Genomic DNA, 56,932 nt, shown 5'->3' on the forward strand with positions numbered 1-56,932 from the left:
TTTACTCATTTATTTGATTGGTTTTTCACGCCGTATTTAAGAATATTTCACTTATACGACGACGGCCAGCATTATAGTGGGAGGAACCGGGCAGAGCCCGGGGAAAACCCATGACCATGCGCAGGTTGCTGGCAGACCTTTCCACGTACATGTACGGCCGGAGGGGAAACCAGCATGAGCTGGACTTGGCTGATCAGATGATATGTCTCAGTTTTCTGAGTCAAATTAGCTCCATGAAATCACTCAGATTTTCGAGTCAGTGGACCCAAACTTTTCTCTCAGTGAATTCAATGGATGGGTTTCTCCACTATCATCATGGTGGCGATTAGTGGTCGACAGTGGAGATACGGTTTCCTGGGTTAAAATCTTGCAGCCTTTGTCACGCTTGAATAAACGTACCATCACCCAAAATTCAGCGCAGGCAAGGCATAACCTAAACTTGCCTATCTCTCACACCAGCCAATCAGAACTGAGAACTATCCCTTAGTTGCGTAATCTTGCATGGAGTCTTGCACACCACATGTATCATGCGGGAGTAACTCAACCAATGGCTAGTAATTAATTTAATAGTTAATCTCGGCACTTCGGTCTTTCATCGTATATCATCTAAAAAATCTTGAGTATGGCCTATTAACAACAACGAAATAAATTTAAAAAAAAAAAAGTCATTCGCGCAATCTTATTGTTCGCTGATTAAATTTGCTAAAGCTGGGTGGTTTACCACTGTCATTCTGGTTTCTTCCATTTATGCAACTCCTGGCCGCTATTGTATCAGTGAAAAAATTTTGAGCATGGCAATCAAATGCATTTCCAATAAGAGTTTTAAGAGTTTCCCTGATTCACAAAAAGGATCTTGGCGGTTACAGCATCGCCAGTAAGGCAACAAAATAAGCAAATATATTCCGGTGTGAACTTAGTGTGTGCTATAGCAACATACCCTAAATGACCGTAAATTTCGTCCATGATTAACCTGCCCATTGTTCCTGATTGTAAAAGTTATACTGATTTTAGAAAGGTGTTTTGAGGTTTGAGGTATCCTGGGATGATATTCTGCTAGAAAATTGTAAGTTTCAGCACCAAAAATGATGTTTTGTGACATTACCTTGCCTTTTTGAGAGCGAAATTTTAGGCTATTTTTGGTATGTCTACCATCCACCACCTCTTCTAAATTCACAAGCGGGAGTTGAAGCTGTAAATTTGGTACAATATTTAGACACTCAAAGGTGGAAGCTGATGGTCTGATGCCATTTCAACATAGTTTGTAGACAAGAGTAGCACCCCTTCAATCAGGGCTCTTCAATGTTAAAGGTAATCTTGTATTACACTCACAGCCATTACACCTGACAGCAGACGCATGTGTTTTATACTTACGGGGTGAAAGTCCACAGATTTTGTCTGTTTGTACTGCTAAAACTCGCAACTGACAGCTTCTCAGGCTCTGTAAATCTGAGCAAAGACGTCTGTTGCGTCGATCTAGATAGGTTGTCAATTAAGCTAGCGTTTATTATTTTTTTTAAGAGGAAATTTAATCCGCTGTTCGCAGATTGATTCAATAACAGAATAAAGAGCCTCAGTCAATCATCATGGCGGAAATTGTCCACGAACGTTCATTAGCAACTCAGTTATTTCAGCTCGTGCGTGTCCTTTTCCTTACAGTTTTTTACATTATCGAGGGGGTAATACTGGCTCTTATTCCCAAGTCTCTCAGACAAAGGAAGTCTGTCAATAATGAAATCGTGTTGGTGACAGGCGCAGGTAACGTTCTCTATAGTATTTTATAGTTTATCAAACTGTAAAAATTTTTACTGAATTAATTTTAATTTAATTAAGCTGATTAGTGTTTGCTGTCCAGTGTTTGAATGCATTACATTGCAAGCTTGATTGGCTAATGAATTATTTGCAGTGGAGTTGTAAAGATGGGGTTGCTGTCATGTTGCTGTAGAGTGATGTCATTTGATTGAAGAAAGGTTAATTGAAGAGTTAGTTGTGGAGGGATTACTCTCTTCGAGCAAATAGCGAGAGTTATGTCAAGAAACAGCCTCAAATGTGGTCGTATTAATTGTAAGGAACACATACCTCTATTCAAACACACATTTTAATCTGCCTTAGCATAACTGACGTCATCCATGTAACCTCTGTTGTGAGTCCACAGCAATCACATCTGTTTATGAAAAATAATTGTACTTTCCGAGCCTGTACCATATCATTTAATGAGTTAGTACTGCAGTACATTAGACTCTGAAACTGTCCTATTTTGTCAATTTGTGTCATTGATATGCACTATTTTTGTTAGACAAGCCTAAGAACTGCATTGCTCGATAAGAGTTTTTTCAGTCTGAGACTACTTGAAGAATATTCTTTTCATAATTAACGTCTGAGAAGCAGATGTGACCTCAATTGACTGAAGAATGGTTAACTGAACATCTGACAAGTAGGTCAGGAACCAAAAAATGACAGCAGTCTAGTCTTTACAACAGCTTTTTGAACTATTGTCCACTGATGCTGTAACGTATTAGAACAGTTCGTAGTCAACACTGTTTGATATTATGCATGCGGTGATTAACAGCGCAGCGCCATGTCATTTTAAGTCTGATCTTTCTATAGAAACCTATATAGTTACCAACGTTGTAATCTTACATGTTGTAAGTCAGTGTGTTTATTAAAGATTTATCATAGTTTATTATGGGCTAGACTTGCACTTTCTACCTAGTAATTCTACTGGTACTATAGCTGTTGCTTTCTGTCTCAGGCAGTGGTATTGGCAGACTACTGTCGATAAAATTTGCACGGCTGGGTTGCCGTCTGGTTCTCTGGGATATCAACGAATCTGGAAATCAAGAAACTGCGGACGAGGTTAAGAAATATGGTGCCCGCGTCTATGCTTACACAGTTGATCTGAGTAAGAGAGATGAAGTTTATAAGACGGCTGAACAGGTGGGCAAAAACACTGAGATTTTCATTTTACATGCACTGCGTCCTGTTTTAAACATGCTCTTAAGTATGCAGTTCACTCTGAGAAAAGACTTGAATGCATCTGTCACTGACAGACATCAATATTTTGTCCTTTATTTGGTCATCATTAGGATTATTTATATTGTAAATAAAGGTTGAAATATTGATGTTTGCCAACAATGCATTTTCAGTCATTTCTCAGGGTGACCTGCACACTTTACTGTGTGACGTTAATCAGTGGATCTAATGTATTAAACATGCTCTCTTCACAATATGTCTGCAATATTGGCAAAGTAGTCTTATTCCATTATTGATGACCCTGCAGCCATTTTGCAATTTAGCACACATACTCTGATGTTAAACAGGTAAAGAAGGATGTGGGAGATGTGGACATACTGGTGAACAATGCTGGTATTGTGACTGGGAAGAAGTATCTTCAATGTCCAGATAATCTTATAATCAAAACAATGGAGGTGAACGCCATGGCACATTTCTGGGTAAGTCTTTTTTGTTTTTTTTTGACCGTGCTGAAGATATTTAGGATACATTGCGGTGAATTGAAACTTGGTACAGTGACTTAACTATAACAAGTTACAGGACCAGGTCGAGTTGTGGACCCTTGCATTGAATTTATACTAAATTATGACCATATGGAACTCCAGACTTTCCAGACACTTTTTTCAAAACGGTTCATCATATTGAATGAGGAGGCAGCATGCTTTTCAGTCCTGTGAGATGTTTCATCATATTGAGAGTTAACAGTACAAACATGAAATCTGGATCACCTGGTCAAGCAAAATGGCCTCAAAGAAAGGTCACATTTATTAATACAGGTTAATGGTAATTTACAGGTCAGAAATTAAACTGTAAAAGGAGTGAATTAATTATTGCAGAGAAATGTGATTGCAGGATTGGTGTTTTATGTCATACTCAAGAATTATATGGCAGCAAGCCAGGGGAATAACGACAGCCTGTTGGTGGCGTACCTTCCCACGTATGACTGGAGAGGAAAACAGCATGAGCTGGGCTGGAACTAGCAGTGACTCCTTTAATGAGATACCCTGTGTCATTGTGCTGCACTAGCATGCTAACCACCAGGCCACAGAGACCCCAGCATTGTTACAAAAGTATTTCAAAAACAGGAGATAAAATAGTTCGAGGGTTATTTATGTTATTGAAAAGTTTTAAATAGATTATGTGCAATCTGTTGGTGTCCAGTGCTTAGATATGCTCTGGCAATGGGCCTGCTGTGAATTACTACCCGTGTTATACGTTAGTGAAAACGACGTATTGCAAGCTTAGTTTTTAAGGTGCGAAGCTAAGGGAAGTGGGACCTCACCTATTGAAGCATGCAGTGTGTAGGTTTTGTTAGGTTATGTCATGACAGGGACAGATATTTTCAAGGCAATAAAATGTTTAAATACATGATATCATACATGATATACCTTAGAGTCGCAGAAATATTAAAGGAGAAGAAAATTTAAATATCAATCAAATACCATTGAAAAGAGTATGCATTTCCTTGCATGCTGTGGAAAAAATTCTAATATGTACCTCAAGTTGATGAATTATAAATAAATTCAGCGCCAAAATCTGCTGTGGGCAGCTCCATTTTGCCTAAGAACTAGTCCTGAAGTTTTTTGTGTTAGGAGGAAAATTTCCAGCAAAAACTGCTGAAGTGCAGTTCCTACATTTCCGGTAAAACTCTTCTTCCCAGAAGATAGTGAACAATGAAGTTCGTTTTCAGTTCTCAACAATGGCGGATGTTTCAAGTGATTCAAGTTCGGACGAGTCTTTCATCAGGGAAGTGCAGTCAAATAAGGATGGTATTGAAGCTTCGGAGATTTCCGCATGACAATCGGGAAACCGGAATCTTGAACGTAGGTTCCGAGTATACACGAACAATCCGGCAATTTTAATGACTCCCATTGGCTGAGAGGCAACACACCCCCAGCATAAATTACAGGGTGTTAAAGGTGGAGGGCGATGTATGCCAGCTTAGCCATGTATGGCAAGGAAAAATCACAAAATTATGCAGCAGGCACCACCAGATAGGGGGGATTTTGGGCCCTATTGTGTTAACTGGTGTTACTGAAAAATTGAAAAACATTATTGTTATTATGTTCACAGACAGTCAAAGCTTTCCTGCCTAAAATGTTGGAGAAAAATCATGGCCACATTGTCAGCATTGCCAGTGCTGCCGGGCTGGTTGGAGTGACAGGCCTTGCTGATTACTGCGCCAGTAAGTTTGCCGCTGTTGGCTTCGACGAATCGCTGCGCTATGAACTGGACGCCATGAAAAAAAATGGAATCCATACAACAGTTGTCTGCCCCTACTACATCAATACGGGAATGTTCACAGGGGTGAAGTGCAAGCTAATCCCGTTGTTGGAGCCAGAGTACGTTGTGACTACGATCATGGACGGCATCTTGATGAACCAAAGCACAGTGTACATTCCACGAACGAACTACTTGTTCATTCTCTTGAAGCAGTAAGTTGCCCAATTTGTACCTTTATTCTCTAATCTGACAGTATCTGCAGCAGAAGAGTTTAACTTCTGCTACAATTTGTTCCCTCGTTCTGTAATCTGACAGTATCTGCAGCAGAAGAGTTTAACTTCTGCTACAATTTGTACCCTCGTTCTGTAATCTGATAGTATCTGCAGCAGAAGAGTTTAACTTCTGCTACAATTTGTACCCTCGTTCTGTAATCTGATAGTATCTACAGCTGAAGAGTTTAACTTCTGCTACAATTTGTACCCTCGTTCTGTAATCTGACAGTATCTACAGCTGAAGAGTTTAACTTCTGCTACAATTTGTACCCTCGTTCTGTAATCTGACAGTATCTACAGCTGAAGAGTTTAACTTCTGCTACAATTTGTACCCTCGTTCTGTAATCTGATAGTATCTGCAGCAGAAGAGTTTAACTTCTGCTACAATTTGTACCCTCACTCTCTAATCTGACAGTATATGCAGCAGAAGAGTTTAACTTCTGCTACAATTTGTACCCTCGTTTTGTAATCTGACAGTATCTGCAGCAGAAGAGTTTAACTTCTGCTACAATTTGTGCCCTCGTTCTGTAATCTGATAGTATCTGCAGCAGAAGAGTTTAACTTCTGCTACAATTTGTACCCTCACTCTCTAATCTGACAGTATATGCAGCAGAAGAGTTTAACTTCTGCTACAATTTGTACCCTCACTCTCTAATCTGACAGTATCTGCAGCAGAAGAGTTTAACTTCTGCTACAATTTGTACCCTCGTTCTGTAATCTGATAGTATCTGCAGCAGAAGAGTTTAACTTCTGCTACAATTTGTACCCTCGTTCTGTAATCTGACAGTATCTGCAGCAGAAGAGTTTAACTTCTGCTACAGCATGCTTTGATTGAAGACGATGATGTAAAGTGAGCTTTTAGAACACAGGTTAAGTGAAAAAAAATCACAGCTGATAAAAGTGAAAACAGCACAGGTTAAGCGAAAAGAATCAAGGGTTATTAAAGTCAAAACAGAACTCAAGTGAAAAATCACAGGTTATTATAAAATTGAAAACAGAGCACATGTTAAGTGAAAAAAATCACAGGTTAATAAAGTGAAAACAGCACAGGTTAAGTGAAAAGAATCACAGGTTATTACAGTGAAATGAGAGCACAGGTTTACTGAAGAGAAATCACATGTTATTAAAGTGAAAACAGAGCACAAGTTAAGTGAAAAATTACAGGTTATTATCAAAATTAAAACAGAGCACAGGTTAAGTGAAAAAAATCACAGGCTATTCAAATGAAAACAGCACAGGTTAAGTGAAAAGAATCACAGGTTGTTACAGTGAAATGAGAGCACAGGTTTAGTGAAGAGAAATCACATGTTATTTAAGTGAAAACAGAGCACAAGTTAAGTGAAAACATCAGAGGTTATTGCAGTGAAAACAGAACACGGGTTAAGTTTTGTATTCCATGCAACATTAATTTGCGTGATCACCTTGGAATGGCTGGTTGTTGTTTTATTGACTGTTTTGTAACTCCATTATTGCACTGGAGGGCTGGGCAGATGATGTGGGAGATTGTAAGATTTTGCCAGACTAAATTTACCCTAATTCCCCAACGTTTTTAACTATGAAAGAGCAACTTTCAGTGCAATATATGCACATTTATGATTTGATTTTTGGGGCAAAACTACATGGGCTGAATTGACCAGTTTCAGGACTTCACAAAAAGTATAATTTTAGCATTCTACAAAGTAGAATACCTCCAGAATGCTTCAACAAACACCTTGCAAACATGCGGAAAAGTTGAAGAATTACAGTACAGGTGTGTTAGCAGAGTGTTTCTGTGGTAACAATGTGGTAACAGCTTCACAGCTTCACAGTACTATGTAGTTGTGGGCCACAGTGTGGTGTCTAACAGCTTCAAAGTACTATGTACTTTGTAGTTGTGGGCCACAGTGTAGTATGTAACAACCTCACAGTACTGTGTACTTTGTAGTTGAGGGCCACAGTGTGGTGTCTAACAGCTTCACAGTACAGTAGGTGATATTTCACGATGGACTTGTCCTAGAGTCTAATGACAAAATGAACAATTCAGATTACTACATAACAGATTAATTTACTGTGTGTGTGAATGACATACTATTCCGTCCTGGTCTAAGTTGCTTATTTTACATAATGGCAAGTGAGGCCTCCGTGGCTCAGTTGGTTAGCGCGCTTGCACAGTGTAATGACCCAGGAGCCTGTCACCAATGCGGTCGCTGTGAGTTCAAGCTTAGCTCATCCTGGCTTCCTCTCCGAAGGTCTGCCAGCAACCTGCGGATGGTCATGGGTTTCCGCCGGGCTCTGCCCTGTTTCCTACAACCACAACTGCTGTCTTATAAATGAAAAATTCTTGAGTATGAAGTAAAACACCAATTAAATAAATCATTAAATAAATATTTGATGGTGAGAGTTCTGTTGATCGTAGAAAGGTGTATTGTTAGGGAGCGAAAAAAATTCTGGACAATTGAATTTGCTAATAATAATTCTGAATGTTCTACTTTCCTCTGCAGTATGTTGCCTACCAAGGCCTCTATGCTAGTAGCAGATGTACTGGGTATGAATTCAGCCATGGACGAATTTGTGGGGAGAGAGAAAGTGGAGTGAAAAGACGGACATAGATGAAGCCAAGTAAAGCATGCTTTCTCCAGGACGTCTTGTAATGATTATTATACATTGTAATTTCTGCTGTATGGAAATGATTTTATTATATGACGACCAATGAACACTAATTATTCTTTTGTCTTCCTTATGGCCGTTAAGCCGTCTCACACCAGGGTAGTTGGTGATAGGGAGGCGTGGGTTCAAACCTGGTCCGGGGCAGGGTACCTTGTAGATTCATTCACTCTTGCTGCTTGTGGGGCATTGGTGACATGATGAAATCTAACGATGGTTGAAGGCTACTTGCCCTTAACCAGTATGGGCCGCATACCTGTACAAATGTAGGAAAGTGCATCAATAACTTGCCAAAGGTCAGTGGTTTATGATGGGAACCCCAATTCCTTCCATCCATAAAGCTGACTCTCATCGCTTAAGGGAAAATTTCGTGATTTTGACACTGAACAACATGGAGATAAGTTAAAAGGTTGCTGTGAAAATATTTGTGACTGAGGATATTTGCTGACCTTGGGTCTTTGTCTGACTTCATACATGAAAACCGCTGAACTTACCGTACCTTAACAGAATGGACACTGAATGTGATATTGACCTCAGCTATTGGTTTGCAGCTGCTGTCCTGGTCAAAATATGTACATGTAATAACAGAAGTACTTGTATGCTAATACCACAACGGTTTGGCTTATGAAACTTTCAGTGCAATTTGTGCACATTTTAAAGTTTATTTTGGCAGCAAAACTGCATTAATTGGATTAGCCAGGGCTTCACAGAAAGTATAATTTTATCATTGTAAACAAAGAATAATGCCTTCAGAATACATGTATCCATGATTAAACACCTTGCAAACATGCGTAAAGGTTGAAGAATTAGAGTAGAAACCAATTTGAATGGGTACTGGTATGGATTGGTTGACACAGTGTTTTACAGTGTTTATGAAGATTATATATACATGAACTAATATATGTATATGCTCATATTTAAGATATCACAATGTCTGTATTCTGAGTTGCAAATGGTCCTATGAATTGGCCTTTCAACTAATGTCACCTGTAAACAGGTTATTTAACATCCAGTCAGCATTGATTCTGTTACCTATTTTACAGGTCAACTTTATCTGCGACCTTCAAAAGTTAATTAGCCAGAATTCAGTGGCGTAGCACTGTACTTGTACATGTAAGTCAACTTTCTTTCATTGATATTACTGTAAATTCCTGGTGGGAAAAAATGTGAATGCACTTTAGCCTCAGGATCACAATTTTAGTCAACAAAGGTGTAGGGTATTTGTACATGTAGCTTCATTATATTGATAGCGAAGACAAATACATAAACATTTGTTGTCTATTTTTGTCATACAGTTTCAAAAAGTGTCTGAGTGGCGGATTTATGTCTCTTGCCTGGATCAATCATTATTTACTGTTGTTCCCATTTCATGCACATTTTTCCCACCTTTTTGGGATTTATTCTGACCTGCCAGTAATTATATCTTTGTCTACATTTTCATGAATTTCTACTGGACCATTTATAGATAACAGGTTGAGTCAGCACTAATTCTCTGCTCAAGTTGTATATGTTAAGAAAATTTTGTTTAATTCATTACTAAATCTACCATATGTCTTTTTATTATAATAAATATAATAATGGGTGCTCTCTGAAATATCATACATCATACATATGAACAATGTATGTATTAGTGTTAATGATTTGTGGTATAGTATATTTCTTCGTATGTTATTGTTAACCATTATACCACAGCCTGGGGGTTTGAAGATGGCATACAGAAATGGTTTATATGTCATTGTTAGCAGTATTGCCAATTATACCAGAGGCTGACAGTTTGAAGGAGGTAAACAGTGCAGAATTATATGCTTTGTGAGAAATGGCAGAGCCTAGTTTTTTGACATAATATTGTTGTATCTTGAATATTAATGGGATACAAGTTTTGTTTAATATTCCCCGATGACATCAATAAAAAGTTCCGAGTGCTTTGTTGATTGTTTTTCTTTTCTACCAAACATCCGAAAAATTAAGATATTATCTCCTTAACATTATATTTTATGCAGAGATTACTTATGTTTTACGTGCTTGGCTAGGGTGAATTACCCCTGTGCTCCAAGAGACGGGCTGGTTTCATGAAGCTCACTTACCTAAGTAAGCCCTTAACTACCATGACAACATATGCTGTAGACATGTAAAGTGTACTCAGGTAATAGCATCTTAGTGCAAAGGTAAGCTTCGTGAAACCAGTCCCAGGTGTTGTTGGAATATCTGGGATAGTTGGAGACAGTATGGTGTGATAATATGATAAGACGTCTTGATCCCCTTGCCATCAGTCTTCAGGTTAACAGTCTATATAGATGTGACCACATCTATCTATATGTTAAAACATATACCGGTATGTGAAAAGTTATGAATGTTTAAAATTTGGATAAATTGATTTTTCTACATGTGTACTATTCGGAGTAAAACTTCAATTTTTTGGAAACTTTAAGTTTTTGCATTATTGTTGGTACCCTTAGTGAGCTCCTCTACTGAAATGAGCAGCAGTGCGTTGAACTCCAAATTCAAACCTGATTAGTTGGAGGAAAAAGACAGGAGCGTATATGCTGCATGTTAAGGATGACTGATTAATCTGCATGATTGGGTAAGGACGACAGTGATTAATCTGCATGGTTGGGTAAGGACGACTGATTAATCTGCATGGTTGGGTAAGGACGACTGATTAATCTGCATGGTTGGGTAAGGACGACAGTGATTAATCTGCATGGTTGGGTAAGGACAACAGTGATTAATCTGCATGGTTGGGTAAGGACGACTGATTAATCTGCATGGTTGGGTGAGGACGACAGTGATTAATCTGCGTGGTTGGGTGAGGACGATAGTGATTAATCTGCATGGTTGGGTAAGGACGACAATGATTAAGCTGCATGATTAGGTAAGGACAACAGTGATTAATCTGCATGATTAGGTAAGGATGCCAATGATTAATCTGCATGATTGGGTAAGGACGACAGTGATTAATCTGCATGGTTGGGTAAGGACAACAGTGATTAATCTGCATGGTTGGGTAAGGACGACAGTGATTAATCTGCATGGTTGGGTAAGGACAACAGTGATTAACCTGCATGGTTGGGTAAGGACGACTGATTAATCTGCATGGTTGGGTAAGGATAACAATGATTAATCTGCATGGTTGGGTAAGGACGACAGTGATTAATCTGCGTGGTTGGGTAAGGACAACAGTGATTAATCTGCGTGGTTGGGTAAGGACGACAGTGATTAATCTGCGTGGTTGGGTAAGGACAACAGTGATTAACCTGCATGGTTGGGTAAGGACGACTGATTAATCTGCATGGTTGGGTAAGGATAACAATGATTAATCTGCATGGTTGGGTAAGGACGACAGTGATTAATCTGCGTGGTTGGGTAAGGACAACAGTGATTAACCTGCATGGTTGGGTAAGGACGACTGATTAATCTGCATGGTTGGGTAAGGATAACAATGATTAATCTGCATGGTTGGGTAAGGACGACAGTGATTAATCTGCATGGTTGGGTAAGGACAACAGTGATTAACCTGCATGGTTGGGTAAGGACGACTGATTAATCTGCATGGTTGGGTAAGGATAACAATGATTAATCTGCATGGTTGGGTAAGGACGACAGTGATTAATCTGCGTGGTTGGGTAAGGACAACAGTGATTAATCTGCGTGGTTGGGTAAGGACGACAGTGATTAATCTGCGTGGTTGGGTAAGGACGACTGATTAATCTGCATGGTTGGGTAAGGACGACAATGATTAAGCTGCATGGTTGGGTAAGGACAACAGTGATTAACCTGCATGGTTGGGTAAGGACGACTGATTAATCTGCATGGTTGGGTAAGGACGACAATGATTAAGCTGCATGGTTGGGTAAGGACGACAGTGATTAATCTGCGTGGTTGGGTAAGGACGACTGATTAATCTGCATGGTTGGGTAAGGACGACAATGATTAAGCTGCATGGTTGGGTAAGGACAACAGTGATTAACCTGCATGGTTGGGTAAGGACGACTGATTAATCTGCATGGTTGGGTAAGGACGACTGATTAATCTGCATGGTTGGGTAAGGACGACAATGATTAAGCTGCATGATTAGGTAAGGACAACAGTGATTAATCTGCATGATTAGGTAAGGATGCCAATGATTAATCTGCATGATTGGGTAAGGACGACAGTGATTAATCTGCATGATTGGGTAAGGACAACAATGATTAATCTGCATGGTTGGGTAAGGACAACAGTGATTAATCTGCGTGGTTGGGTAAGGACGACAATGATTAATCTGCATGATTGGGTAAGGACGACAGTGATTAATCTGCATGATTGGGTAAGGACAACAATGATTAATCTGCATGATTGGGTAAGGACAACAATGATTAATCTGCATGGTTGGGTGAGGACGACAGTGATTAATCTGCGTGGTTGGGTAAGGACGACAATGATTAATCTGCATGATTGGGTAAGGACGACAGTGATTAATCTGCATGATTGGGTAAGGACAACAATGATTAATCTGCATGATTGGGTAAGGACAACAATGATTAATCTGCATGGTTGGGTGAGGACAACAGTGATTAATCTGCATGGTTGGGTAAGGACGACTGATTAATCTGCATGATTGGGTAAGGACGACTGATTAATCTGCATGGTTGGGTAAGGACGACTGATTAATCTGCATGGTTGGGTAAGGACGACAATGATTAATCTGCATGATTGGGTAAGGACAACAGTGATTAATCTGCATGATTAGGTAAGGACGACAATGATTAAGCTGCGTGATTAGGTAAGGATGCCAATGGTTAATCTGCATGATTGGGTAAGGACGACAATGATTAAGCTGCGTGATTAGGTAAGGACAACAGTGATTAATCTGCATGGTTGGGTAAGGACGACTGATTAATCTGCATGGTTGGGTAAGGACGACAATGGTTAATCTGCGTGGTTGGGTAAGGACAACAGTGATTAATCTGCATGGTTGGGTAAGGACGACTGATTAATCTGCATGGTTGGGTAAGGACGACTGATTAATCTGCATGGTTGGGTAAGGACGACTGATTAATCTGCATGGTTGGGTAAGGACGACAATGATTAATCTGTATGATTGGGTAAGGACGACAATGATTAAGCTGCATGATTAGGTAAGGATGCCAATGGTTAATCTGCATGGTTGGGTAAGGACAACAGTGATTAATCTGCATGGTTGGGTAAGGACAACAGTGATTAATCTGCATGGTTGGGTAAGGACGACAATGATTAATCTGCATGGTTGGGTAAGGACAACAGTGATTAATCTGCGTGGTTGGGTAAGGATGACTGATTAATCTGCATGGTTGGGTAAGGATAACAATGATTAATCTGCATGGTTGGGTAAGGACAACAATGATTAATCTGCATGGTTGGGTAAGGACAACAGTGATTAAGCTGCGTGATTAGGTAAGGATGCCAATGGTTAATCTGCATGGTTGGGTAAGGACGACAATGATTAAGCTGCGTGATTAGGTAAGGACAACAGTGATTAATCTGCATGATTGGGTAAGGACAACAGTGATTAATCTGCGTGGTTTGGTAAGGATGACTGATTAATCTGCATGGTTGGGTAAGGACGACAGTGATTAATCTGCATGATTGGGTAAGGACAACAATGATTAATCTGCATGGTTGGGTAAGGACAACAGTGATTAAGCTGCGTGATTAGGTAAGGACAACAGTGATTAATCTGCATGATTGGGTAAGGACAACAGTGATTAATCTGCATGATTGGGTAAGGACAACAGTGATTAATCTGCATGATTGGGTAACGACGACAATGATTAAGCTGCGTGATTAGGTAAGGATGCCAATGGTTAATCTGCATGATTGGGTAAGGACGACAATGATTAAGCTGCGTGATTGGGTAAGGACAACAGTGATTAATCTGCATGATTGGGTAAGGACGACAGTGATTAATCTGCGTGATTGGGTAAGGACGACAATGATTAATCTGCATGGTTGGGTAAGGACGACTGATTATTCTGCATGGTTGGGTAAGGACGACAATGATTAATCTGCATGATGGGGTAAGGACGACTGATTATTCTGCATGGTTGGGTAAGGACGACAATGATTAATCTGCGTGGTTGGTTGAGGACAACTGATTAATCTGCATGGTTGGGTAAGGACGACTGATTAATCTGCATGGTTGGGTAAGGACAACAGTGATTAATCTGCATGGTTGGGTAAGGATGACTGATTGATCTGTATGATTGGGTAAGGACGACTGATTAATCTGCATGGTTGGGTAAGGACAACAGTGATTAATCTGCATGGTTGGGTAAGGATGACTGATTGATCTGTATGATTGGGTAAGGACGACTGATTAATCTGCATGGTTGGGTAAGGACGACAGTGATTAATCTGCATGGTTGGGTAAGGACAACAGTGATTAATCTGCATGGTTGGGTAAGGACGACAGTGATTAATCTGTGTGGTTGGGTAAGGACAACAGTGATTAATCTGCATGGTTGGGTAAGGACGACAGTGATTAATCTGCATGATTGGGTAAGGACGACAGTGATTAATCTGCATGGTTGGGTAAGGACGACAGTGATTAATCTGTGTGGTTGGGTAAGGACGACTGATTAATCTGCATGGTTGGGTAAGGACAACAGTGATTAATCTGCATGGTTGGGTAAGGACAACAGTGATTAATCTGCATGGTTGGGTAAGGACGACAATGATTAATCTGCATGATTGGGTAACGATGACAATGATTAAGCTGCGTGATTAGGTAAGGATGCCAATGGTTAATCTGTATGATTGGGTAAGGACAACAGTGATTAATCTGCGTGGTTGGGTAAGGACAACAGTGATTAATCTGCATGATTGGGTAAGGACGACAGTGATTAATCTGCGTGATTGGGTAAGGACGACAATGATTAATCTGCATGGTTGGGTAAGGACGACTGATTATTCTGCATGGTTGGGTAAGGACGACAGTGATTAATCTGCATGATTGGGTAAGGACAACAATGATTAATCTGCATGATTGGGTAAGGACGACTGATTATTCTGCATGGTTGGGTAAGGACGACAATGATTAATCTGCGTGGTTGGTTGAGGACAACTGATTAATCTGCATGTTTGGGTGAGGACGACTGATTAATCTGCATGGTTGGGTAAGGACGACTGATTAATCTGCATGATTGGGTAAGGATGACAATGATTAAGCTGCATGATTGGGTAAGGACAACAGTGATTAATCTGCATGATTGGGTAAGGACGACAATGATTAAGCTGCATGGTTGGGTAACGACGACAATGATTAAGCTGCATGGTTGGGTAAGGACAACAGTGATTAATCTGCATGGTTGGGTGAGGACGACAGTGATTAATCTGCATGGTTGGGTAACGACGACAATAATTAAGCTGCATGATTAGGTAAAGATGCCAATGGTTAATCTGCATGATTGGGTAAGGACGACTGATTATTCTGCATGGTTGGGTAAGGACGACAATGATTAAGCTGCATGGTTGGGTAACGACGACAATGATTAAGCTGCATGGTTGGGTAAGGACAACAGTGATTAATCTGCATGGTTGGGTAAGGATGACAGTGATTAATCTGCATGATTGGGTAAGGATGACAATGATTAAGCTGCATGGTTGGGTAACGACGACAATGATTAAGCTGCATGGTTGGGTAAGGACGACAATGATTAATCTGCATGGTTGGGTAAGGACGACAATGATTAATCTGCATGGTTGGGTAAGGACAACAGTGATTAATCTGCATGGTTGGGTAAGGACAACAGTGATTAATCTGCATGGTTGGGTAACGACGACAATGATTAAGCTGCATGGTTGGGTAAGGACGACAATGATTAAGCTGCATGGTTGGGTAAGGACAACAGTGAATTATCTGCATGGTTGGGTAAGGACGACAGTGATTAATCTGCATGGTTGGGTAAGGACAACAGTGATTAATCTGCATGGTTGGGTAAGGACGACAGTGATTAATCTGCATGGTTGGGTAAGGACAACAGTGATTAACCTGCATGGTTGGGTAAGGACGACAGTGATTAATCTGCATGGTTGGGTAAGGACAACAGTGATTAATCTGCATGATTGGGTAAGGACGACAATGATTAATCTGCATGGTTGGGTAAGGATGACAATGATTAATCTGCATGGTTGGGTAAGGACGACAATGATTAATCTCCATGATTAGGTAAGGATGCCAATAGTTAATCTGCATGGTTGGGTAAGGACAACAGTGATTAATCTGCATGGTTGGGTAAGGACGACTGATTGATCTGCGTGATTGGGTAAGGACAACAGTGATTAATCTGCATGATTGGGTAAGGACGACAGTGATTAATCTGCATGGTTGGGTAAGGACAACAGTGATTAATCTGCATGATTGGGTAAGGACGACAATGATTAATCTGCATGGTTGGGTAAGGACAACAGTGATTAACCTGCATGATTGGGTAAGGACGACAGTGATTAATCTGCATGATTGGGTAAGGACAACAGTGATTAATCTGCATGGTTGGGTAAGGACGACAATGATTAAGCTGCATGATTAGGTAAAGATGCCAATGGTTAATCTGCATGATTGGGTAAGGACAACAGTGATTAATCTGCATGATTGGGTAAGGACAACAGTGATTAATCTGCATGATTGGGCGAGTGCTTGGGGTTTAGCGTCGTACTTAGCAATTTTTCAGTCATATGACGACTAACGGGTCCTGAGAGTGCATGTAATGTGCCTCCTTGTTGCATGACGGATTTCCACCGCTCTTTCATCTAGTGCTGCTTCACTGAAATGACTTACCAAAGGTAAGTAAGTCACCATTATACTGATACGGGTCAACCAGTCATTGCACTATCCGCTTAATCCTGAACAAAAGGAAACCACAGCTTCCTCTTTTAAGGTCTTAGATGTGACCCGACCCAGGATTGACCCTGGTCCTACAGAGATTTATAGATTTTAAAAAGGTGTTCGGAGGTTTGTTTGGACGGTAGGGTCATATACCTAACTAGAAAAAATGTAGGTTTTTGGCAAGTCAAAATATTGGAAAGTTAATCATTTACTTGCCAAAGCTGAGTGGTTTGGTGCGTTTTTTTCGGTACACAGGCCATTGACAACTGTTGTAATGCATGAAATATTCTTGAGTATGGTTCTAAATACCAATGAACTGGGTAAATTCAGGATGTCAAGGTATGGGTGAGGCAAAAATTACTGCCCCATGCCTTGCTGTTCCAGAACATACCAAACACACGAGTCCTTCGATTTTGAGGTGGAACGTCATGGCAGAGTGGTTGTCTTCACATGGGAAATTTTGTCAGTCATATGCCAACGGTTAGTGGTTTACTCCTGGTGCCCAGGTTTCATAAAACTGACTGCCATCATATCAGTAAAAAATTCTTAAAACAAAACCAAAAAAAAACCAAAAAAAAACACACAAATGAACAAATCAATCAGAATCCCTGGCCAGCCCTAGTGATGTATTCAACTTCTTTGGTGTTCTACTATCAGACTGCCTACCAGACAGGAAGTTACACCACACAGTAAAAGGTTCCACTGTACAGGCTCATTGGCTGTACAAATTGCTTTTAACTCGATCTGAGGTAACACCTACTCTGTATAAACATGATGAATGTATAAGTAGGTTTTACAAATATGTTAATCATATCAGTAAATATCTTGTTGGGTCCCTCAAAAACCTCCAGACTTAAAGCCTCAGCTGAAGAAAGTTGATGATGTGGTTAATTCTGTAGTATGTTAAACAATGAAATAATTCAGTCCAAGCCAGAACTGAATTTTAACACAGAATTTTTTTAAGACTTCACAAAAAGTATAACTTTATCATTGTACACAGAATAATGCCATCAGAATATGCTTAAACACACACCCTGCAAACATGCAAAACGGATGAAGAATTGCACCATTCATTTATTTGATTAGTATTATACGACGATGGCCAGCATTATGGTGGGAGGAAACCGAGCACAGGCGGGGGAAACCCACAACTATCCACAGCTACTAGCAGACCTTCTCATGTATGGCTGGTTAGGAAGCCAGCAAGAGCTGGACTTCAACTCACAGCGACCACATTGGTGAGAGGTTCCTGGGTTATTACGCTATGATAGTGCGCAAAGAATTACAGTAGTTAACAACTCTACCAGCAAGGTTCTGTTCATAGAAAATTAAAATAAGGAGACTAAAAATAAAGGGCAAGATGCCAATTCATAGTGTTTAATCTTCACTTAATAATGCCAATTCATAGTGTTTAATCTTCACTTAATAATGCCAATTCATAGTGTTTAATCTTCACTTAATAATGCCAATTCATAGTGTTTAATCTTCACTTAATAATTTCAAATATAAAACCAACAAACGCTGTTTTGCCAACAATAGAATTGAATGAACTAACAAGTCTGTAACATTCATCCCAAGTTTCACTGGGGACATGCAATACAGTAACTTCTGTCATCAAACAAGAGTCAAATGTACATGGTAAACTTTTGTTTTTTGGCAAGAATTATTTAACTCCCATATCTCAAGTGAATAAAAACTTGGTTTAATTCATTGTATTTACGTATAGAATGACCTACTAATGCATCAACCTACAAGTAGTCAAAGAACTGATCACTGACCATTTAACTGCTGATGGAATAGCTGGAGGTAATCCAAAACTCTTCACATGGCTCATCAACTGCAATTAAATGTCTTTTAGGGACAATCAAACACCTAACAACAGGCGCCTACTTCTTTTTTGTATCACTGAACAAACCAGTGAAAACTATCTAAAAATTCCTTGAACTTTTAAAAACTGTCTCGACTAGAATTAAATGCATGTGAATATATCAGTTCTAAGGCTGGGTTGATGGATTTGTAGGTCAGAAATAGCAGTTTACATATATACACACACTGTACACATTTTAGTGCACTTTACATCATGCAATTCAACAGAACTTTGTCAGTAGCCTCGTGCAAGGTTTACAGAAGTACGTTGTGCCCACACGACACAATAAATGCAGTTCATAAAGAGAACCACAGATTTCAAATGCACTTATTTGAAAAGAAAAGAAAACACGATTTAATTAAAGAAATATCTTTTGCTGACCTAAAAAAAGCAATTTCTACTTTGCCCGCATTTCATACTTTACACAAGAGTGTCTCAAATTTTCTCAGAATGTAAAATTCTAAATATCACCACAAGCCAACAGGTAAGAAATCTGGATGCCTTTTTATGTAATGATTTGCCTTCACATTGACTAGCTGTGCCTAAGCATTCATCATAATAACAAGTCAAAAAATGTTAGACAAGTACATGAAGTTGAGAATAGGCAATAATATACGTATTGTCTCAAGTTATTTGGAACTCGTATAAAAAAAGACAACAATACTGTGATTTGATCCCATGAGCAAAGGATTTCAGTTTGTGAAAAAAAGGAAGTACTTTTTGCATGTTTCATACATTTGAACATTTAGAGTGAGAGAAATCATGAACAACATGTGCAAAACATGGACAAAAACTTATCTTTTAAGCACATCTTCATTTCATCATCCATTTGACACTATAAGTGATTTTCCCTGAAATATGTGCTAATTACTTCAATAAATTTCAGACGTATAAAATTTATCTACGGCTGTATGGCATTACAGGTTACTTTCAGTGTCTGGTTTGTACATGTACTATGTACCTCTATCCACCTGTACACAATTGATTTGTGTTCTATGTGTATCCCTCAAACTGTACACAACTGATTTGTGTTCTATGTGTACCCCTCAGTCTGTACACAACTGATTTGTATTCTATGTGTACCCCTCAGTCTGTCTATACCATGTACTTCTCATTATGTCTTTTGGTCTCATTACTACTCTATCTGCCTCATTGCTGTCTGCTGCAATGTGTATGTCTCTCAGCCTCATTACTGTCTGCTGCAATGTGTATGTCTCTCAACCTCATTACTGTCTGCTGCAATGTGTACGTCTCTCAGCCTCATTACTGTTTGCTGCAATGTGTGCATCTCACAGCCTCATTACTCTGTCTGCTGCAATGTGTACGTCTCTCAGCCTCATTCTGTCTGCTGCAATGTGTACGTCTTTCAGCCTCATTACTGTCTGCTGCAATGTGTATGTCTCTCAGCCTCATTACTGTCTGCTGCAATGTGTACGTCTCTCGGCCTCATTACTCTGTCTGCTGCAATGTGTACGTCTCTCAGCCTCATTACTGTTTGCTGCAATGTGTACGTCTCTCAGCCTCATTACTGTCTGCTGCAATGTGTACGTCTTTCAGCCTCATTACTGTCTGCTGCAATGTGTGCATCTCACAGCCTCATTACTCTGTCTGCTGCAATGTGTACGTCTCTCCAAGCTCCGTTTCATCATCTTGATTAACAATCTGCACAATGACAACAGTATGCTGGTCGTCACCACCCAATTCCCCCTCTTGTAAACCAGACAGCTGTAATGCAGTTGGCATGTCTTCTGAAGAGACAATGGTGTGGGAAAGGGACTGGAGAGCTTCAGCAGCCACCTGAGGGAGATCAGTATCAGTGGTGAAACCTTCTGGTGTCTGATACACGATGGTCGTCTCCACTCCGTCCGCGTCGGTGATGACTGACTCTGTGAACGTCTCTCCTAACTCGTTGGTGAAGGTCTGACCAATACTCATGGTGGCTGCGTTTGAGGTCGCCGCTGCGATAGCCTCTGCAGCAGCATCAGCTGACGCTATAGCAATTGTGTTAGCATCTGATGTAGCCTCTGTATCTTCATCCTCGCTTCCAGCATCCTGTTGTATGACATGTTTATTTGCGCCCTGAAGATCTTTCTGAAACGGCATCAGAAGCGACTTAACATAGCTGTCGTCACTGAGCATGTGAACTGCACCTGGATGTTTCCTCTTGAAATGCCGCACCAGTGTGTGGCGGTGGCTGCACTTGGCCTTACAGATACTGCAGATGTAGGCCATGCCGCTGTGGTAGATGGACAGATGTCTGTGGTACTCAAACCTCTTCACAAACTGCCGGTCACAAAGATCGCACGTTATCTTTTCCTTCATGGTGTGCTCCAGGTTGTGCCTGGCAAACTGGTCTGGATACTTGAATGACTTGTTGCAAATGGCACAGTGGAACTTCTTCTCAGTGCTGTGGGAATACATATGCGTCTTCAGGTTGCCTTTCTGCCGAAAGCGCTTGTGGCAGATCTCGCATTCGTGTTGCGGTTCCTCGCCGGAATGGAACTGTTTGACGTGAGATTTGAGACTAGTCTTTGTCTTGAGGATCTTCCCACACATGGCACACTGCAGCTCGAGGCCCCCGCCATGCACATGGAACCGATGGTCCTTCAAGTATGCCAAGTAGTGAAACTTCTTGTTGCAGATGTCACATTCATACTCTTTCTCTCCGTGAACCTTCATGTGCTTGTTGAGGTTGCTACTGCTCACGAACGACGCCCCGCACAGGTGGCATACCACGTTTTCTTTAATCACCACCTGGTTGTGTCTTCGCACAATGCGAGCCGGTGTTCCATCAGGAAGAAGGCATTTGTGATCGTTCAGGTAATCCTGCCGGAAAAATTTCTTATGGCATATGTCGCACTCAAACTGGCGTTCGCCATGGATCACTGCATGCTTCTCCATGTAGGTGCGTAGAGCAAATACCTTGTCGCATTGCGGACACTTAAAGCCACCTTCTTGATGCAGATAAGGGTCGCAAACATGTGTGTGGATCGTACCCTGCTTGCGAAAACGCTTGTGACATTTCTCGCACTGGTACGGGTGCGTATGGGTATGATGGTGTTCCCGAAAACTTTTGGCATCAGCAAATACAACAGCGTCCTCGCAAATGTCGCATTTGACATATCCTTCAGTTTTTATCTTCTCTTCATTTTCACATAGGAAAATGTGCCAAACGAGTTCGTCTTTCTGACAGAAGGCCTTGGAGCAGATCTTGCACTGAAACTCGGAACTGTGCGTCCGCTCATGTCTCTTCAGATACTTGAGATTCCTGAAGGACTTATGGCAAATTGAGCAGTTCACTCTTACAGTGGAGTCGATGATTTGCGGGATTCCGTCTGCCTCCTCCAAGGAACAGGTGTGGTTTGAGCATTCGTCTTCTGTTGGGAAGTTCCGCTTACACTTGAAACAGTAGGTCTTGTAACAGACCAACAAATGGTTCTCCAAAGCTAGCTTGCTGCTGTAAGCTTTGTGACAGTTCACACATGCATGAAGATCTTCTTCCAAAGCCCGAACCGGATCACACTTTAACACATGGCGCTGCATAGAGTCTTTCCTTGAAAAACACTTCCCGCAAATGTTGCACTTGAAGATGTCTGTATGCATGGCCATGTGTCGAAAAAGGTAGCTGGATGTGCGAAAGGTCTGGGAACAGATGTCACAGGCAAATGATTTCTTTGAGGCAGCCTCCTTATTGCATTTATGTGACATTAGGCCTAGTTTGCTATGGAAAGGCTGCATGCATACCTGGCAATCAAACCTGCCCGAGTGAATTGTGTAATGCTGACGAGCATAGTCCTCATTAACAAATGATTTCCCGCACTCAGTGCAGCTGTAGCGAACACGATCACCACTGGTCGTCATGACAACCGCTGGTTTCTCAGAATTACAGTTATGTTTCATCCAAGACTCCTGCTTTGCAAATGTCTTCCCACACTTTTTGCATGGAAACTTTTTCTGGTGCACCTCACAATGCAACCGAATGCATTTTAAGTTCTTGAATTTCTTGCCACACTCTTTGCAGCCGTAAATGGTCCTGTCATCTTGGGTGAGGAAGACATCATAGAGGTCTCGCCTAGGAAGTTTCTGCTGTGCCGCAGACGCTTCCGATTTTCTTGGCCTTCCTCGTTTCCTACGGACAGGTGTCTCTTTCTGGACATCTGTGTCTGCTTTTCCATCAGCTTCTGCTGGCGTATCACCTCCTTCACCAGCACCGTCTCCTTCAACCACATCAGGTACTCTTTTCTCAGCTGCCTCGCCCACATCTGCAGCCTCAGTAGCAGGTGCACCATCCTCTTGGATGACGTCTTTGCTGGCTGCTGTTTCTTCACTGGACTGACTTTGCAAAGCCTCATCTGGCTCAGGGGGCACCGTGGAGTCTTCAGATGCCTCAGCACCAGTCTTTGTAGATTCAACGACTTCCTTTTCTGTCTCCTCTTGCGTTGGTTGCACAATAGTGAGAGCTTCCCCTTCAGGTATAGTTACCTCCCCTTCCTCCACCTCACCATCACCTTGCTCCAAGGAGACATCTTGAGACACATCCACATCTTCTGTCTCAGCCTCCTGATCAGAAGCCAAGCCATCCGACTCCTCAGCCTCGCTCACGACAGCCTCTGAGCCACTGTCTTCAATAACTTCATCTTCTTCATCATCCTCCTCCTCACTTCCTTCAACCTTCCTCTTCTTGAAAGGAGAGAGAACCTCGTACATTTTACTTCCCCGATTGCGTCTTGCGGGCAAAACACGCCTTGGGGAAACTTCTGTTTCTTCCTTAGGGGACTCTGGTTCCTTTTTGATTGATAAAGGTTTACGTCCTCGGTTCTTGCGTGGACGTCCTCTTCGCCTTCGGCCTGGTGCAGCCTCAGCATGTTTTCCTCTGGGCGTCTTGTAGGTGGTATTGTGGCGGGCGTCCATGTGGTTCCTCAGGATGTCATGTCTGTACGTTTTGTAGTCGCACATTGAGCAGCTAATCGTTCTCGTTTTCCTCTCGTGTATCTTCATATGTCGACCCAAGTTACTGCTGTTGACAAATCCTTTACCACACTCTGTGCAGAACAACGTCCGGATGGGGTCCCCTTGAAACTTTGAGGTCTTTATGTGAGTGCGCAGATGTTTCACCATTTCTGCCTGGCTACGGAAAGTTTTTGGACAGCGAGTGCATTTGAATTCTCCACCTTCCACTTCACCACTTTCAATGATATCATCTGCACCTCCCAAATCAACCCAGGTCTCAGCCTCGTCAGATAAATCAGCCTGTCCCGAGGCATCTAGCATCTTCGCTTCTCCTCCCCCGCCAGCTCTGGTTCGTGTCCTTGTCAACTGCTGAGCAGGAACATCAGCACTAGCGTCCTTCCGTGGTCTTCCTCTACCTCTTTTCTTTGGCACCTGTCCTACATTCTCTGGAGTGTTGACTGATGAATCCATTTTAGTCTTCTTTCGAGCGCTTTGCAGGAACTCTTCAACGTAGGCGTTCACCTTTCGACGCCGTTTTCCGATGGTTTCCTCATCTGAAATGCAATGAAAGATTTTAGACACAAATTAGGAAATCCTCATCAATACCAAAATCTTTCATACTAAGTAAGAAACCTGGAACTTGAAAATTCAGAAAAACCCACACACATGCACATGTATGAACTCTATTCCAGGTTTTTAAAGGCCTGGAAATAATGCTGTCAGTTTCCAGGCTTTTCAAAGTTTTCAAGACCCCATAAGAGCAATGTACCATGGAAATGGCCTTGCTTACCTGACGTATCACTGACGACTTTTCTTGGCACTGACAACTGCTTCCCAATATCTGAACCCAACATAACTGTAAATGAGAAATACAAAAACAATAAACTGTCTGTTCAGACTCACAGAACAATCAACCAGTATGCCCAATAATTGAACAATTATGGCGCAAACAGTCCCATCTCACGACCATTTTGGGACTATATTAAGGAGGCAATGAGAAAACTGAATATTCACATGAGTTAGTGTTTACATTCCAAATTCCAACTGACCTACCCTAATTTTCCAGATAGCTATGAGTGAGGTGTAACAAATGTTTTTGTTCCTGCAAGTCACCGTAAATGTTGATCAGCAGTTTTGTAATTTAGCGCTTGCCCGCTTGCCAAATGCAAGTAAAATCTGTGTTGTGCAAATAAATTGTGTTTTTTGGGATGCCTGCCAGCACAAGTGACTTGCTTGAGGATAAGAATAATCTATGATCTGAAGTTCACATGTTGACAATCCTTCACTTGTTTGAATCTTTCGACTGCACTGGTAAAATATTTGTGTAAAATCATGAACTTCACTTTGGCCATGCACAGGTTTCAGACGGGTGGTTGAAATCAGAGCGTGTGCTCTCATACTCCAAAAAATACTGATATTTTCATACTCCAAAATCAGCACGGTGTTTAAGCCTAGGGAAGGTTCAGTGGAAGCTGGTCACCACGATGTTTATCTCTGATTTGTGGTAACAGAGAAGATTCAATGGAGTGTTTTTTCACTAACAACCGGTCGAAAACAAATCCCTGTAGCCCTTATATGCCTTTGTCAGATAAAAATAAACTATATGATAGCGCTAAACGTTCAAGACAGTTTGTTGAGGCTTGGAAAAAAGAATATCCGTGGGCATGTAAACTTGAGTTAGAGCGCGACAGCAAAAAAAAAAACAAAAAACAAAACAATAACATAATTTGCTATGTGTCAGTGTCTGAGAACCCAAGTAAGCTGGATATTAAAAACAAACCATATATTTATGGTTCATCTTCTTTTTGGAAAACATCTCTTCATTATCACGACAAAAGCTCACAACATTCTGATAACATTAAGACGAAACAAAATGAACAAACAGGGGAGCCACAAGCAAAGACAATACTCCCAGAATTCAATGAAAAAAAGAGTTCTCTTGCATGGTCACTCTTAGAGAAATTCCTTGGCCATTTTAAAAAACGAAAAGCCTTGGACAGATTATGAATTCCTATTTCCAGACAGATTGGAAGCCTTGGACAGATTATGAATTCTTATTTCCAGACAGATTGGAAGCCTTGGACAGATTATGAATTCTTATTTCCCGATAGATTGGAAGCCTTGGACAGATTATGAATTCTTATTTCCAGACAGATTGGAAGCCTTGGACAGATTATGAATTCTTATTTCCAGACAGATTGGAAGCCTTGGACAGATTATGAATTCTTATTTCCAGACAGATTGGAAGCCTTGGACAGATTATGAATTCTTATTTCCAGACTTCTTTCATTAATTATGTTAGATACATGTTTTAGAAAATGTATGTTCATTGGAATCCTTGTGCCATGCTAAAAGATCTGCACTCACATATTAGTATTTGAGTGGACTACAGTTTATGGTTAATAACTGAATACGTCAAAAAGTTACATGAATAAATGGCACAACACAAATCTGAAATTTTAATCACTGCAGTAGCATGTAGCATAAAATGTGGACTGAAACAGACACTGTTTTTAATTCAATACAATTTTAATATTAATGTTTGCAATAAATTGTAAAACATATAGCTGCGTTGAGGAATGGCAAGTGAAAATGAGTGCGGGAAAGCAGTTTTCATTTTCAGCTTGCCCCGAGAGCATGCACCCTAAAGAGTTAAGTTGAACTGATCCTTCTTACTTCAGAGATTTGGACAAATCAGCATATAACCTTCTCACAAGTCCTTATCTCTGAAATGAACTGGTATTACTGTAAATAACTTACCAAACATATAACCTTCTCACAAGTTCTTATCTGTGAAATGAACCGGTGTTACTGTAAATAACTTACCAAACATATAACCTTCTCACAAGTTCTTATCTGTGAAATGAACCGGTATTACTGTAACTAACTTACCAAACATATAACCTTCTCACAAGTTCTTATCTGTGAAATGAACCGGTATTACTGTAAATAACTTACCAAACATATAACCTTCTCACAAGTTCTTATCTGTGAAATGAACCGGTGTTACTGTAAATAACTTACCAAAAATTTCAGTTATCATGGCCATGATCAGACACAATGTAATGACTTTCAAGCTAATTTTGAAAACCATTGTATTCATTCACCTTGACAATTTTAAGTAACTTAGTAAGGCAAATACCTTTTGTTGTCCCATCCGGTTGCACAGGTTTGCCTAGTTTTTTGGCATAGTGAGATGCATACCACACCTTCAGCTTTTCGCCTCCGCGAATTAACCGGGTTGTGTTGTAGAAGATGTTGACGCCTAGTTGGTACGCAATGCAATTCTGCTCTTCTTTGTTCGTGGCTGCTTGCACCAGGCACAACCAGTTGCATTCATTTTCGTCGCAACAGTCCAACACAACGCTGGCTTGATCTTTGGACAGCACCTGAGAAAAGTGAACAACATCGCTGTGAAATATCAACCTTTTTTTAATTCCAGATACCTGTGTACAGGAAACTATTTTGTCTCTGTTAATGACAAAAAAGCTTTAAATGGAAGAATGTATCAAACAGGATTTTTTAAAATTTTCTTTTAAAAAATTTATTTATTTATTTGATTGCTGTTTAATGTTAAACTAAAGGGTTTTCACTTATTTGATGGCAGTCAGCATTATGAGAGGAGGAAAGTGTTAAAGACAAGCTCCTTCAACTACTGGACCAAGGCTCACTTTGTCTTTCAAATACAGTTTTCAGATTCAATTTATGGACTGTCACTATATCGAAATGACTGTTACAGATGACTTCAAATTTTCTCTTTCTGCCTAAATATTAACCAATGAACTAGAGTTGTGTGACCCTTGAACTGCTGGAATGTGCCAGACACTCCACCTCCTGACCCATCAAAGAGGATCAATAATCTCGCTTCAATTTATCATCAAGGAAAACTGAATTTAACGGGAAGGCCAGCAGGTTACTTCAACTTTGGCCATTTTCAAGAATGAATTGCATAACGCCACTTTAGCGCTATTGCAGCCATACTGTGTCCTTTTCATGATGCACATTCATATACAGATGTACCAAAGATCGCGCAGGTCTGATCTGCGCACTTATGTTAACACTCTTGGACTTTTGATTATGTTAGGTATGTGTTATTAGCACACACAGAATTTTGATTGTCAGGTATGTGTTATTAGCAAACTTCTACTTTTGAATGTGTCAGGTGTGTGTTATTAGCACACCTAGACTTTTGATTATGTTAGCAATGTGTTATTAACACACCTAGACTTTTGTTTTTGTCAGGTATGTGTTATTAGCACACCTAAACTTTTGATAATGTCAGGTGTGTGTTGTTAGCACACCTAAACTTTTGATTATGTCAGGTGTGTGTTATTAGCACACCTAGACTTTTGATTATGTTAGCAATGTGTTATTAGCACACATAGACTTTTGATTATGTCAGGTATGTGTTATAAGCACACCTAAACTTTTGATTATGTCAGGTGTGTGTTGTTAGCACACCTAGACTTTGTTTCGGAAAAGCTAAGGTGTGGGAGTGTGATAGCATGCCTCAAATTCAAAGACCTGCACATGTATATCAAGGTCACACAGATATACACAGAGGTCAAGCAGATTTATGGACATTAAATAAATATATTTATTTGATTGAAATTTTACGTCATACACACAAACGTTTCACTTATACGAAGACAGCCAGCAATATGGTTGGAAGAAACCGAGCAGAACCCAGTGGGGAGCCCATGACCATGAGCAAGTTACTGGGAGACCTTACACAGTGTCACAGGAAAAGGAAATCAAGTCAATAAGAGCTGGATTTCAACTCACAGCGATCATATTGATGAGAGGCTCTTGAGTCATCGTGTTACATCTGCAGGTTACTGGAAGACCTTCTGGCGAACAACCGGAGAGGAAGTCAGCGTGAATGTATGTGCCAAAGGTCACATAAATGTATACAAAGAACATTCACTAAATCAGTTTTAAACACAGCAGGTAACTGGTCATACCTTGAGTGCGAAGTAACCATCCAGGTTAACATCGTTTGTGCTTCTTTTGGCTTCAAAAGGACCAAACTGCGTCTTGGCTGGAATGTCAAAGGTTGCAGTGACCTGCAGAGTGCCATCAGAAATGTCTCCTTCAACGTCAAGGTTATGTGGCAAGGTCAAGCGTGCTCTATAAAACGTGAACCAAAAAAAAAAAAAAAAAAAATGAATACAAAATAGAACCTCAGGCACACAATGTTACTATCTCAGATTTGGTAGGAAGAGTACTCAGCAAAGCTAGCAAAAAAACACCTTGCCTTGAGGCAGATGAATGCAAAAACTTCAGATCAATGCACAAAGTACGTAAACATTTCATATCAACAAGAATTTTAAAAAATTCTAATGTAGATGTAATGTAGATGTAGACAGTCAGAATCACATTACTACCATACCACTTCACCCTACCCATCCCTGGGTGTCGGCTTTCATTCACTAAAACGTCTTCTTGCTGGGGTATGGTAAAAGATCTAATCGTAAAATTTCGTCTAAAAGCGTTTTTATTTGTGAAATGATTTGTTCATCTGTTCATTTTTAGAGAAGAATACATGTCATAAACTTTTTATACTTATTGTGCTAAGACTTACATTAACAATATCCTCCTAAATTCCAAACAAGCTCCAAAACACTTTCTTACGATTAATAGAACTTTCACAATCCAGCAAAAAATGTGTAACTTAGGCATGGGTAAACTTTTCTTTTATTACCCTTGAGCTTTGTCATAGAAGTCTGAGACATAAAAGTGTGAATTATCGCCCCTACTTTCAAAGCCTATACAAAATAGGATTAGACTCAAACAGGGTGGACAAAGAAAAAGATAAGAGTTTGGGTTATCTCCCTTAGTTTTGACACTGACTTGAAACATTTGATTAAACAGGTGGTGAATGCCTTAGAGACAGAAAAAATAAGATAAAATACGACAAAATAAAATAAACCCATAAAAATAAAAACAACTGCCTTGCAAAGCTTGGCTACCTTTATATATTCCAATATATTCAACAGCATTGAGATCTACCAAATACCTCTCCCACTACATGTCAATCTCACAAAGTCTCTTGTTACCCGACGTCCTCGGTACTAATGATGCAATGTCCCAAAGAATCAGTATTTCCCAAACCATCCTTACATGTAGCACCTGTGTTAACATTTCCTGCCAAACATTTCATGCATCGGCAAGTCCTTCCTGAGAGGAAAGCTGTGTGGCTGGGTCACAATCAACTTCTGTTATGCTCAAAGTAGTCATTTCTGGACTGCAAAGCTGGCAAAATTTTGAACAGGGAGCTATGTTTGCCTTTCAGAAGAATTGCTTGTATGCACTGGAGCGGAATCGAAAATTCTCTACGGTGGAGACTTTTCATCTGCTTTGCACAGTGAATGATTATTATCTGTCACATACAGCCATCATCATTGAAAAGTCCCTGTTATGGAGATTACTCAACAAAGCTTTAACAAGGCAAATAAAACTGTGTTAAATGTCTTGAAGTAAATATGCATAAACCCCTCCCCCTTCCAAAACGCTGCGATTGACTCATCTAGTCAGTAAGAGACTCTGGAAACGTACATCTGGTGTAACCATGGTATTCCACGAACAAACCTGCTGAGTTGAGTGGCAGCTCTGGCTGCGATATCTAATCCCAGCTCTGGGCACACCTCTGTGTTGTGATCCCCTCCGCAAACATCGCACTCTGAAAGTACACAATAATAATCATAAATACACACTTTTTAACCACCGTAATGACACCACAGTGACCTCATATGATTTTTTTTTCTTCGTTTTTTTGGGGGGCTAATTACCTACATCTTATACCCTTGTGATTTGTGAATTTTTAACATTTATTCATTCTACAAATTCCCTGTCAAAAGCTGGGTTTGAGCCCACAACTCTTGTGTTTTTGTGATTAAAAGACAAGTGCCTTTAACCACAAAACTCCCTGAATCTTCAATACAATTCATAGCTGCAAGATTTTAGACAGATCTGTGAATCAATACCACAGGAGAATATAACATTCAGATTATTTATATGATATTGTGTCAGACGCTAGGCTCTCCATTCACTTCACACTGGGGCCATAATCTTACCCCAAGGTTCGCACGGCCAACGGCCAAAAAAATTCAACGACTTTTCAAGTACTTTCAAATACTTAAAATACAAATTCAAGCACCTCAAACGACAGTCACAATCACGGCTTTCATGGACAAACTGCGACAACAGGCACAGCTTGAATACTTTTTTAGGTCATTTCGTGAATGTGGCACAGCCATGCCGTGGCATTCGACTGGTATGCAGCCTTGTGTTGGTGCCATAACCTTCAGTCACTGCAGACATCACTGGTAATCAGAATTACTGATGATTTGCGCAGCTTTAAACATTTCTGTACAACACATGGTCATTCATGAGTAGTCCTGGGCGGACATGCCCATACTGGAGACATCTATACTTTGGAGACACAATCGGCAGTATGCCTGATTGACACTGCTGGTGTTGCTCACAAGCCAGTCCTTGAAATCTGGGAAATGAAGCCATTCATCGCTAAAATGACAGTTGCCTGGCATCTCTAATGCTTTTTTTTTTACACACCAAATCACTCTCAATGAATAGAGCATATGTTCTTACCGCCAAACCAAAAAATGGCGATCTTAGCGCCCTAAGGAAGTCTGTAGTGGCCCAAAACTATGACCGCGTACATACCACTGGCAGCCAGTTGATTCACAGATTCTTACCACCGAATAACTTTGTTCAACTGACAAAAACAAAATCAAGTTCTTTCAAGGACCTCCATGTACAAATGTTCAAAATCAAGCACTTTCCAGTCCTTGAATTACCAAAATAAAATTCAAGTACTTTCAAGGTTTTCAAGGACCTGTGCGAACCCTGTTACCCAAGATGCTTCTAATGAATTCCAGCATGCATCGCTGTTCAACTTAAGCAGGGTCAATTCTACAGAACAAAGCCGATCACTGTGAGTTCAAGTCCAGCTCATGCCGGCTTACTCTCCGCCTGTAAGTGGGAAGGTCTGTCAGCAACCTGCTAATGGTGGTGGGTTTTGGTATAAGTGAAATATTCTTGAGTGCAGCGTAAAACACCATTTAAACCAGTCGTTTTTCTTACAAAGCAGGAATTCAGTTTTTAATGAATGAATTGGTTGAGGTTTATCACCATTCTTAACAATTTTTCAGTCATATAATGAGTTATTAGGTGCGTGTACATGCACTGTGTCTTGGTGTAGCAGGGCGAGTCCATGCCGCCAAAGTGCTACAGCCACTGAAGTATCATGTAGAAAGACATCAGACATGACACCCCATTCAGTCACATAATACTGACAATGGGCCAACCAGTCCTGTTTCCTTGCTCTAAAATCGCAGTGTTGAGTGCCAAACGAGACAGCAACAAGTACCACTTTTGAAGTCTTTGGTATGATCTTACCCGGGTTTGATCCCAGGGCTCCGGGGGCTTCCTCCTTTGAGATGGACGCTCAAACCATTAGGCCATGGAAGCAGTCAAATTCAATTTAAAAGTGACATACAAATTATACTATCATTTACATGAAATGCTTAGATTTTTCAGATTTGCCTGCAGTGGTCATAGTACATGTACTTACTATCATCTTCATCCATAGTTGTCCTTAGCCAGTCAGAATGGCCGGTTAATTCAAATCAATCAATGATGCTCCAGATCTCTTAACAAGGCTATTAGCCAATCAGAAATATTTGGTCTTGATGCTTCAGCAAAAGTTTTGCCTGAAAAAGTTAAAGGCATAAGATTTTTTAGAAGTGTATAACAGTTAAAACTGTATACATCAATCTGAATGTCAGTTCAAGTTTAAGCATTTAATATGTTACATTAATATTTGAGTACAATATAATCCAATATGTATATTTAAACCATACTCACGATTATCTCCCTAGAATGAGGGAGGTAATGTTCTTGGGTAGTACAAAACAAAAGATAAAACGAGTATCAGTCTGTTGTTTCAGTCTGCCGCTTCAACGTTTATTTATTTATTTGATTGGTGTTTTATGCTGTACTCAAGAATATTTCACTTATACGACTGCTGCCAGCATTATGGTGGGAGGAAACCGGGCAGTGCCCAGTGGAAACCCACGATCAGACGCAGGTTGCTGGAAGACCTTCCCACGTACCGCCGGAGAGGAAGCCAACAAAAGCTGGACTTGAACTCACAGCGACCTCATTGGTGAGAGGCTTGTGGGACATTACGCTGCACTGGCGTGCTAACCAACTGAGCCACCCGCCTCAACATATGTTCAACAGGAATGAGTGACACGAAAATGTTTAACCACTTAAAACATAGGGGGCGTTTGTGGCTCAATTAGTTAGCATGTTAGCGCAGCGTAATGACCCATGATCTCTCACCAATGCGGTTGCTGTGAGTTCATGTCCAGCTCATGCTGGCTTCCTCTCCGGCCAAACGTGGTATGGTCTGCCAGCAGCCTGCGGATGGTCGGGGGTTTCCCCGTGCTCTGCTCGGTTTCCTCCCACCATAATGCTAGCTGCCGTCGTATAAGTGCAATATTCTTGAGTACGGGGTAAAACACAATCAAATAAATAAATATATAAATTTAAAACACAACTGAAATGAAAATGTTATGATGAAAACATTTTGTTTTTTTTTGTTGAATGACATCAGTTATCAGACGATAACTCAAATTTCTGGCTTTCGCAACTTAAAATGAGAGCAAAATATTGTTGTGTTGAGCTATCAGATTATAACCCAGAAAATATGTTCATTTGCGTACGCCCTTAACCCCTGCTTCCCGAATTCCAGCATGAGCACTCAGTGGCTTTACTTTCCTATCGCTGTGTACAAATGGATCATAACTTGCCTATAATTCTGCATTAAGAATTACAAATACATTAAAGCAACACATTGACGCCATGGCTAAAATACCAAAAGATCCCACGGCCAATTAAACACTGCAACTGTAGTCAAATAAAAAAAATTGCACATACAACTTTTCTGATTACAACAGTAGTAACAAGATAATTCATAAAAGTATAAAGAGTGCACACGACAACATATGCCATTGTTTTCATCTAGAAATGGAGAAGGAGGTCAGAGTTCAAAAGTAGGCTGCTGAATTGAAAGTCAGTATGCCACAATTACTATAGATTTAAATAGTAAGAATATTTAAAGTAGGCGGCTATGGGGATGGCAGTAGACAGCTGTGCAGCCTGTTACTTGCCCTTTTCGAATAACCTGCATGCATGCCTCTCAAACTTGCAGGTGCCAAAGGTGGTACAATATTTTGACAAATGATTGCTATATACCACAAATGTAGACAGAACTAAATGGCGAGATCTTTAAATGATCAAGAGTTGGGCTATGCACGTTTTCATATGTGTCTTTTTTAAAACCATGCCAGTGAGTATTAAATGTAATTCTTGCTGAATGATCACATTAACATTTCTGTTTTCCAGAATTTTATTCATAAGAACGAGACTGAAATGAATCATTAGATGTAGCATGTCTTCACTTTAACATCATGGTTATAGTTTTCACAACACCCCGAGATAGCTTGTGTATAAAGAGATGTGCAAAATGAAAACAGCATGTTGAGCCGCACTTTTGGTGAGTATTTTTGCTACGTCCTGTCAAATCTCTGCTGTTTTCCTTAACAGGAGTGATTAGCCTCCAATATGCAATGCTGTGGAATTACATGTATTTGCCGAACTCATTAGGTATCAAGTATATTGAATAAGCTACTACAGATAGACCTACAAAATTGCACACATCATAACCTTTCATGTTCCTGTACATTCACATGCAGGCATTCAATGGTTTACATGACTGTTTATGAAAACATTTAGCTGCAAATAGCATGTAAGGAATGCAGTTGCTGGTGGAGTTTTTCAACACAACTTTAGTTTCTTACGGTGACGCCGGGTTGTATTTGGACGGCCTATAATTCAGAGTAGCGTGTGGAAATGTATTAACTGGAGAATGGGTTAGGAGTGTCTCATTTGGGAGAAAAGGTTGTCTCGAACAGTGCGTATTTATCTGTATTTATGTGTATTTACACATAGTTTACTTGTACCGGTACGGTAGTTGATATGTGCCACAATGTTTTGTCGTTGTTGTTTCGCCATTCAGCAGTTAACCGACGAGAAATATCACCAAAAATCTGCCAGACGAAGGCTTGGCTTGCATTTTGAAAAGCACAAGCGACTAACGCTTTGCAGGCTGAGTTAATGGACCAAATAGACGGTATATTATTCCGACATATGCACTGGACTAAAGTCCGCTCCTAAGTTTTTTCTGGTTAGTTTTTCAGAAACTACCCACAGGAAATTTCAACCTTGAAATGTACCAAGATGGCGGAACGGACTTTCCCCGAGATCACAGAAGACCGCCATTTCTGTGATCCCACAAAGAGGTGAATCCGAGGGGTTTTATGACGTTGTCACAAAGGTGTCACGCCAAATATTGAAGAAACATAATCTTGTGGCCCGTAAAGGTGCGTTTACTGTGTGTTTCTTACCACTAAATATTCGTTTTCATCGAGTGTACAACGGTTGGAGGATGCCCGACTTTGCCTCGCCACTCGATCTTACATGTACCCATGAATAACTACGGGGCATGCGCACTACTGACTTCCTCATCGTCAAAATAACGCACTTGGCTGGCAGAAACTTGCGATTTTAAGTATCTACGTTCATCAAAAAAAATTTTGGTAAAGAATCAAACAATCTACACACAACAGTTGTATATCGGTCAAGTTTGAAAGATTTTATTGATATATTTTGTGTTTTCGTAAGGGATGAGAATCGATTGAAAGCAGTATCCTCTTGCTTGCGCAGATGTATGTTGGCGTTCGTATAATGTCACATGACCTTGCATCGGGTTTATGCATGGGGTTTGTTACACGCAGGTGTATATAGCCATGCGCTGGGAATTTTTAGCGTTTTCTTCGCTTATTTTGTGGAGTGATCTTCTTTCGCCATGGCGAAACGTATAATATTAATGACATTGACTCGATGGCCTGTTCCAAGTTGTTTTAATAAATTAATAATCCGTATCTGGAGGCCTACATAAGCCTATAGGGCCTATTTAAGCATACACAAGTAGTGTCGTTCGCAGCAGGGCACCCCCATATTTCAAGTGGAGAGGGCCAAGATATGATCCCCCGCTCCACACCCGACTTTCACGTGCCAGAGAGAATTTGTTGGGGGCAGGAATTGCACTATAGGCTTACAGGCCTATACTGTAGCACCTGGTTCTAAAATTTCAGTTCTCCCACATTGGCTGTAGGCCAACCAACTGAGCAACAAGGACTAGATAAAAAGTCATTATTTCTTTAAGGGATTAATGCTTACATGGTTGATTCTTATTTATCTATGATTGCGTGTGGATAAATATACAACCTGTCTTTTACAAAATCCAGACTAGATTCTCTTTGCAGATAATAAGAAGTAAGAAAGTAGGCCTATGGGTAGGCCCTACTTAAAATTTTATTTTTAGACCCGGGATCAAACCCGGGTGGGGCCATATTCAAGACTTTGTACATGTTGCTGCCTCGCTTGGCGCTCAGCACTGAGACGCTAGAGCACGGAAACAGATCTGACAGATCTATGTACACTTAGCAAATACGAAGTATAAACAACAAAAAGCAACAAACCAAATTATACGTACACGTGTTCATTTATTTATTTTAATTTTCCATCGAAATTTTGACGATTATGTCCAGTCAAAAACGTCTAGTCTTTATCGTTTTATGTGTCAAATAAAGTCTTTTCCAGCGCCCACATAAAACCGTATCTCTTTCCGATGTTTGTGGGTATACTGGGCGCGCGAATATCTGGTGACAGGGGCAAGTAAGTTTCGGAAATATCCAAGTCTGCAGGCCTTCATCCGTGACCTCATGTTGACGGTGACAGCACAAAGCAGTTGAGCTAGCAGAGTCCGTAGGTAGTGACATCCTCTGTACGGTACCGGCGTACATGTAGACAGTTTACCGAGTGCATTCACCACTGCTGACTGCCACAGCTTCTTGCCTAGCGCCTGTCACTTTGGAAGCTAAATATCTCTTTCATGATTACCGTGTGTTGATCTCTTCTTAGTTTTTTTCCACATTTCAACACTCCCGACTGAAATCTTCGCGCGAAGACTTACTCTAGGAATGCCTAAAACTCGCCCAACAACCAACGTGGACATATCACGTGCGAAATGCGGTATTCTGATTGGTTCTCGACATGTGGACCCTGTAGTTCTGTAAAGTGGACGCTTCCAGGGGGAGATAGACAAGAGAGAAGTTTAATAAAAAAATAAAGGGATGAATAGGTATCAGATTGAAAATCGAAAGGGAGTAAAAACTGAAAATTAGTGTAAAATTCATGTGAATGGGTGATGAGTAAGAATAGAAACAATGGCTTCATTCACTGCGTATACACTATGATAACTGCAGTAAGAAGGAAGCCTGCTGCCAAAAAACAATGGACACTTCCTTTTTTTAGTGCGGTTATCACAGCGTATACGCAGTGAAAGAAGCCATTATTTCTTAAGCAATAGATCAAATATATATACGCATCCATACAGTGCGGCACATAAAATTAAAAAAAATATAGGCCTAGTTTTTATTTTCGCGATTTTGCATAGTGACAATAGCACAGATCAAAGTAAACAAAATTACACGCATTGAGAAGTTGATTTATGGAGTTAACATTTGCCTGAGAACAAAATACCTGTTGCTGCTCAGGTCTGTTTCCACCTCTGTTCGAAACAGCTAACTTTATATTAGATCTGTATTTCTTGTTTTGTCCGAGGTGGGCCTGTTTCCCATGGGCTCTCTAGCCTTGAGTACGGCGTAAAACACGAATCAAATAAATAAATAAATAAATAAATAAATAAAATGAAATAAACAGTGAAATCAATCTTCAAATCACTGAGTCTGTTTTGTTTTCAGTTTGCTTCCAAGGACAGTGGAGTTGGTTGAGCCAGGAAGCAATTTCAAGTCATGTTTCCCAATCAAATGACAAGGAATGCCATTTACAAAGGCAGTGACGTAGCTCTAACGTCACTTTCTTCCACTACACCCACTATCCGCGAAACATGGCGGACTGTCCAGCCGACAGACGACGCCAAGTATGCGGACGCTGTCCAGAATGAGGGGTCCGTATTTGGATGGCGGAAGAAGGGCAGAGGCGCGCGATGGATTATTCACGTTGTCAACATTGCCGGGATGATTTACTACGTCGTGTTGTCTTCCGTTTTAGCCCTTATCACGTATTACGTGACGTTACCCGCGGTTTATACCAACGACAGTTTAACTTACAGGAGAATTCTGCTTCATTTTCTATTCATCAATATGATGCTAAATTACATCCTGCTTCAGTTTTACGGCAGAAGGTTTCATGGCATGAGATCCGGAGCGAAACCATTACTGCCGACACATACTCGGACTGAGCGCGCTTTTTGCGAGAGATGCCAGGCAACCGTCGTGGCACGCGCCAAGCATTGTTACATGTGTGACGTATGCGTGTTGAAAAGGGATCATCACTGTTTCTTCGCCGGCTGCTGCGTTGGATTCCACAATCAACGCTATTTCGTTGTGTTTTGCTTTTATGCGTCTCTCGGCTCATTATTTTGTCTCTACATAATATCAGAACATCTTCGACTGACGTATGCTAATATATTCAGCTATGAAGTATACAGGTTTTTGTTACCATGGTGCCTCGTGGAGTGGTTATTTCGAGGCCTGTCTTCCGGTACCTTGGCCATGATTTTTCTGTTCTACATGACGATTCCTACTTGCCTTGGCTGTATCTGGTTCGCTGTACAGCAGTTTTGGTTGATTTACAGAGGGCAAACGACATACGAGTACTTGAAAGGTATTAAGACATATAGGACCTTCACTGCTGATCATTTTAGATCCGTTTTCGGATCTTTCTGGCCGTTGAATTTCATTCTTCCTATGCCTTGGTTCAGGCAACATGGAAATGGCAAAGATTGGAATGTGTTAAAACATGTTTAATGTGTCAACGCGTGTGAGTTGTAACAGCGACTTGTCGAATTGAAATAGCTAGTACAACCTTTATTTCGACTAAGCTATTCTCTTTGGTTTTTGTCTGCGTTGTGTTAGCTGCCATCCAGCGGACTGCATTATAATATAAAGATGGACCCATTGTCTTCTTTGAGTCAGTGAGTGAGTGAGTGTTTGGGGTTTAACGTCGTACTCAACAATTTTTCAGTCATATGACGACGAAGGAATCCTTAGGGTGCATGTACGTGTAATGTGCCCCCCTGTTGCAGGACGGATTTCCACCGCTCTTATTTAGTGCTGCTTCACTGAGACGACTTACCGAAGGCAAGTAAGCCGCCCGTCCGAGCCATTATACTGATACGTGTCAACCAGTCGTTGCGCTGTCCTCTTCATGCTGAACGCCAAGCGTCTTCTTTGAAACTGCATCTCGAATAAACTTGGGTCCTATATTGTGACCACAGCGAATAGAAAGTGAGGCAAGTTTAGATCGTCAGCCGCATACTCCTTACAGTGCATGCGTCGATCTGTACCTCTTTACATAACTGCCACCAGTAGCAAATTTTGTACACAAATCGTGAACAACGCCGAGGTCAATGGGGTCACGGTGATGTGGCGGGAAGTGAAATCAGAAAACAAAGAATCAGTCTCAACCTTTTCTCCAAATAACAAAGCTTTCGGGAAGCTGTTAGGAACTCGCTTAAAGTCATGTGAAGGTTTTGTGTAAAACGAATGAATGACTATGGCTTAACTCCACATAGACAATATTTCACCCATATCGTGGCGATTGTGTAAAACGAATGTAGAAAACAGTACATGCACTGTAAGGAGTATGGCAAAGGCTATGTGTAAAACAATGGAGGCGGTTAAACACGGCATTTTGTATGGTAACACGTCAATGTTTATTTGTGAATATAGCAGAGGCTCATCTGAAATTAATCAGTGGCTTACGGGAAAAGGAAAAAAACAATGCAGAAATGGCTAGTTTATTCTGGTACATTCAACATAATTGTGGATATATTGAAGACAAACCAATAAACAGTCTTCACAAAAGTTGATGAAGACAACTCATTAGAATGTACCCCTACGTTTGTGTTCGCACTACCACGCAAAGAGGTATTGACTACGGGTTGTTTTTGTAGTCTGTGGAGCTCACGCTTGTTTTGCGCTCCTATCGGTGAAATTGCAGTTCATCAAACCACAACACACGTTTCCTGTATGAAACATAACTTCGAGAGTTCAGATATACTTGACTCTGTCACAGTTAGAACTGACGGGCGAGTCACACCTCACGTTAAAGTTACAACCGCTGTCGCTTGTTCTCTGTGACGGGGTAGTGAGACACACTGTCGATAGAGGGGGCCACCCGTTTCCTGCCATGCGTCAATCGCCATTGCTTTGGGAAACCGACTTCCGCCACATTCAGCTGGTTGAACCCCCAGATGAGGTCATATATCGTGAGGTCAGTTTCCCCGAGAGGAAACTCTGTCGAGTGCTGGGGCGGTCCCCCACTAACATCGCTTCTCCTCCCGGTGAGAATGTCGTCTCTATTTTTGCGGCGATTGCGTCGCGCCGTTTCACAAGCCTGTTGGCGGAAGTCAGCAGGCTTTGGCCTGCGCGACATGCCGGCTCTGATGTTTGACAACTGCGAAGCAATCTGTTCTGACAGGGACAACTTCTTTGGCCGTTTTCCCTTAGCCTTGTTATTTGCTGTCTTCCCTTTCTTGGAATGTCTTTTTTCAGGTTCATCCTGCATAAATTAAAAATAAATAAATAAATAAATAAATAAATAAAGAAAATAAGAAAATAAATAAATAAATAAATAACAAAAACACCACTCAAATATGACAGTTTAATTGATAGATTAATATTTCATTATTATAAATATTGGTATGTTAAGTCGCACTCCAGGACGGAGGTCAGCTTAAAATCACACACTGCCTGGAGAAAGTCAATGGTTTAAATGAAAATAAGAGGCCTCTCTTATAACTATATAACATTATTATCAAATGTAAAAACTGGTCCATTTTGGGCATCTTTGGTGATAACTTTATAGAACTACGACGTTTGAAAGAAAATGGCTACAGTAGGGCAAAACTGTTTGTAGGGTTACAAATATGTCTCTTCGGTGACTTCAGTGAAAAACTTTGACAGCCTTTATTTTAGGAAGGATTTTAACAAGCAAAAAGCTGTCTTGTGAGATTTAACGTTAGCTGGTCATCGCCAAATAGGAAGTACTAAGGACCAGACGTAATATAGTTTTGCCAAAGAAATTGATTTGACGGAAATCAACGGAAATAGTGAGCCCATAGCGTATTACAGATCTTGAACAGTAAGTTGTAGGAGAGAAAAAATGAGTTCCTACCTGGAAATATTCCTCATAATCCAACAGCGGTTCAGTGTCGTTGTTGTTATCTCCTATTTTCGCTATAGGTTTAGATTTACTTCGTTCCCCGACTTTGGCCGTGGTCATTTTGCTCATTTTTTGTCGCAAATACGTCAGGTTCTGTACCTTGCAGTTGCAAGATGTACACCTAGATGAGATGGTCTCTAACGGTATACGTCACAAAGACCTGACGTCATCAGGGACAATGGGTTTTATTGTCAGAGAAATGGTACCACTTGACGTTGTGGCGTCATTGCATGGTAACGCGAGAACGGCTCAGAAATAGAGAATGTTTGGGGGGGGGGGAAATGTTAAGCTCTTACAATAGAAAAAGGAGCCTCTGTGGCTCAGATGGTTGGCGCGTTAGCGCAGCGTAATGACCCAGGCGCCTCCCTGTGAGTTCAAGTCCAGCTCATGCTGGCTTCCCCTCCAGGCGTACGTAGGAAGGTCTGTCTGCAACCTGCGGATGATCGTGGATTTCCTCCCACCATTATGCTGGTCGCTGTCAAATAAGTGAAATATCCCTGAGTATGGCGTAAAACACCAATGAAATAAATAAATACAACAGAAAATTAAAAAATTAAAAAATAAGTTTTTCGTTTCTGAATATATTAAAACTGTAACAGAACTGTCCAGTTGTTTATTCATTAAAACCGACATTTGTTTATTATTGCAAACATGTCAAGTGTTTACCGATAGACTTGGTGGATAATTATAATTAACGGTGATAGTGTAATAAAAATGTTTACTATGTGACATGTTTACATAGTACATGAAGGGCCTCCATGGCCGAGATGATTAGCACACCAGCGTGGCGTAATGAGCCATGAACCTCTCTCCAATGCCCTCGCTGTGAGTTCAAGTTCAGATGATGTTGGGTTCGTCTCCAGTCGTCTGTTAGCGGGAAGATCTGCCTATACCCTGCGGATAGTCGTGGGTTTCCCCCGGGTTCTGCCCGGATTACTCCTACCATAATGCTGGCCGCCGTCGTATAAGTGAAATATTCTTGAATACGACGCAAAACACCAATCAAATAAAAAAATAAGTACATGGTAAATGTTAAATGTTTACTATGTAAACATGTTACATGGATATTATTGTAAGCACGTTTACATGTTTATTAGAGTTTTTCGCTTGATATAAAGACAGTCATGCTTATTGAACTGTTTGTGTTTAAAGAAAATATCCACTATATCACATTGTAGACACATACCATGTTTATATAATGTTATATAATAAACACATCACATCTATGAACATAATTTTTTTTATGAATAAACAACAGAATGCGTTTTATGTAACAGAAATGTGATTAAATACGAAACATTTATTTTTAGTGTGGTGAGCAGATGCATTTTTCTTATTATTGTGAGACGTAATTTTTACTCTTCAATGAGGAGACACGAGGATTTATTATTGATAGAATCAATTTCTATATTTTGAGTGGAAATATGGTAATCATCGTTAGGCTTACTTTACTTCAATGACCGAGAAGACAAAATAAATTATTATTGGTGGAATAACACGTATGTCCATGTATACCTAGAAATCGTTAACCATAAAACGAATTCCCTGAAATTTGTACCTGTCCAAGAGAATGCTTAAGAATTTGTTATTGATATATATTTAATACGTAGGAGAGTAAGAAGCAAATGAAAAGTACCGAAGGGGAGGGCAAAGGGCAACTATCCCACCCATTAGACAAAATATTATGTTAGGGATGGTATTCACAATGCAATTGTTGACTGGTATTCAGAAGATGGCAGTTGTAAGGGAATAACACATTATTTATGAACAAAAACTTTTATGTTTACCAGGTGGCAACGTTTTCACAACGGTCTTAAAAAATCGAGATCGACACGTTTTCAGCATTCAGTCCTGCATATTTTTGGCACAAAAGACCGGATCGCTTCAATACATACACTTACATGCAATACAAATGCAGCAATACATACGTGGTGTATTGCTCACTAAGTGTTTAATCAAACAACACTTGATTCAAAAATCTACTGGTCAAAATAAATGAATTTATGGTGTCAGCTGCAAACCTGAAATGATATGTAAAGACGTGAGTATACTCGAAATTATTACTTTGGTGGTAAAAACCATCACAGAAGTTTTTTTTATCAATTTCCTATAGGTGTAATGTTTTTTGTTTTTTTTTATATAGAATCCTATAGTACAATTCATGTAAGGAATTGCTATCATACATATGTAACAAGGCAAACTTTGTACCCTAAATGATGTTCTTGGTGGTAGAAAACATGAGTGCTTGGCTTTATAAAACAGTTACAGAATGGCTGATTGATTCATTGATTGATTTATGTGATTGTTACTTATCGGTATACTCAAGAATACTGGAAAAAGTGAATGCTCCGCGTAAACAACGGATTTCTGGCAATTTGCTGATGATTTTTTCCACGTGTGAAGTACAGATATATACTCTGTTCTTCAAAGAATACTACAGCTTTAAATGAGCAAACGAGCACCGCTGACCGGTTCTTGTAGCCAATACACCTTAGACAGAAACAGTGAGAGAATCTACAAGTTGTCTGTCCATGAACGGATTTGACCCTGCACCTCGTTTGTCCTAACGACTGAAGAGCAAGCGCTTCTCCTCCACGATCTATAAATGGCAACATCCAACATTTATTTTATATATTTGATTAGTGTTTTATGTCTTACTCAAGAATATTCCACTTATACGACGACGGCCGCCATTATGGTGGAAGGAAACCGAGCAGCACCCGGGGGAAATCAACATTTTCGATACTCCCCACCCTCATTCCCCACCTCCAGAAAGTTGCTTTCTGACATGAGTCCCAAGGCAACTATTGCGTCATCGTAACTTTCATCATGCACTTGGCCTCTTGCTGAAAAGCGGATGTAGAAAGAACGCATGCACTGTAAAGACTATGGTAAAGGCTATGTGATAAACAGTGGTGGCGGTAAAACACGGCATTTTGTATGCTGACATGTCAATGTTTATTTGCGAACATAGCAGAACGTGTGACATCAAATGAGAGATGTATCTGAAATTCCTCAGTCGCGTACAGGAAAAGGAAAAAAAAGTACAGAAACGACCAGTATATTCTTGTACATTTAACATAGTTGTGGATAGGCCCATATTGACGATAAACCAATAAAATCTTCAAAATGTTGATGAAGACAACCGAATGGTCTGTACACGAAAGTTTGTGTTCACATTGCCGTGCCAATGACGTATTATCCGTTGGCTATGGGTTGTTTTTGTAGTCTATGCAGATACTTGACTCTGCCATAGTTAGAATTCATGGGCGAGTCACATCTCACATTAAAGTTACAACCTTTGTCGCTTGTTCTCTGTGATGGAGTGGTAAAATACACTCTCGATAGAGGGGGCCACCCGCTTTCTGTCACGTGTTAATCGCCATTGCTTTGGGAAACCGACTTCTGCCACATTCAGCTGGTTGAACTTCCAGATGAGGTTATATATCGCGGGATCAGTTTCCCCGAGAGGAAACTCTGTCGAGTGCTGGGGCTGTGTTTCACTAGCTTCTCTTCTCCTTCTGGTGAGAATGCTGTCTCTATTTTTGCGGCGATGGTGCCGCGCCGTTTCACAAGCCTGTTGGCGGAAGTCAGCAGGTTTTGGCCTGCGCGACATGACGGCTCTGATGTTTGACAGCTGCGAAGCAATCTGTTCTGACAGAGACAACTTCTTTGACCGTTTTCCCTTAGCCTTGTTATTTGCTGTCTTCCCTTTCTTGGAATGTCTTTTTTCAGCTTCATCCTGTGTAAATTGGAAAAAAAATTTTTATACAAAAACACCACGCAAATGCTGTGTTTGAAATTGTGGAAGATTTGGATGAAATTGGTTTAGAGGAATACAATTTTCAATGATATAAAGTGGGGAAGGAAATATGATAGTTTAATTGATAGATTAATATTTTGACTGGTGTGCTAAGTTGCATTTTAGGACGGAGGTCAGCTTAGTGGGTGGGGCAAATCTCACAGAGCCTGGAGGAAGTCAATGATTTTAATAAAGGTAAGATTTGCAATTTGAATCAGCCAGTGTCACTTCGAGTGGAGCATATTTCAAAGATGGCCATTCTTGAAATTTTGCAGATGTGTTCGCTCCTGGAAATACAACCTTAGGTAAAAAGCCTCTGTTATAACTATATAACATTATTATGAAGTGTAAAAATTGGTTCATTTTGGTTATAATCGTTTGTCATAACTTTATTTAATTACGACATTTGAAGAAATGGCTACAGTAGGCCCAAACTGTTAGTTTCAGGTCTTGTGGGGTTTACAAATATGTCCCTTCGGAGACTTCAATGTTAAACTTGTTATTTTAGGAAGGTTTTTAGCAGGCAAGACTGTCGTGTGAGATTTAACGTGAGCTGGTCATGGCCAGATGTGAAACTCTAAGGGCCCGACGTAATTTAGCTTTGCCAAAGAAATTGATTTGACATCAACGAAAATTGTGAGCCTATGGCGTATTATATGTCTTACACAGTAAGTTGTAAGAGAGAAAAAATGAGTTCCTACCTGGAAATAATCCTCATAATCCAATAGAGGTTCAGTGTCGTTGTTGATGTCTACTATTTTCGCCATAGGTTTAGACTTACTTTGTTCCTCAACTTTGGTTGTGGTCATTTTGCTCATTTTTGGGCGTCAGTACTACAGGTACTATTCCTTGCAGTTGTAAGATGTGTACCTAGATGAGATCGTCTCTTACGGTATACGTAACAAAGACCTAACGTCATCAGGGACAATGGGCTTCATTGTTTCGTCAGAGGGCCTGAAATGCGACTTTCGTTAGGGTAACGCTTGACGTTGTGACGTCACTGCACGGTAACGTGAGAATAGAACGGAATCCAAGAATGGTTGACTGGAAATGTAATATATATGTTCTCCAGTACGGCGTAAATTACAAATAAAATATAAGAAATAAACAAGTACTGAAGAGCCCAACATATTTTTGTATTGTTTCATCTTCCGTGCAATAGGCTGTTTGTTTATGGCACAATCGTTTATTTAAGTCAGGCCCAAGCATTTATTATTGCTAGAATCGCTTTCTGTTCTCAATGCGAAGGTCCAAAGCGCTGTTATTATCGGTCTAAAGCTCTTGTATCTTTCAATGACAGTGCATAGGAATGTATTATTGACTGTCAGTTTAGTCAGTCTGAAGGTATCCAATCTACAAATCGCAGTGTAAAGGAGTATTCTTGTACACACTTAAATCAATGTTTCGTTTCTAAATATATTTCTGTTACAGTTTCGAATCTGTAACAGAACTGTCCTAGTGTTTATTCAGAAATTGAGATATGTTTATTATGTCAACGTGAAAAGTTTACAGAGTGATACGGTGTAACCACAGTCATGCTTTCTGAACAGTTTGTGTTTTCTGAAACTATCCACCCCATTACACTGAAAATACTACTTTGTTAAATGTTAACTTTGTTAAACATTTTTGAACAAACTGATTGTTACAACTAACAAACTACTCTGTTACTGACCGTATTCTGTGAATAGGTAACAAAGTCACTTTGGTAATTTTGAACCTGCAGCGCCCTCTACATTGGCGCGCCTTGATTCTGCAACAAGCGACTGTCTGGAGTGACGAAACAGAGAAGATTCTGCTTTTCAGTCCTGGTATGTATATCTTCGTTAAACATGATTTTACATCATGCTCAGAACTGTTCAGAGCCTAGGTGTATTGTTACGAATGTTAACTGGACCAATAGTCGGAGACTATGCCATGGGCTTTACTGAACGTTGAAATGTACAGCTATAGGCCCAGATAAATTTTGCTACTTGTATATTTTCCAATATACTTGTATTGTGTCTCTCGGTGAATATTGATGGTACTTTCTCAAATTTTCTTCGGTGTTTTACAGATTTTCCAAAACTTCCAGTCTTCCAGTTGGTGTAAAATATTGTTGTCTGTTCTGTCATAGCTTTTTAAACAAACTGAACTTAGTCTATTACCCATCTTTTACCATCTTGCACCATCTTTCATTACATCAATGAAAAATATTCGTTCATTCATGTATAATTGTAACCCTCATTATTTAGTAGTAGAGACTGTGCAATGCATGTAGTATTTTATCATTTCGTGATAAAATTTATGCGTACAAAAATGAATCAATGAATTTTTAGCCATGTCACACTATTATTCTGCAGCCAAACAAATTGATAGGAACTGTACCGGTAAAGTCCAGGTTCATATACAGTCACCCTTTCGCTGCACAAGAACATCTAACCCCATGGTTTCGTCAGCTCCATAGTATTTGGACAGATCCTCTTTAGTGCCGTCACAACAATTCGTGAAGCTCTGAACTAACTATTCAACTTTGATTTTGTATTTAACGCAACAAAACTTAGTGCTCTACATATTCCGTCGAACAGCTGTAGCCAAGGATATAAGTGTAGCTCTTTCAGACTAAACAGGAGATACAGGATGTGGTAGCTTTTCACAGCCTTTCTGGCAGCAAGACGATCATTCGATAGATAAGTCGTTTATAACATGCAAAAGAAATTCCAGACGGATTCTGGCTCAACACTGAAATGATCAGGGCAAGGCTTTAACCCTACCCTATAATATCGGCGTGAGGCTGTCTTAGAAATATGTAAAAGTGGTGTTTGGCCTAACCTTTTTTGTTTTATGTAATCTTTCAAAACATACATTACGAGCTCAGACGGTAATTCAGAGTTTTTCTCTCATTGGTTATATGCTATTCAATTTATGCTCATTTATTGAACAATTGGGAAAGAGATATTAGTGAAATAAATAAACCATAGAAATGAATGTTTGCATTTGTAATTACTCTTTTATTTGAAATTAATAGCCATATTAACAGTAAAAATGTGTGCTTCTGTACCACACCATGAATGTTTCATTATCCGCAGTCTGTTGTTATGGTTACATGGCATCTGGTTAGTTTCAGACCATCTGGGTTAACAGATGGAGTTGTCCATTGGCTGTGTTGCTGGTTAAAGAACATGTGGTCCGTTCCTAGCCATGGAGCAGAATTCTACTGGTTACACAGCTGTGCATAACAGTGCTTACAGGGCAGTGTGTCACTGGTCACAGGGTAATGTATTATTGGTTACACAGCTGTGCATGACAGCACTTACAGGGCAGTGTGTCACTGGTCACAAGGTAATGTATTACTGGTTACACAGCTGTGCATAACAATACTTACAGGGCAGTGTGTCATTGGTCACAGGGTAATGTATTGCTCGCTACACAGCTGTGTATGACAGTGCTTACAGGGCAGTGTGTCACTGGTCACAGGGTAATGTTTTATTGGTTACACAGCTGTGCATGACAGTGCTTACAGGGCAGTGTGTCACTGGTAACAGGGGAAAAATCACTGTTTACAGAGCTGTGCATGACAGTACTTACAGGGCAGTGTGTCACCGGTCGCAGGGTAATGTATTATTGGTTACACAGCTGTGCATGACAGTACTTACAGGGCAGTGTGTCACTGGTCACAGGGTAATAATCACTGGTTACACAGCTGTGCATGACAGTACTTAGAGGGCAGTGTGTCACTGTTTACAGAGCTGTGCATGACAGTGCTTACAGGGCAGTGTGTCACTGTTCACAGGGTAATGTATTACTGGTTACACAGCTTTGCATGACAGTACTTTCTGGGCAGAGTGTCACTAGTCACAGGGTAATGTATTACTGGTTACACAGCTGTGCATGACAGTACTTACAGGGCATGTGTCACTGGTCACAGGGTAATGTATTACTGGTTACACAGCTGTGCATGACAGTGCTTACAGGGCAGTGTGTCACTGGTCACAGGGTATTGTATTGCTGGTTACAGAGCTGTGCATAACAATACTTACAGGGCAGTGTGTCATTGGTCACAGGGTAATGTATTGCTCGCTACACAGCTGTGTATGACAGTGCTTACAGGGCAGAGTGCCACTGGTCGCAGGGTAATGTATTACTGGTTACAGAGCCGTGCATGACAGTACTTACAGGGCAGTGTGTCACTGGTCACAGGGTAATGTATTACTGGTTACACAGCTGTGCATGACAGTACTTACAGGGCAGTGTGTCACTGGTCACAGGGTAATGTATTACTGGTTACACAGCTGTGCATGACAGTACTTACAGGGCAGTGTGTCAATGGTCACAGGGTAATGTATTACTGGTTACAGAGCGGTGCATGACAGTACTTACAGGGCCATGTGTCACTGGTCACAGGGTATGTATTACTGGTTACACAGCTGTGCATAACAATACTTACAGGGCAGTGTGTCACTGGTCGCAGGGTAATGTATTACTGGTTACAGAGCTGTGCATGACAGTACTTAGAGGGCAGTGTGTCACTGGTCACAAGGTAATGTATTACTGGTTACACAGCTGTGCATGACAGTACTTAGAGGGCAGTGTGTCACTGGTAACAGGGTAATGTATTACTGGTTACACAGCTGTGTATGGCAGTGCTTACAGGGCCATGTGTCACTGGTCACAGGGTAATGTATTATTGGTTACAGAGCTGTGTATGACAGTGCTTACAGGGCATTGTGTCACTGGCAACACGGTAATGTAATACTGGTTACAGAGCTGTGCATGACAGTGCTTACAGGGCAGTGTGTCACTGGCAACACGGTAATGTATTACTGGTTACACAGCTGTGCATGACAGTGCTTGCAGGGCATTGTGTCACTAAAAAAAGGGTTATGTATTACTGGTTACAGAGCTGTGCATGGCACTGCTTACAGGGCAGTGTGTCACTGGTCACATGGTAATGTATTATTAATTACAGAGATGTGCATGGCAGTACTATCTGGGCTGTGTGTCACTGGTCACAGGGTAATGTATTACTGGTTACAGAGCTATGTATGGCAGTGCTTACAGGGCCATGTGTCACTGGTCACAGGGTAATGTATTACTGGTTACACAGCTGTGTATGACAGTGCTTACAGGGCCATGTGTCACTGGTCACAAAGTAATGTATTACTGGTTACAGAGCTGTGCATAACAATACTTACAGGGCAGTGTGTCACTGGTAACGGGGTAATGTATTACTGATTACAGAGCTGTGCATGACAGTACTTACAGGGCAGTGTGTCACTGGTTGCAGGGTAATGTATTACTTGTTACACAGCTGTGCATGACAGTACTTACAGGACCATGTGTCACTGGTCACAGGGTAATGTATTACTGGTTACACAGCTGTGCATGGCAGTACTTACAGGGCAGTGTGTCACTTGTCACAGGGTAATGATGACTGGTTACAGAGCTGTGCATAACAATACTTACAGGGCAGTGTGCCACTGGTCACAAGGTAATGTATTACTAATTACAGAGATCTGCATGACAGTACTTACAGGGCAGTGTGTCACTGGTCACAGGGTAATGTGTTACTAATTACAGGGATGTGCATGACAGTACTTACAGGGCAGTGTGTCACTGGTCACGGGGTAATGTATTACTGGTTAGACAGCTGTGCATGACAGTACTTACAGGGCAGTGTGTCACTGGTCGCAGGGTAATGATCAATGGTTACAGAGCTGTGCATAACAGTACTTACAGGGCAGTGTGTCACTGGTCGCAGGGTAATGTATTATTGGTTACAGAGCTGTGCATGACAGTGCTTACAGGGCAGTGTGTGACTGGTCACAGGGTAATGTATTACTGGTTACACAGCTGTGTATGACAGTGCTTACAGGGCAGTGTGTCACTGGTCGCAGGGTAATGTATTACTGGTTACAGAGCTGTGCATGACAGTACTTAGAGGGCAGTGTGTCACTGGTCACAAGGTAATGTATTACTGGTTACACAGCTGTGCATGACAGTACTTAGAGGGCAGTGTGTCACTGGTAACAGGGTAATGTATTACTGGTTACACAGCTGTGTATGGCAGTGCTTACAGGGCCATGTGTCACTGGTCACAGGGTAATGTATTATTGGGTACAGAGCTGTGTATGACAATGCTTACAGGGCATTGTGTCACTGGCAACACGGTAATGTAATACTGGTTACAGAGCTGTGCATGACAGTGCTTACAGGGCAGTGTGTCACTGGCAACACGGTAATGTATTACTGGTTACACAGCTGTGCATGACAGTGCTTGCAGGGCATTGTGTCACTAAAAAAAGGGTTATGTATTACTGGTTACAGAGCTGTGCATGGCACTGCTTACAGGGCAGTGTGTCACTGGTCACATGGTAATGTATTATTAATTACAGAGATGTGCATGGCAGTACTATCTGGGCTGTGTGTCACTGGTCACAGGGTAATGTATTACTGGTTACAGAGCTATGTATGGCAGTGCTTACAGGGCCATGTGTCACTGGTCACAGGGTAATGTATTACTGGTTACACAGCTGTGTATGACAGTGCTTACAGGGCCATGTGTCACTGGTCACAAAGTAATGTATTACTGGTTACAGAGCTGTGCATAACAATACTTACAGGGCAGTGTGTCACTGGTAACGGGGTAATGTATTACTGGTTACACAGCTGTGCATAACAGTGCTTACAGGGCAGTGTGTCACTGGCCGCAGGGTAATGATCAATGGTTACAGAGCTGTGCATGACAGTACTTACAGGGCAGTGTGTCACTGGTCGCAGGGTAATGTATTATTGGTTACAGAGCTGTGCATGACAGCACTTACAGGGCAGTGTTTCACTGGTCACAGGGTAATGTATTACTGGTTACACAGCTGTGCATGACAGTACTTACAGGGCAGTGTGTCACTGGTAACGGGGTAATGTATTACTGGTTACACAGCTGTGCATAACAGTGCTTACAGGGCAGTGTGTCACTGGTCGCAGGGTAATGATCAATGGTTACAGAGCTGTGCATGACAGTACTTAGAGGGCAGTGTGTCACTGGTCGCAGGGTAATGTATTATTGGTTACAGAGCTGTGCATGACAGTGCTTACAGGGCAGTGTGTCACTGGTCACAGGGTAATGTATTACTGGTTACACAGCTGTGTATAACAATACTTACAGGGCCATGTGTCACTGGTTACAGAGATGTGCATGACAGTGCTTACAGGGCAGTGTGTCACTGGTCGCAGGGTAATGTATTACTGGTTACACAGCTGTGCATAACAGTGCTTACAGGGCAGTGTGTCACTGGTCGCAGGGTAATGATCAATGGTTACAGAGCTGTGCATGACAGTACTTAGAGGGCAGTGTGTCACTGGTCGCAGGGTAATGTATTACTGGTTACACAGCTGTGCATGACAGTACTTAGAGGGCAGTGTGTCACTGGTCACAAGGTAATGTATTACTGGTTACACAGCTGTGCATGACAGTACTTACAGGGCAGTGTGTCACTGGTAACAGGGTAATGTATTACTGGTTACACAGCTGTGTAAGGCAGTGCTTACAGGGCCATGTGTCAATGGTCACAGGGTAATGTATTATTGGTTACAGAGCTGTGTATGACAGTGCTTACAGGGCAGTGTGTCACTGGCAACACGGTAATGTATTACTGGTTACACAGCTGTGCATGACAGTGCTTGCAGGGCATTGTGTCACTAATAAAAGGGTTATGTATTACTGGTTACAGAGCTGTGCATGGCACGGCTTACAGAGCAGTGTGTCACTGGTTTCATAGTAATGTATTATTAATTACAGAGATGTGCATGGCAGTACTATCTGGGCTGTGTGTCACTGGTCTCAGGGTAATGTATTACTGGTTACACAGCTGTGGATGACAGTACTTACAGGGCTGTGTGTCACTGGCGACATAGCTGTGCATGGCAGTACTTACAGGGCAGTGTGTCACTGATCACAGGGTAATGTATTACTGGTTACACAGCTCTGCATGACAGTGCTTACAGGGCAGGCAGTGTGTCACTGGTCACAGGGTAATGTATTACTGGTTACAGAGCTGTGCATGACAGTACTTAGAGGGCAGTGTGTCACTGGGACACAGCTGTGCAGGACAGTACTTATACGGCAGTGTGTCACTGGTAACAGGGGAAAAAATCACTGGTTACAGAGCTGTGCATGACAGTACTTACAGGGCCATGTGTCACTGGTCACAGGGTAATGTATTACTGGTTACAGAGCTGTGCATGACAGTATTTACAGGGCAGTGTGTCACTGGTCGCAGGGTAATGTATTACTGGTTACAGAGCTGTGCATGACAGTACTTAGAGGGCAGTGTGTCACTGGTAACAGGGTAATGTATTACTGGTTACACAGCTGTGCATGACAGTGTTTACAGGGCAGTGTGTCACTGGTGACACAGCTGTGCATGACAGTACTTACAGGGTAGTGTGTCACTGGTCACAAGGTAATGTATTACTGGTTACAGAGCTGTGCATGACAGTGCTTAGAGGGCAGTGTGTCACTGGTAACAGGGTAATGTATTACTGGTTACACAGCTGTGCATAACAGTGCTTACAGGGCAGTGTGTCACTGGTCGCAGGGTAATGTATTGTTCGTTACACAGCTGTGCATGACAGTACTTACAGGGCAGAGTGCCACTGGTCGCAGGGTGATGTATTACTGGTTACAGAGCTTACAGTACTTACAAGGCAGTGTGTCATTGGTCACAGGGTAATGTGTTACTGGTTACACAGCTGTGCATGACAGTACTTACAGGACAGTGTGTCACTGGTCGCAGGGTAATGTATTACTGGTTACAGAGCTGTGCATGACAGTGCTTTCTGGGCAGTGTGTCACTGGTCACAGGGTAATGTATTATTGGTTACACAGCTGTGCATGACAGTACTTACAGGGCAGTGTTTCACTGGTGACACAGCTCTGCATGACAGTGCTTACAGGGCCATGTGTCACTTGTCACAGGGTGCTGTTTTACTGGTTACAGAACTGTGCATGACAGTACTTACAGGGCAGTGTGTCACTGGTCGCAGAGTAATGTATTGTTGGTTACACAGCTGTGCATGACAGTACTTACAGGGTCATGTGTCAATGGTCACAGGGTAATGTATTACTGGTTACAGAGCTGTGCATGACAGTACTTTCTGGGCAGTGTGTCACTGGTCACAGGGTAATGTATTACTGGTTACAGAGCCGTGCATAATAGTACTTACATGACCATGTGTCACTGGTCACAGGGTAATGTATTACTGGTTACACATCTGTGCATGACAGTACTTACAGGGCCATGTGTCACTTGTCGCAGGGTTATGATGACTGGTTACAGAGCTGTGCATAACAATACTTACAGGGCAGTGTGTCACCGGTCGCAGGGTAATATATTACTATTTACAGAGCTGTGCATGACAGTATTTACAGGGCAGTGTGTCACTGGTCACAGGGTAATGTATTACTGGTTACACAGCTGTGCATGACAGTACTTACAGGGCAGTGTGTCACTGGTCACAGGGTAATGTATTACTGGTTACACAGCTGTGCATGACAGTGCTTATAGGGCAGTATGTCACTGGTCGCAGGGTAATGTATTACTGGTTACACAGCTGTGGATGACAGTGCTTACAGGGCCATGTGTCACTGGTCACAGGGTAATGTATTACTAGTTACAGAGCTGTGCATGACAGTACTTACAGGGCAGTGTGTGACTGGTCACAGGGTAATGTATTCTTGGTTACACAGCTTTGTATGACAGTGCTTACAGGGCCATGTGTCACTGGTCACAGGGTAATGTATTACTGGTTGCACAGCTGTGCATGACAGTGCTTGCAGGGCAGTGTGTCACTGGTAACAGGGTAATGTATTACTGGTTACACAGCGTTTTCGTTTCAACAGTCAGTATATAGGGTGGCAGCGATTAGCTAAGCCACACTGACAACCGTTCCCGACCCAAGAAAAAAACACTATATAACACTATATATATATATATATATATATATATATATATATATATATATATATATATATATATATATATATATATATATATATATCGAAAAAATGTGACAAAAATATTAAGTTGTAGATTTCTTTATTTTCTCTGAGCAGTGCCCTGTGCGCATGTTGTCTGTAATGAGAAGGGAAACAGTCCTATGTAATTTCGGTCGATTTCGGTCGAATAATTTCTTATAATTTTTTCTTTCTTTATTACCCTAACAGAAACACAAAAAGCTAACAAAAATAAGTGTGGTTATTGAAAGCACGGACAGGCGGCACACTCTTAAATTTTCATGAGAACAAACCCCACAACAAAGAAGATCCAATGATTTATTTATTTTTTCGATGTTGATCGTGCTCAGGATTATTTTTTAAAGCCATGTAGCGGTCAGATTTGGAAGGAAAGGGGTTAAAGCACAGTGTTTGGGCACGTTACTGACGAACGATCCGACTGGTGACATACGGGTATGAACACCGTATTTTGGTGGAAAACGAGGTAGACTGTGCACACGGCCACACGAGCGTTGTCAGCCGATTATATTGATCAAGGCCTGACAGGCTGTGAGAGCAGGAAAACCTACGAATTCCTTGTCCAAGGTCGGTTTGAACCCCCTCATACAGAGAGTTCCAGCGACTGAAACCTTTAACCACTAAACTTTGGTCCGCTTCCAATTACTCCAAAAAAATTGTCTGTTAATTTCAACTCTGCCGGCAACCTGCGGATGGTCATAGATTTTGCCTGGTTAGTCCGTGAAAGTGAAATATGTTTATTTTGGGGAAAGGGGCGTGGGGGGGGGGGGGTGGGGGTGGGTGGGGGGGGGGGGGGGTTCAGAGAGCACGACCACCCAGGAGCCTTTCAACAATGCGGTCGCTGTGAGTTCAAGTCCAGCTCGTTCTGGCTTCCTTTCTGATCGTACGTGTGATTGTCTCCTGGTAACCTGCGGATGGTCGTGGATTTCCTTCCAGCTCTCCTCATGTAAGTGGAAATATTCTTGAGTACGGCGTAAAAGACATACATATTGCTTTAAAAGAAGAAATAAATGTTGTCAAATGCATTTCGTCTATTTCGGCTTCGAACTAACGACATCAATGGTCACAAAAACTGATTTAAAGGCTCCCAAAGCAACAGAAATACAATAGAACCACCTGTGAGACTGGCCGTGAGCCACGTGAGTAATTGTACTGATTGTAACGGTTAACTGGAACATCTTACAAATGTTAGGCGGACACAATTGTAATCATTTATTTTAACAATGAGTAAAAATGTACGTATGAAGTGGTGCCTCAGATGAAGGGTAATAGCACCGTGTGTCCAGAACTGATACGATGGATGGATGAGGAAAGATATCCAATCTACACTGTAAAATGTGCCCCACATGAAAGGTAATAGCACCCTGTGTCCAGAACCTTTACGATGGACGGATGAGGAAAAATATCCAATCTACACTGTAAAATGTGCCCCACATGAAAGGTAATAGCACCCTGTGTCCAGAACCTTTACGATGGACGGATGAGGAAAAATATCCAATCTACAATGTAAAATGTGCCCCACATGAAAGGTAATAGCACCCTGTGTCCAGAACCTTTACGATGGACGGATGAGGAAAAATATCCAATCTACAATGTAAAATGTGCCTCAGATGAAAAGTAATAGCACCCTGTGTCCTGAACTGGTACGATGGGCGGATGATGAAAGATATCCAATCTACAATGTAAAATGTGCCTCGGGTCAAAAGTAATAGTACCCTGTGTCCAAGCCTTACGTCAACATTGGGTGTATCCACCGTGAGCCTGGATGACAGCCTGAACCCTTCTCCTCATACCGCCTGCCGCCTCCTCATGCTCTGAAGGGGAAGTCGCTACCGTTCCTCGTGCAAGGCAGCTTCCATTTGGACCAGATCATGTACAGGTGAGCCCGTTGCTTGCACACAACGACTATCTG

The 56,932-nt window shown here is 41.1% G+C and overlaps 3 protein-coding genes across 7 annotated transcripts; 2 read left to right on the plus strand and 1 right to left on the minus strand.

Moving 5' to 3' along the window:
* Positions 1–1,343: 1,343 nt before the first annotated feature.
* Positions 1,344–8,643, plus strand: LOC135463889 (epidermal retinol dehydrogenase 2-like). Its single transcript, XM_064741350.1, has 5 exons — positions 1,344–1,755; positions 2,750–2,934; positions 3,318–3,449; positions 5,083–5,444; positions 7,985–8,643. The coding sequence occupies exons 1-5, from the start codon at positions 1,584–1,586 to the stop codon at positions 8,076–8,078; spliced, it is 945 nt and encodes a 314-aa protein (XP_064597420.1). The 5' UTR covers positions 1,344–1,583; the 3' UTR covers positions 8,079–8,643.
* An 11,524-nt stretch (positions 8,644–20,167) lies between these two features.
* LOC135463690 (zinc finger protein 62 homolog) lies at positions 20,168–35,374 on the minus strand. Of its 3 annotated transcripts, XM_064741070.1 has the most exons (8): positions 35,302–35,374; positions 32,403–32,541; positions 30,398–30,488; positions 28,771–28,936; positions 26,949–27,195; positions 24,597–24,662; positions 20,452–24,360; positions 20,168–20,414 (listed from the first exon to the last, which is right to left on the minus strand). In XM_064741070.1, exons 2-7 carry the CDS (start codon positions 32,416–32,418, stop codon positions 20,456–20,458), a joined length of 4,491 nt encoding a protein of 1,496 aa, XP_064597140.1. In that variant the 5' UTR covers positions 32,419–32,541; positions 35,302–35,374; the 3' UTR covers positions 20,168–20,414; positions 20,452–20,455. The 3 variants fall into 3 exon arrangements, with proteins under 3 accessions (XP_064597140.1, XP_064597139.1, XP_064597141.1); XM_064741069.1 differs by having other exon boundaries at positions 20,169–24,360; XM_064741071.1 differs by lacking the exons at positions 28,771–28,936; positions 30,398–30,488; positions 32,403–32,541; positions 35,302–35,374 and adding an exon at positions 26,699–26,728 and having other exon boundaries at positions 20,169–24,360; positions 26,949–27,025.
* Positions 34,336–38,806, plus strand: LOC135463691 (palmitoyltransferase ZDHHC22-like). 3 transcript variants are annotated; one of them, XM_064741072.1, is made up of 3 exons: positions 34,336–34,391; positions 35,095–35,277; positions 37,723–38,806. In XM_064741072.1, the coding sequence occupies exon 3, from the start codon at positions 37,774–37,776 to the stop codon at positions 38,788–38,790; it is 1,017 nt and encodes a 338-aa protein (XP_064597142.1). In that variant the 5' UTR covers positions 34,336–34,391; positions 35,095–35,277; positions 37,723–37,773; the 3' UTR covers positions 38,791–38,806. The 3 variants fall into 3 exon arrangements, with proteins under 3 accessions (XP_064597142.1, XP_064597143.1, XP_064597144.1); XM_064741073.1 differs by having other exon boundaries at positions 35,095–35,196; XM_064741074.1 differs by lacking the exons at positions 34,336–34,391; positions 35,095–35,277 and adding an exon at positions 35,449–35,493.
* The last annotated feature ends 18,126 nt before the right edge of the window (positions 38,807–56,932 follow it).

The sequence above is a fragment of the Liolophura sinensis genome, chromosome 3 (genome assembly GCF_032854445.1).
Source record: "Liolophura sinensis isolate JHLJ2023 chromosome 3, CUHK_Ljap_v2, whole genome shotgun sequence".
Taxonomy (NCBI): domain Eukaryota; kingdom Metazoa; phylum Mollusca; class Polyplacophora; order Chitonida; family Chitonidae; genus Liolophura; species Liolophura sinensis.

What these genes read in the sequence shown, in the direction of transcription:
- LOC135463889 (XM_064741350.1), top strand. Translation starts at nt 1,584, where the DNA reads ATGGCGGAAATTGTCCACGAACGTTCATTAGCAACTCAGTTATTTCAG. An exon ending in CGTGTTGGTGACAGGCGCAG is followed by an intron (nt 1,756 to 2,749) that starts GTAACGTTCTCT and finishes TTTCTGTCTCAG; the next exon opens with GCAGTGGTATTGGCAGACTA. An exon ending in TTTATAAGACGGCTGAACAG is followed by an intron (nt 2,935 to 3,317) that starts GTGGGCAAAAAC and finishes GATGTTAAACAG; the next exon opens with GTAAAGAAGGATGTGGGAGA.
- LOC135463690 (XM_064741070.1), bottom strand. An exon ending in ACCGGATGGGACAACAAAAG is followed by an intron (nt 24,663 to 26,948) that starts GTATTTGCCTTA and finishes TCTCATTTACAG; the next exon opens with TTATGTTGGGTTCAGATATT. An exon ending in AGTCGTCAGTGATACGTCAG is followed by an intron (nt 24,361 to 24,596) that starts GTAAGCAAGGCC and finishes ATTGCATTTCAG; the next exon opens with ATGAGGAAACCATCGGAAAA.
- LOC135463691 (XM_064741072.1), top strand. Translation starts at nt 37,774, where the DNA reads ATGTTTCCCAATCAAATGACAAGGAATGCCATTTACAAAGGCAGTGAC.